Below are 72,089 nucleotides of genomic sequence, written 5' to 3'. Positions count from 1 at the left end.
CAGTGAATCTGTAGATGGCAGTGAATCTGTTGATGGCAGTGAATCTATAGATGGCAGTGAATCTGTAGATGGCTGTAGATGAAATCTGTAGATGACAGTGAATCTGTAGATGGCAGTGAATCTGTAGATGGCAGTGAATCTGTAGATGGCAGTGAATCTGTAGATGACAGTGAATCTGTAGATGGCAGTGAATCTGTAGATGGCAGTGAATCTGTAGATGGCAGTGAATCTGTAGATGACAGTGAATCTGTAGATGACAGTGAATCTGTAGATGGCAGTCTGAATCTGTAGATGGCAGTGAATCTGTAGATGACAGTGAATCTGTAGATGACAGTGAATCTGTAGATGAATCTGTAGATGGCAGTGAATCTGTTGATGGCAGTGAATCTGTAGATGGCAGTGAATCTGTTGATGGCAGTGAATCTGTAGATGGCAGTGAATCTGTAGATGGCAGTGAATCTGTAGATAGATGGATGACAGTGAATCTGTAGATGACAGTGAATCTGTAGATGGCAGTGAATCTGTTGATGGCAGTGAATCTATAGATGGCAGTGAATCTGTTGATGGCAGTGAATCTGTAGATGGCAGTGAATCTGTAGATGACAGTGAATCTGTAGATGGATGGCAGTGAATCTGTAGATGACAGTGAATCTGTAGATGGCAGTGAATCTGTTGATGGCAGTGAATCTGTAGATGGCAGTGAATCTGAATAGATGACAGTGAATCTGTAGGGAAATCTGTAGATGACAGTGAATCTGTAGATGACAGTGAATCTGTAGATGACAGTGAATCTGTTGATGGCAGTGAATCTGTAGATGGCAGTGAATCTGTAGATGGCAGTGAATCTGTTGATGGCAGTGAATCTGTAGATGGCAGTGAATCTATAGATGGCAGGGAATCTATAGATGGCAGGGAATCTGTAGATGGCAGTGAATCTTTGATGGCAGTGAATCTATAGATGGCAGTGAATCTTTGATGGCAGTGAATCTGTAGATGGCAGTGAATCTGTTGATGGCAGTGAATCTGTAGATGGCAGTGAATCTGATGGCAGTGAATGGATGGCAGTGAATCTGTAGATGACAGTGAATCTGTTGATGGCAGTGAATCTGTTGATGGCAGTGAATCTATAGATGGCAGTGAATCTGTTGATGGCAGTGAATCTATAGATGGCAGTGAATCTGTAGATGACAGTGAGTCTGTAGATGGCAGTGAATCTGGTGATGGCAGTGAATCTATAGATGGCAGTGAATCTGTAGATGGCAGGGAATCTGTAGATGACAGTGAATCTGTTGAATGAATCTGTAGATGGCAGTGAATCTGTAGATGACAGTGAATCTGTTGATGGCAGTGAATCTGTAGATGGCAGTGAATCTGTAGATGGCAGTGAATCTGTAGATGACAGTGAATCTGTAGATGACAGTGAATCTGTTGATGGCAGTGAATCTATAGATGGCAGTGAATCTGTAGATGGCAGTGAATCTGTTGATGGCAGTGAATCTGTAGATGGCAGTGAATCTGTAGATGACAGTGAATCTGTAGATGACAGTGAATCTGTAGATGGCAGTGAATCTGTTGATGGCAGTGAATCTATAGATGGCAGTGAATCTGTTGATGGCAGTGAATCTGTTGATGGCAGTGAATCTATAGATGGCAGTGAATCTGTTGATGGCAGTGAATCTATAGATGGCAGTGAATCTGTAGATGACAGTGAGTCTGTAGATGGCAGTGAATCTGTTGATGGCAGTGAATCTATAGATGGCAGTGAATCTGTAGATGGCAGGGAATCTGTAGATGACAGTGAATCTGTAGATGACAGTGAATCTGTAGATGGCAGTGAATCTTTGATGGCAGTGAATCTATAGATGGCAGTGAATCTTTGATGGCAGTGAATCTGTAGATGGCAGTGAATCTGTTGATGGCAGTGAATCTGTAGATGGCAGTGAATCTGTTGATGGCAGTGAATCTATAGATGGCAGTGAATCTGTAGATGGCAGTGAATCTGTAGATGACAGTGAATCTGTTGATGGCAGTGAATCTGTTGATGGCAGTGAATCTATAGATGGCAGTGAATCTGTTGATGGCAGTGAATCTATAGATGGCAGTGAATCTGTAGATGACAGTGAGTCTGTAGATGGCAGTGAATCTGGTGATGGCAGTGAATCTATAGATGGCAGTGAATCTGTAGATGGCAGGGAATCTGTAGATGACAGTGAATCTGTAGATGACAGTGAATCTGTTGATGGCAGTGAATCTGAATCTGTAGAGATGGCAGTGAATCTGTAGATGGCAGTGAATCTGTAGATGGCAGTGAATCTGTAGATGACAGTGAATCTGTAGATGACAGTGAATCTGTTGATGGCAGTGAATCTATAGATGGCAGTGAATCTATAGATGGCAGTGAATCTGTAGATGGCAGTGAATCTGTTGATGGCAGTGAATCTGTAGATGGCAGTGAATCTGTAGATGACAGTGAATCTGTAGATGGCAGTGAATCTGTAGATGGATGGCAGTGAATCTGTTGATGGCAGTGAATCTATAGATGGCAGTGAATCTGTTGATGGCAGTGAATCTGAATAGATGGCAGTGAATCTGTAGATGACAGTGAGTCTGTAGATGGCAGTGAATCTGTTGATGGCAGTGAATCTGTAGATGGCAGTGAATCTGTAGATGGCAGTGAATCTGTAGATGGCAGTGAATCTGTAGATGACAGTGAATCTGTAGATGGCAGTGAATCTGTTGATGGCAGTGAATCTATAGATGGCAGTGAATCTGTTGATGGCAGTGAATCTGTAGATGGCAGTGAATCTGTTGATGGCAGTGAATCTATAGATGGCAGTGAATCTGTAGATGGCAGTGAATCTGTAGATGACAGTGAATCTGTAGATGGCAGTGAATCTGTTGATGGCAGTGAATCTATAGATGGCAGTGAATCTGTTGATGGCAGTGAATCTATAGATGGCAGTGAATCTGTAGATGACAGTGAGTCTGTAGATGGCAGTGAATCTGTTGATGGCAGTGAATCTATAGATGGCAGTGAATCTGTTGATGGCAGGAATCTGTAGATGACAGTGAATCAGTGATGGCAGTGAATCTGTTGATGACAGTGAATCTGTTGATGGCATGAATCTGTAGATGGCAGTGAATCTGTAGATGGCAGTGAATCTGTAGATGACAGTGAATCTGTAGATGGCAGTGAATCTGTAGATGGCAGTGAATCTGTAGATGGCAGTGAATCTGTAGATGACAGTGAATCTGTAGATGACAGTGAATCTGTAGATGGCAGTGAATCTGTAGATGGCAGTGAATCTGTAGATGGCAGTGAATCTGTAGATGACTGTAGTGAATCTGTAGATGACAGTGAATCTGTAGATGGCAGTGAATCTGTAGATGGCAGTGAATCTGTTGATGGCAGTGAATCTGTAGATGGCAGTGAATCTGTTGATGGCAGTGAATCTGTAGATGGCAGTGAATCTGTAGATGGATGGCAGTGAATCTGTAGATGGCAGTGAATCTGTAGATGACAGTGAATCTGTAGATGGCAGTGAATCTGTTGATGGCAGTGAATCTATGGCAGAATGTTGATGGCAGTGAATCTGTAGATGGCAGTGAATCTGTAGATGACAGTGAATCTGTAGATGGTTGATGATGAATCAGTGAATCTGTAGATGGCAGTGAATCTGTAGATGACAGTGAATCTGTAGATGGCAGTGAATCTGTTGATGGCAGTGAATCTGTAGATGGCAGTGAATCTGTAGATGGCAGTGAATCTGTAGATGACAGTGAATCTGTAGATGACAGTGAATCTGTAGATGGCAGTGAATCTGTAGATGGCAGTGAATCTGTAGATGGCAGTGAATCTGTAGATGGCAGTGAATCTGTTGATGGCAGTGAATCTATAGATGGCAGTGAATCTATAGATGGCAGGGAATCTATAGATGGCAGGGAATCTGTAGATGGCAGTGAATCTTTGATGGCAGTGAATCTATAGATGGCAGTGAATCTTTGATGGCAGTGAATCTGTAGATGGCAGTGAATCTGTTGATGGCAGTGAATCTGTAGATGGCAGTGAATCTGTTGATGGCAGTGAATCTGTAGATGACAGTGAATCTGTTGATGGCAGTGAATCTGTTGATGGCAGTGAATCTATAGATGGCAGTGAATCTGTTGATGGCAGTGAATCTATAGATGGCAGTGAATCTGTAGATGACAGTGAGTCTGTAGATGGCAGTGAATCTGTTGATGGCAGTGAATCTATAGATGGCAGTGAATCTGTAGATGGCAGGGAATCTGTAGATGACAGTGAATCTGTAGATGACAGTGAATCTGTTGATGGCAGTGAATCTGTAGATGGCAGTGAATCTGTAGATGGCAGTGAATCTGTAGATGACAGTGAATCTGTAGATGACAGTGAATCTGTTGATGGCAGTGAATCTATAGATGGCAGTGAATCTGTAGATGGCAGTGAATCTGTAGATGGCAGTGAATCTGTAGATGGCAGTGAATCTGTAGATGGCAGTGAATCTGTAGATGACAGTGAATCTGTAGATGGCAGTGAATCTGTGAATCTGATGGCAGTGAATCTATAGATGGCAGTGAATCTGTTGATGGCAGTGAATCTGTTGATGGCAGTGAATCTATAGATGGCAGTGAATCTGTTGATGGCAGTGAATCTATAGATGGCAGTGAATCTGTAGATGACAGTGAGATGGCTGAATCTGTTGATGGCAGTGAATCTATAGATGGCAGTGAATCTGTAGATGGCAGGAATCTGTAGATGACAGTGAATCTGTAGATGACAGTGAATCTGTAGATGACAGTGAATCTGTAGATGGCAGTGAATCTGTAGATGGCAGTGAATCTGTAGATGGCAGTGAATCTGTTGATGGCAGTGAATCTGTAGATGGTGAATCTGTAGATGGCAGTGAATCTGTAGATGGCAGTGAATCTGTTGATGGCAGTGAATCTATAGATGGCAGTGAATCTGTAGATGGCAGTGAATCTGTAGATGACAGTGAATCTGTTGATGGCAGTGAATCTGATGGCAGTGATCTTTGATGCAGTGAATCTGTAGATGGCAGTGAATCTGTTGATGGCAGTGAATCTATAGATGGCAGTGAATCTGTAGATGACAGTGAGTCTGTAGATGGCAGTGAATCTGGTGATGGCAGTGAATCTATAGATGGCAGTGAATCTGTAGATGGCAGGGAATCTGTAGATGACAGTGAATCTGTAGATGACAGTGAATCTGTTGATGGCAGTGAATCTGTAGATGGCAGTGAATCTGTAGATGGCAGTGAATCTGTAGATGACAGTGAATCTGTAGATGACAGTGAATCTGTTGATGGCAGTGAATCTATAGATGGCAGTGAATCTGTAGATGGCAGTGAATCTGTAGATGGCAGTGAATCTGTTGATGGCAGTGAATCTGTAGATGGCAGTGAATCTGTAGATGGCAGTGAATCTGTAGATGGCAGTGAATCTGTAGATGACAGTGAATCTGTAGATGACAGTGAATCTGTAGATGGCAGTGAATCTGTAGATGGCAGTGAATCTGTTGATGGCAGTGAATCTGTAGATGGCAGTGAATCTGTAGATGACAGTGAATCTGTAGATGGCAGTGAATCTGTAGATGACAGTGAATCTGTAGATGGCAGTGAATCTGTTGATGGCAGTGAATCTGTAGATGGCAGTGAATCTGTAGATGGCAGTGAATCTGTAGATGACAGTGAATCTGTAGATGACAGTGAATCTGTAGATGGCAGTGAATCTGTTGATGGCAGTGAATCTGTAGATGGCAGTGAATCTGTAGATGGCAGTGAATCTGTTGATGGCAGTGAATCTATAGATGGCAGTGAATCTATAGATGGCAGGGAATCTATAGATGGCAGTGAATCTGTAGATGGCAGTGAATCTGTTGATGGCAGTGAATCTATAGATGGCAGTGAATCTGTTGATGGCAGTGAATCTGTAGATGGCAGTGAATCTGTAGATGACAGTGAATCTGTAGATGGCAGTGAATCTGTTGATGGCAGTGAATCTGTAGATGGCAGTGAATCTGTAGATGGCAGTGAATCTGTAGATGGCAGTGAATCTGTTGATGGCAGTGAATCTGTAGATGGCAGTGAATCTGTAGATGACAGTGAATCTGTAGATGGCAGTGAATCTGTAGATGACAGTGAATCTGTAGATGGCAGTGAATCTGTTGATGGCAGTGAATCTATAGATGGCAGTGAATCTGTAGATGGCAGGGAATCTGTAGATGACAGTGAATCTGTAGATGACAGTGAATCTGTAGATGACAGTGAATCTGTTGATGGCAGTGAATCTGTAGATGGCAGTGAATCTGTAGATGGCAGTGAATCTGTTGATGGCAGTGAATCTATAGATGGCAGTGAATCTATAGATGGCAGGGAATCTATAGATGGCAGGGAATCTGTAGATGGCAGTGAATCTTTGATGGCAGTGAATCTATAGATGGCAGTGAATCTTTGATGGCAGTGAATCTGTAGATGGCAGTGAATCTGTTGATGGCAGTGAATCTGTAGATGGCAGTGAATCTGTAGATGGCAGTGAATCTGTTGATGGCAGTGAATCTATAGATGGCAGTGAATCTATAGATGGCAGGGAATCTATAGATGGCAGGAATCTGTAGATGGCAGTGAATCTTTGATGGCAGTGAATCTATAGATGGCAGTGAATCTTTGATGGCAGTGAATCTGTAGATGGCAGTGAATCTGTTGATGGCAGTGAATCTGTAGATGGCAGTGAATCTGTTGATGGCAGTGAATCTATAGATGGCAGTGAATCTGTAGATGGCAGTGAATCTGTAGATGACAGTGAATCTGTAGATGGCAGTGAATCTGTTGATGGCAGTGAATCTATAGATGGCAGTGAATCTGTTGATGGCAGTGAATCTATAGATGGCAGTGAATCTGTAGATGACAGTGAGTCTGTAGATGGCAGTGAATCTGTTGATGGCAGTGAATCTATAGATGGCAGTGAATCTGTAGATGGCAGGGAATCTGTATGATGAATCTGTAGATGAAATCTGTAGATGGCAGATGATGGCAGTGAATCTGTAGATGGCAGTGAATCTGTTGATGGCAGTGAATCTGTAGATGGCAGTGAATCTGTAGATGGCAGTGAATCTGTAGATGACAGTGAATCTGTAGATGACAGTGAATCTGTAGATGGCAGTGAATCTGTAGATGGCAGTGAATCTGTAGATGACAGTGAATCTGTAGATGACAGTGAATCTGTAGATGACAGTGAATCTGTAGATGGCAGTGAATCTGTAGATGGCAGTGAATCTGTAGATGGCAGTGAATCTGTAGATGGCAGTGAATCTGTAGATGGCAGTGAATCTGTTGATGGCAGTGAATCTATAGATGGCAGTGAATCTGTTGATGGCAGTGAATCTGTAGATGGCAGTGAATCTGTTGATGGCAGTGAATCTGTAGATGGCAGTGAATCTGTTGATGGCAGTGAATCTATAGATGGCAGTGAATCTGTAGATGGCAGTGAATCTGTAGATGACAGTGAATCTGTAGATGGCAGTGAATCTGTTGATGGCAGTGAATCTATAGATGGCAGTGAATCTGTTGATGGCAGTGAATCTATAGATGGCAGTGAATCTGTAGATGACAGTGAGTCTGTAGATGGCAGTGAATCTGTTGATGGCAGTGAATCTATAGATGGCAGTGAATCTGTAGATGGCAGTGAATCTGTAGATGACAGTGAATCTGTAGATGACAGTGAATCTGTAGATGACAGTGAATCTGTAGATGGCAGTGAATCTGTAGATGGCAGTGAATCTGTAGATGGCAGTGAATCTGTAGATGACAGTGAATCTGTAGATGGCAGTGAATCTGTAGATGGCAGTGAATCTGTAGATGGCAGTGAATCTGTAGATGGCAGTGAATCTTTGATGGCAGTGAATCTGTAGATGACAGTGAATCTGTAGATGGCAGTGAATCTGTTGATGGCAGTGAATCTGTAGATGGCAGTGAATCTGTTGATGGCAGTGAATCTGTAGATGGCAGTGAATCTGTAGATGGCAGTGAATCTGTAGATGGCAGTGAATCTGTAGATGACAGTGAATCTGTAGATGGCAGTGAATCTGTTGATGGCAGTGAATCTATAGATGGCAGTGAATCTATAGATGGCAGTGAATCTGTAGATGGCAGTGAATATGTTGATGGCAGTGAATCTGTAGATGGCAGTGAATCTGTAGATGACAGTGAATCTGTAGATGGCAGATGAATCTGTAGATGACAGTGAATCTGTAGATGGCAGTGAATCAGTTGATGGCAGTGAATCTATAGATGGCAGTGAATCTGTTGATGGCAGTGAATCTGTAGATGGCAGTGAATCTGTAGATGACAGTGAATCTGTAGATGGCAGTGAATCTGTAGATGACAGTGAATCTGTAGATGACAGTGAATCTGTAGATGGCAGTGAATCTGTTGATGGCAGTGAATCTATAGATGGCAGTGAATCTGTAGATGGCAGGGAATCTGTAGATGACAGTGAATCTGTAGATGACAGTGAATCTGTAGATGACAGTGAATCTGTTGATGGCAGTGAATCTGTAGATGGCAGTGAATCTGTAGATGGCAGTGAATCTGTTGATGGCAGTGAATCTATAGATGGCAGTGAATCTGTAGATGGCAGTGAATCTGTAGATGACAGTGAATCTGTAGATGACAGTGAATCTGTAGATGACAGTGAATCTGTAGATGGCAGTGAATCTGTAGATGGCAGTGAATCTGTAGATGACAGTGAATCTGTAGATGACAGTGAATCTGTAGATGGCAGTGAATCTGTAGATGGCAGTGAATCTGTTGATGGCAGTGAATCTGGAGATGGCAGTGAATCTGTTGATGGCAGTGAATCTATAGATGGCAGTGAATCTGTTGATGGCAGTGAATCTGTAGATGGCAGTGAATCTGTTGATGGCAGTGAATCTGTAGATGGCAGTGAATCTGTAGATGGCAGTGAATCTGTAGATGGCAGTGAATCTGTAGATGACAGTGAATCTGTAGATGGCAGTGAATCTGTTGATGGCAGTGAATCTATAGATGGCAGTGAATCTATAGATGGCAGTGAATCTGTAGATGGCAGTGAATCTGTTGATGGCAGTGAATCTGTAGATGGCAGTGAATCTGTAGATGACAGTGAATCTGTAGATGGCAGTGAATCTGTAGATGACAGTGAATCTGTAGATGGCAGTGAATCAGTTGATGGCAGTGAATCTATAGATGGCAGTGAATCTGTTGATGGCAGTGAATCTGTAGATGGCAGTGAATCTGTAGATGACAGTGAATCTGTAGATGGCAGTGAATCTGTAGATGACAGTGAATCTGTAGATGACAGTGAATCTGTAGATGGCAGTGAATCTGTTGATGGCAGTGAATCTATAGATGGCAGTGAATCTGTAGATGGCAGGGAATCTGTAGATGACAGTGAATCTGTAGATGACAGTGAATCTGTAGATGACAGTGAATCTGTTGATGGCAGTGAATCTGTAGATGGCAGTGAATCTGTAGATGGCAGTGAATCTGTTGATGGCAGTGAATCTATAGATGGCAGTGAATCTATAGATGGCAGGGAATCTATAGATGGCAGGGAATCTGTAGATGGCAGTGAATCTTTGATGGCAGTGAATCTGTAGATGGCAGTGAATCTGTAGATGGCAGTGAATCTGTTGATGGCAGTGAATCTATAGATGGCAGTGAATCTATAGATGGCAGGGAATCTATAGATGGCAGGGAATCTGTAGATGGCAGTGAATCTTTGATGGCAGTGAATCTATAGATGGCAGTGAATCTTTGATGGCAGTGAATCTGTAGATGGCAGTGAATCTGTTGATGGCAGTGAATCTATAGATGGCAGTGAATCTGTTGATGGCAGTGAATCTGTAGATGACAGTGAATCTGTAGATGGCAGTGAATCTGTAGATGGCAGTGAATCTGTAGATGACAGTGAATCTGTAGATGGCAGTGAATCTGTTGATGGCAGTGAATCTATAGATGGCAGTGAATCTGTTGATGGCAGTGAATCTGTAGATGGCAGTGAATCTGTTGATGACAGTGAATCTATAAATGGCAGTGAATCTGTTGATGGCAGTGAATCTGTAGATGGCAGTGAATCTGTAGATGGCAGTGAATCTGTTGATGGCAGTGAATCTATAGATGGCAGTGAATCTATAGATGGCAGTGAATCTGTTGATGGCAGTGAATCTGTAGATGGCAGTGAATCTGTTGATGACAGTGAATCTATAAATGGCAGTGAATCTGTTGATGGCAGTGAATCTGTAGATGGCAGTGAATCTGTAGATGGCAGTGAATCTGTTGATGGCAGTGAATCTGTAGATGGCAGTGAATCTGTAGATGACAGTGAATCTGTAGATGGCAGTGAATCTATTGATGGCAGTGAATCTATAGATGGCAGTGAATCTATAGATGGCAGTGAATCTGTAGATGGCAGTGAATCTGTTGATGGCAGTGAATCTGTAGATGGCAGTGAATCTGTAGATGACAGTGAATCTGTAGATGGCAGTGAATCTGTAGATGACAGTGAATCTGTAGATGGCAGTGAATCAGTTGATGGCAGTGAATCTATAGATGGCAGTGAATCTGTTGATGGCAGTGAATCTGTAGATGGCAGTGAATCTGTAGATGACAGTGAATCTGTAGATGGCAGTGAATCTGTAGATGGCAGTGAATCTGTAGATGGCAGTGAATCTGTTGATGGCAGTGAATCTATAGATGGCAGTGAATCTATAGATGGCAGGGAATCTATAGATGGCAGGGAATCTGTAGATGGCAGTGAATCTTTGATGGCAGTGAATCTATAGATGGCAGTGAATCTTTGATGGCAGTGAATCTGTAGATGGCAGTGAATCTGTTGATGGCAGTGAATCTGTAGATGGCAGTGAATCTGTTGATGGCAGTGAATCTATAGATGGCAGTGAATCTGTTGATGGCAGTGAATCTGTAGATGACAGTGAATCTGTAGATGGCAGTGAATCTGTTGATGGCAGTGAATCTATAGATGGCAGTGAATCTATAGATGGCAGTGAATCTGTAGATGGCAGTGAATATGTTGATGGCAGTGAATCTATAGATGGCAGTGAATCTATAGATGGCAGGGAATCTATAGATGGCAGGGAATCTGTAGATGGCAGTGAATCTATAGATGGCAGTGAATCTTTGATGGCAGTGAATCTGTAGATGGCAGTGAATCTATAGATGGCAGTGAATCTATAGATGGCAGTGAATCTATAGATGGCAGTGAATCTGTAGATGGCAGTGAATCTATAGATGGCAGTGAATCTGTAGATGGCAGTGAATCTATAGATGGCAGTGAATCTATAGATGGCAGTGAATCTGTAGATGGCAGTGAATCTGTAGATGGCAGTGAATCTATAGATGGCAGTGAATCTGTAGATGGCAGTGAATCTATAGATGGCAGTGAATCTATAGATGGCAGTGAATCTATAGATGGCAGGGAATCTATAGATGGCAGGGAATCTGTAGATGGCAGTGAATCTATAGATGGCAGTGAATCTTTGATGGCAGTGAATCTATAGATGGCAGTGAATCTGTAGATGGCAGTGAATCTATAGATGGCAGTGAATATGTAGATGGCAGTGAATCTATAGATGGCAGTGAATCTGTAGATGGCAGTGAATCTGTAGATGGCAGTGAATCTGTAGATGGCAGTGAATCTGTAGATGATAGGGTATCGCTAACCTTGGCTTTATAACTGTTCAAACAACACACTCTAGGTGGCAATGTGCACCCTGTCAGTTTGTTTGCCAACTCATTGAGGTACTAGAAGAAGAAAATTGAATACTTCAATGGCGCTGCCCATGCTCTCACAGACGCCATAATGGGACAGATACAATGAGGCGAAATGTAGGGCCTAGGGCCCTCTCCAGCACCACTTCAACATCAACATATGTGAAAATGGCGCGTTTCTATTGTTTGTACTAATAAAGATATGTTTCCAATGATATCATCAACCAATTAGTAGGCAATTAGTAGGCCATGCCTTCTCACAACTGGTCAAAATGACATGATTCACACCGATGATGTCATTGGAAACACTTATCTTCCTCTATCTTGTTTACTACAAATCATAGAAACATGCCATTTTAACATATGTTGATGTTGGGGTGGTGCTGGAGATTCATATGATGTTGAAAAATGTTGTAGTATCCCTTCAAAAACATGCCACTTCCATACAGCTATGACCAGAAGTGTTTTTTTATAGCAGGTGAGGAGAATTAGGTTAAGGTTAGGAAAAGGGTTAGAGTCAGCGAAAATGTTTTCCTAATCTGCTACGCAAAGTAACTTCCGGTCGTAGCTGTATTGAAGTGCCTGTTTCTAGAGAATCCCATGGCCTATTTGAAGCCACCGTGCCTCCACCTTGGCACTCTGCCACCATTCTAAAAAAATATTGGAATCTATAAAGATGCATTTATTAATGTCTACCTTTGTTTTTGACACGTTTATTCTATTTACAGAAGCTTTAAAACATGCTTTTGAATTAAATTATGGGAGCTAAACATTTTTTTTAAATGTCCCCCCCACTACAACAAAACAATACTTAAATACATGTAATTTTGTTCTTGAAACATTTAATTGAAATACTGTAGAATTCCATTAATTCTTATAGAGGACTGCTTATCGAGTTCTAATATGGCTGGTGGTTTCAAAGCCTCTCATTGGCTAATATATAGCATCAGCAATTCAGGGATTATACAGGAAACATCATTGGACTGAATGTACCGACTCCGCATGTTTCTCTCTTGCTCATTAAGAAACATTTGATTTCAGTCTTTGGGGTTGTGGTTTGATGTGGCAGTTATTGATGTGTGTCCCCCATGAGACACCACAGGAACAAAGCCAGTGTCACTTCCTCAAAGTAGTCAGAATGAATTTAAGATAACACAAGAAATCTGTAATTACTTTTGAAGTTTTTGCTGAGGAAGTTTTAGTTGTATATGTACAGTAGCTAAGGTGTTTGGTGCACTATTTCTCAAGTTAAACAATGTGTGGTATGTTGTCTTGTGTAAAAAACAGCTTGATCCGCTGCTGTGTTGGGTGGGTTTATCTCACTGTCTGTGTGTTCTGCGTAAGATTGGATAGATCGCAACTGTGTATCCTATGCTAGTAATCAAGTGAGCATTGTCGAAATCAAAAACCCAACCCTCAAGTCATGACGAACTCACTTACACAACTCAGTTTTGAACGAGACTGACTTTATAACTAACATTATACTATTTACACTCCCTTTTTGGACACTAGAATAAATGTTTGAGTAATATCGATGCCACACAGGCATTTTCTATCAGAGAAGTTGTATATTGCCTTCAGTTGTGTGATAATTCAGATTGATAAAAGTCTGAGATCACTCCTGCTAAAGGACAGTTAATGATTCCGGTCATATCCTCCATGCTGCTAAGACGACACTCAAATGTCAGCTCTCCTCTTTACATTATCTCCTCGAGAAATTATATTAACTTACACTTTTCACATAAGTAATTATGCTCATTAAATCAAATTGCATTCGTTTTTATTCGTATTGTAAGCCCAGACTTGGCACGTACGGAGAAACGGAGAAAAGTAATTAAAAGGATGAGAGTGACTGAATGGGGATGTCTGCTGCATGTCAATGGAAATGTACAACATTATTGATGTTCGTTAGTTACTTTCTAAACTTTGCAGTCTGTGAAAGAAGCAGGTGGACATTTAAAGTAACAGTTGCATGGCAAATGATCTCTTCTTACTCCTAAAGCTGCACTTATTATCTACCCTTCGCTGGCTTGAAAGGAAATGACTGGTGGTATATGAAATATGGTGGAAACTCATGCTCACCCATGTCTCCACTAATCCAATGCTTTTAGATTTGTTGGGAAGTAGTGAACATGTGCACACTTGTGAGGAAGGAGAGATGATTGAGACGGAGCCCTTCACTGCTGGGTTACAGAACAGCTGTGGTACCTGTTTATTTATTTTACTGAAAAGGAATACAATTATCCAATTACATTTGACTTTACTATACCATTTATGTTTTAGCACCTGTCTTCCTGTGAGTGTCGGCTATCTAGAACCTAAAATGGTCATTTGTTTCTCCCCATAGGAGAGACCTTTGAAGAACCCTTTTTGGTTCCAGGTAGAACCCTTCTCGATTTCATGTAAAACACTTTTCACATAGGGTTCTACATGGGACCCAAAAGAGTTCTACCTGGAACCAAAAAGGGTTCTCCTATGGAGACAGCCAAATAACCATTTCGGAACCCTCTTTTCTAAGAGTATAGACCTGAATGGAATTGGTAAACAAGCAGTCAAAATGGAGAGGACAAGTGAAATTGGAGACTGCATGTGGTGGCCCTCTTGAATAATGCACAGCCCACTTTTCTTCATACATTTCATATTTGATGAGCTTGTTGAAGTTGGACTCTGCTGCATGGCTGCATCCCAGCTGGAAAGTTCCAGGAAAACAAGACGTTGTTAATTGTCATAGGATGTCTAACCCAAACAAAATATGTACAGATCATCGAGGTGAATGTAACTGCTAACTGTACAGTTCATTGAGGTGAATGTAACTGCTAACTGTACAGTTCATTGAGGTGAATGTAACTGCTAACTGTCAAATCAAATATGAACCCTTTTGGAGACTGTTTCATTCAGAATCAGGTTCAATGAGAGTTAAGAGGGAGTCATACAATCAGTGATTCACAACACGCTCTGCCTAAATTACTTCCAATCTTTTAGCAGTCGTATCGGTTTATTGACAGGGTTTTTCACCTGTGTTATTATTAGTGTCTTGTCCAAGCTGCCTAATGCTACAGAAACAGGAGACAGGCTCCTGCCCTGCGGTCCTTTCCGGCTCAGTACCATTAGTTCTTGGGAAGACAGATGAACAGCACAGAGACACATGTTGTTTTTAATGTCAGTCACGCAGTGCTTTGCTCTTTGTATCATCTTACCTAACTGAAAGCCATCTTGAACATCGTTCCAACAGTTTCTATAGAGATCAGCCACCCCCAGTGCTTCGTGGGAAAACGATCATGATGGAGAGATACAAGATCTGATAATGACTTCTGACACATTAAACTAAATGAGTGTCGGTTGCTAGCTACACTAGGGGTCAAATGCTAGATGAGGTTACAACGTTAGAGCACTGATTTGATTCAAAGCTGTAAGTGATAGACATACATTTTCCCAAAAACATTTTCTGTGTTAGATTTAACTTGTCACCCTGAAGAAGGCACAGTGACGCCGAAACGTTGGTGATTTACCCATTACAGGGGCTTGCAAAAGTATTCACCCCGCTTGGCGTTTTTCCTATTTTGTTGCATTACAACCTGTAATTTAAATGGATTTTTATTTGGATTTCATGTAATGGACATACACAACATAGTCCAAATTGGTGAAGTGAAATTAAATGCATATGTATTCACCCCCTATGCTATGAAGCCCCTAAATAAGATCTGGTGCAACCAATTACCTTCAGAAGTCACATAAATAGATAAATAAAGTCCACCTGTGTGCAATCTAAGTGGCACATGATCTGTCACATGATCTCAGTATATATACACCTGTTCTGAGTCTGCAACACCACTAAGCAAGAGGCACCACCAAGCAAGTGACACCATGAAGACCAAGGAGTGTGCCAAACAGGTCAGGGACAAAGTTGTGGAGAAGTACAGATCAGGGTTGGGCTATAAAAAAAATATCAGAAACTTTTAACATCCCATAGAGCACCATTAAGTCCATTATAAAAAATTGAAAGAATACGGCACCACAACAAACCTGCCAAAAGAGGGCCGACCACCAAAACTCACAGACCAGGCAAGGAGGGCATTAATCAGAGAGGCAACAAAGAGACCAAAGATAACCCTGAAGGAGCTGCAAAGCTCCACAGCGGAGATTGGAGTATTTGTTCATAGGACCACTTTAAGCCATACACTCCACAGAGCTGGGCTTTACAGAAGAATGGCCATTAAAACGCATTGTTTAAAGAAAAAAATTTGCAAACACATTTGGTGTTCACCAAAAGGCATGTGGTAGACTCCCCAAACATATGGAAGAAGGTACTCTGGTCAGATGAGACTAAAACTGAGCTTTTTGGCCATCAAGGAAAACGCTATGTCTGGTACAAGCCCAACACCTCTCGTCACCCCGAGAATACAATCCCCAAAGTGAAGCATGGTGGTGGCAGCATCATGCTGTGGGGATGTTTTTCATCGGCAGGGACTGGGAAACTGTTCAGAATTGAAGGAATGATGGATGGCGCTAAATCCAGGGAAATTCTTGAGGGAAACCCGTTTGTCTTCCAGAGATTTGAGACTGGGACGGAGGTTCACCTTCCAGCAGGACAATAACCCTAAGCATACTGCTAATGCAACACTTGAGTGGTTTAAGGGGAAACATTTAAATATCTTGGAATGGCCTAGTCAAAGCCCAGACCTCAATCCAATTGAGAATCTGTGGTATGACTTAAAGATTGCTGTACACCAGCAGTAACCCATCCAGCTTGAAGGAGCTGGAGCAGTTTGCCTTGAAGAATGGCCAAAAAATCCCAGTGGCTAGATGCACACTCAAGTTTTCTGTTGTTTTTTTGTCTCATTTCTTGTTTGTTTCACAATAAAAAATATTCATCAAAGTGGTAGGCGTGTTGTGTAAATCAAATGGTACAAACCCCCCAAAATCTATTTTAATTCCAGGTTAAATACTTTCGCGAGGCACTGTAGATTTTTCTAGTTTATTCACTGTTAGTCAGCACCTCTACATAAAATTATTTTCTCTGGGTGTGCGCCAGCTCATGTTTTTCATTAGATTTAAATGGTTCTCCATGATACGTCACGACTTTCTTCTTAACAGGTGTCCATTACAGAAAAGTTAATGAAACCCAATGAGTGGATTGCCCTCTGTCCTGGACTAGAACATAGACTGATATAAGGTAACAAACATGTAATTTGTGATTTGAATGAACGATCCCTTTAAAATGGAGGTATTCAAAAAGTTATGAATATCCCTTCCTGTGTACATTTTAGGACATCCCTCAGCCCTGACAGGACAATGTCAACCCTGGTTGTTCATTTTACCTTTATTTAACTAGGCAAGTCAGTTAAGAACAAATTCTTATCTTCAATGACAGCCTAGGAACAGTGGGTTAACTGCCTGTTCAGGGGCAGAACAACAGATTTGTATCTTGTCAGGTTGGGGATTTGAACTTGCAACCTTCTGGTTACTAGTCCAACACTCTAACCACTAGGCTACCCTGACTCCTGGAGGACAAACATCAACCTATCAGGATTCTCCTCAAGTAAGGACCATTGTTCCAAATGAGAGGTTAGGTTCAGGAATAAGGAATTGATTAACCACTGTACTGCAGAAACCTGTCACACACACACACATTGAGTTTAATGTCGTGTTCTACTGCATTGATTAAGCACACTGACGCTGTTCTTCATTTGAAGTTGGCTGCATCGAAACAGACAACAGAAGCAGCCAGTGGACTCTAAGCTAACAAAACATTTCTGGCATCGGGTTTCTTCTTTACTTTATCTTTGTTTCTATATATTGAGCTTTTATTCAATAAATGTCTGTATGGGCACTCTGCCCCAACAGTAAAATGAATTGATCTTGTTTAGGATTTTTGAGGTTAGGCCATTACCTGTTTCTCTATGCACAATGGCAGGCAGCAGTGACCTCAACATAACTCATGTCTGCATTTGCATTTCTGAGACAAAGTATGCTTTTACCAAATCATTTTATCACTAAAACCATTTGCTTTGTCACATGCAGGGCCCAGGGCAATACAGGTTGAGCTTCCATGTGAGTGACTAAACATTTTACTGGGTATACAAGCAGACTGTATGATATTTTTAGAATACAGGATTTAATACATCATCCATAGATAAAGATGTTCCTATGCATTTCATATCCAGTTAAAAGGCAGGTGTTGAACATTAGCCTCAAGGCAATAATAACCTGAAAGGCACAATGAGAGCTCATATAGGCACAGTGTACGGTACACCAATGCTTATAGGCAGGTGGACCACCACACAATGCAGCCATGCTAATGTGTTTGCTTAGAAAACACCTATTTTCAGGCCTCTTTGAAGTATAAAGCTAATCATACACATGTCCCATATCCATGCCTACTGATTGGATGATGTCCCAGATCCCTGCCTACTGATTGGATGATGTCCCATATCCATGCCTACTGATTGGATGATGTCCCAGATCCCTGCCTACTGATTGGATGATGTCCCAGATCCATGCCTACTGATTGGATGATGTCCCAGATCCATGCTGACTGATTGGATGATGTCCCATATCCATGCCTAATGATTGGATGATGTCCCAGATCCATGCCGACTGATTGGATGATGTCCCATATCCATGCATACTGATCGGATGATGTCCTGTCCCAGATCCCTGCCTACTGATTGGATGATGTCCCAGATCCATGCCTACTGATTGGATGATGTTCCAGATCCATGCCTACTGATTGGATGATGTTCCGGATCCATGCCTACTGATTGGATGATGTCCCAGATCCATGCCTACTGATTGGATGATGTTCCAGATCCATGCCTACTGATTGGATGATGTTCCAGATCCATGCCTACTGATTGGATGATGTTCCAGATCCATGCCTACTGATTGGATGATGTCCCAGATCCATGCCAACTGATTGGATGATGTCCTGTCCCAGATCCATGCCTACTGATTGGATGATGTCCCAGATCCATGCCTACTGATTGGATGATGTCCCAGATCCCTGATGATGGATGATGTCCTGTCCCAGATCCATGCCTACTGATTGGACGATGTCCCAGATCCATGCCTACTGATTGGATGATGTTCCAGATCCATGCCTACTGATTGGACGATGTCCCAGATCCATGCCTACTGACTGAATGATGTCCCAGATCCATGCCTACTGATTGGATGATGTTCCAGATCCATGCCTACTGATTGGATGATGTTCCAGATCCATGCCTACTGATTGGATGATGTTCCAGATCCATGCCGACTGATTGGATGATGTCCTGTCCCAGATCCATGCCTACTGATTGGACGATGTCCCAGATCCATGCCTACTGACTGAATGATGTCCCAGATCCATGCCTACTGATTGGATGATGTCCCAGATCCCTGCCTACTGATTGGATGATGTCCCAGATCCATGCCTACTGATTGGATGATGTCCTGTCCCAGATCCATGCCTACTGATTGGACGATGTCCCAGATCCATGCCTACTGACTGAATGATGTCCCAGATCCATGCCTACTGATTGGATGATGTCCCAGATCCCTGCCTACTGATTGGATGATGTCCCAGATCCATGCCTACTGATTGGATGATGTCCTGTCCCAGATCCATGCCTACTGATTGGATGATGTCCCAGATCCCTGCCTACTGATTGGATGATGTCCTGTCCCAGATCCACACCTACTGATTGTTTTAAAGACATGTCAGGTATCAGAGTCCACAGATAAAATGGATTAGTGTTTGTCTAATTCAACATGAAGCAGCAATAACCCAACACACACACACACACACACACAGAAACTTCTTACTGAAAGTAAGGAACTAACAAATCAGCTAGAACAGAATAGCATAGGACACAATAGAAAAGACTAGAATAGAAGACTAGAACAAAATAGAATAGAACAGAACAGAGTAGAACATAATATATATATATATATATATATATATATTTTTTCCACCTTTATTTTACCAGGTAGGCTAGTTGAGAACAAGTTCTCATTTGCAACTGCAAACTGGCCAAGATAAAGCATAGCAGTTCTATGCATACAACAACACAGAGTTACACATGGAATAAACAAACATACAGTCAATATTACAGTAGAAAAAAAGGAAAACAAAAAGTATATATGCAGTGAGTACAAATTATGTAGGATAAGGGAGTTAAGGGAATAAATAGGCCATGGCGGTGAAGTAATTACAATATAGCAATTAAACACTGGAATGGGAGATGTGCAGAAGATGAATGTTAAAATAGAGATACTGGGGTGCAAAGGAGCAAGATAAACAAATAAATACAGTATGGGGATGAGGTAGTTGAATGGTCTGTTTACAGATTGGCTATGTACAGGTGCAGAATATAACAAAATAGAATTGAAGAGAACCGAATAGAACAGAACAGAATAGAACACAATAGAATTGAATAGAACCGAATAGAACAGAACAGAATAGAACACAATAAAATAGAATAGAATAGAACAGACTAGAATAACATATAAATACTTCATAAATGGCTGCTGGTATAAAGGGATGTACCAAGGAAGGTAAGGGAGGTAACTAGTGTTTACTTCAATGGCATGACTTATTTGTGTGGAGGTGGAGTTCTTTATCTGTTGCCGAAGTTCGTGAAACTATTTTTACTCTGACCATGTATTACTGTTTAAACGTACATACTACATGACCAAAAGTATGTGGACACCTGCTTGTCGAACATCTCATTCCAAAATCACGGGCATTAATATGGAGTTGGTCCCCCCCTTTGCTGCTATAACAGCCTCCACTCTTCTGGGAAGACTTTCCACTAGATGTTGGAACATTGCTGCGGGGACTTGCTTCCATTCAGCCACAAGAGCATTAGTGAGGTCAGGCACTGATGTTGAGTGATTAGGCCTGGCTTGCAGTCGGCGTTCCAATTCCTCTCAAATGTGTTCGATAGGGTTGAGGTCAGGGCTCTGTGCGGGCCAGTCAAGTTCTTCCACACCGATCTCAATAAACCATTTCTGTATGGACCTCGCTTTCTGCACAGGGGCATTGTCATGTTGAAACAGGAAAGGGCCTTTACCAAACTGTTGCCACAAAGTTAGAAACACAGCATTGTCTAGAATGTCATTGTATGCTGCACCGTTAACATTTCCCTTCACTGGAACTAAGGGGCCTGGCCCAAACCATGAAAAACAGCCCCATTATTCCTCCTTCACCAAACCTTACAGTTGGCACTAAGCATTGGGGCAGGTAGCGTTCTCCTGGCATCTGCCAAACCCAGATTTGTCTGTCGGACTGCCAGATGGTGAAGAGTGATTAATCACTCCAGAGAACACGTTTCCACTGCTCCAGAGTCCAATGGCGGAGCGCTTTACATCACTCCATCCAACGCTTGGCATTCCATATTGGTGATCTTAGGTTTGTGTGGCTGCTCGGCCATGGAAACCCATTTCATGAAGCTCCCGATGAACAGCTTCCAGAGGCAGTTTGTTTCGATCTTGGTAATGAGTGTTGCATCCGAGGATGGACGATTTTTATGATTTATGCATTTCAGCACTTGGCGGTCCTGTTCCGTGAGCTTGTGTGGCCTACCACTTCGCGGCTGAGCCGTTGTTGCTCCTAGACGTTTCCACTTCACAATAACAGCACTTAGAGTTGACTGGGGCAAATTTTAAGAACTGACTTTTTGGAAAAGTGGCATCCTATGACAGTGCCACGTTGAAAGTCACTGAGCTCTTCAGTAAGGCCAATCTACTGCCAATGTTTGTCTATGGGGATTGCATGGCTATGTTCTCCATTTAATACATCTGTCAGCAACGGGTGTGGCTGAAATAGCCAAATCCACTAATTTGATGGCGTGTCCACGTACTTTTGTATATATAGTGTATATGAATATCTCTTTGAATATTTAATATCTTCTTTACCAATAGCTATGGTGGAGACTGGGAAGAAGTAATACAATATCAGTTTAGATTTAACAATGTAGTTTTCAGGTATTCCATGTAGTCTTTCCATCATATATTTATCATGCAATTAGCATAATCTCTGTACCCACTCGTTATGTCTTTTACAGAATGTGTTGAAGTTGTATGGGGTCAATGGGGTGCCTGCAGATGAAAAGGTATCACAGGCTTTTCTTCATTCTTAGATCAGTTGTGAATAAACCATGAAGTTACAAACAAGGCTAGATGTCCATTATCACTGTGATGCTGCTGGCCCTCCACTTCAACTCTACTTCACCTTGGGCTCTGACAATATCTCAGAATAAAGATAGGCCTACTTATTATTTTCAAACTACACTGAACAAAAATATAAACACAACATGTAAAGTGTTGTTCCCATGTTTCATGAGCTGAAATAAAAGATCCCAGAAATGTTCCATATGCAAAAAAGCTTATTTCTCTCAAATTTTTGTGCACACATTTGTTTACATTCTGGCTAGTGAGCATTTCTCTTTTTCCAAGATAATCTATCCAACTGACATGTGTGGCATATCAAGAAGCAGATTAAACAGCATAATCATTACACATGTGCACCTTGTGCTGGAGACAAAAGGCTACTCTAAAATATACAATTTTGTCACATAACACAATGCCACAGACATCTCAAGTTTTGAGGGAGTGTGCAATTGGCGTGCTGACTTCAGGAATGTCCACCAGAGCTGTTGCCAGATAAGTGAATGTTAATTTCTCTACCATGGGCCGCCTCCAACCTCATTTTAGAGAATGAAACTGAGGAGTATTTCTGTCTGTAAACAAAAGGCTTTTTGTGGGGAAAAACTCATTCTGATTGGCTGGGCCTGGCTCCCCAGTGGGTGAACCTGTCTCCCCAGTGGGTGAACCTGTCTCCCCAGTGGGTGAACCTGAGTGGGTGAACCTGTCTCCCCAGTGGGTGAACCTGGCTCCCCAGTGGGTGAACCTGGCTCCTCAGTGGGTGAACCCGGCTCACCAGTAGGTGAACCTGGCTCCCTAGTGGGTGAACCTGGCTCCCCAGTGGGTGAACCTGGCTCCTCAGTGGGTGAACCTGGCTCCCCAGTGGGTGAACCTGGCTCCCCAGTGGGTGAACCTGGCTCCCAGTGGGTGAACCTGTCTCCCAGTGGGTGAACCTGTCTCCCAGTGGGTGAACTCCCAGTGGGTGAACCTGGCTCCCCAGTGGGTGAACCCGGCTCCCAGTGGGTGAACCCGGCTCCCCAGTGGGTGAACCCGGCTCCCCAGTGGGTGAACCCGTCTCCCAGTGGGTGAACCCGGCTCCCCAGTGGGTGAACCCGGCTCCCCAGTGGGTGAACCCGGCTGAACCCCAGTGGGTGAACCCGTCTCCCAGTGGGTGAACCCGGTGAACCTGGCCCGCTCCCAGTAGGTGAACCCGGCTCCCCAGTAGGTGAACCTGGCTCCCAGTAGGTGAACCTGGCTCCCCAGCCCGGCTCCCAGTAGGTGAACCCGGCTCCCCAGTAGGTGAACCCGGCTCCCAGTAGGTGAACCCGGCTCCCAGTAGGTGAACCCCGGCTCCCAGTAGGTGAACCCGGCTCCCCAGTAGGTGGGCCTGTACCCTCCCAGGCTCACCCATGACTGCGCCAGTTATGTGAAATCCACAGATTAGGCTCTAATAATTTTTTCAATTGAATTATTTCCTTATATGAACTGTGACTCAGTAAAATCGTTGGTATTGTTGTATGTTGCGTTTATATTTGTGTTCAGTATATATTAAAGATATATCTTAAATAACTATTCCTTATGTTCCTTGTGAAAAGATTTTGGATAAACATTTCAAGCACCATAGAGTTAATTCTAACTTGGTGTAAAACTCTACATGAGCCCTTCAGCACCATAGGGCTCATTCTAACTTGGTGTAAAACTCTACATGAGCCCTTCAGCACCATAGGGCTCATTCTAACTTGGTGTAAAACTCTACATGAGCCCTTCAGCGCCATAGGTTTCATTCTAACTTGGTGTAAAACTCTACACGAGCCCTTCAGCACCATAGGGTTCATTCTAACTTGGTGTAATACTCTACATGAGCCCTTTAGCCCCATCCTCAAGGAGATTACAAAACATTATGTTGTGGCATTTGAGTCTGAGACTAAAATAGACCCCAACTCCTATGGAACTATCTAGCAAAGCATAGGTACAATTCAAGGTGGTGATCAAACTCACCAAGAAAACCCATAATATTGACTATCAGGCAACATTGAGTTGAAGGTTATAGCTAGCAAAGTACTGTATTTCATCACCAGTTCATGTTCTCGATCAATAAATCAATATTTAATCCATACATTATGAACATTATTGTTGGCAGAGGAAATGTTTGGTTCCCAATTCTAATTTAACACAGTGTGGATGGAAGAAAACAGAAAAAATCATGAAAATAATTGAATTACTCATTACATAATTTGAGCACCAGTTTATTTTCACATGAATGATGTACTACTGTATGTGATGTTCTCAGTCAAACAACAATAATCTCATAGCTAAATACATTATTTTCTCATTCATAAATATTGTTTTCTCATCCAAATTGTGGAGCGTTTCCATTGTAATGCCTCCACCGGTGGCGGACTTGGGGTCCTCCATGCATTCCAGTAGCCTAATGAGAAAGTGGGAGGGTCAGTCAGTCGGTGCGACTAATAAGGACACGAGGATCTAGTAAGAGATCCCATTCTCACTTTTATTTCTTTACAAGTGTACTTTGGATTAGCAACCGACTATTTTTCCAAACATGCGTTCATAAACGTTCATGGATTAATGCGTTTTTATGCTGGAGGAAACTTTCTCACCAATTGTAAGTAGACCGGTTTGGTTTGATATTCATAATTTACAGGTTGAATAATAATGGCTGCTTGAAATCCTCCTCTGTAATGCCATGTATCGATACAAACTTATAAGTAGGGGTCCTTGGTTAGTGCGTCTAGCCTTGTCGTAGTTTGGCACTTTAGTGGTTTTGCGCACAGCTTTAGTTCATGTTCTGGAACTTGTCTGTCTTTACGGGACGGCTTCAGTCACTCGAAATGATGTATGAACATTCCGTTATGTTCGTGTAAATAGGCTATACTGTGTGTAACACTTGTGTAGCATGCAGTTTGTCCATATGCTCGCAATAACCGTATTAGGCTGCAGTGAACGGAATGCATAATTACGCGTAATTTGGTAAGTATATTTAATGATTGAGGAGCCTTGAAAATGTGAAAATATGAATACCGCATAAATGGAATACACTACCATGGAATGTCTGGTCCGCTAGTTCCAAACAATCTGAGTTGCAGCTGTGGCGCTTTTCAATGTCCGGGAAGACATTATCACTGGTTTGAATTGTGAGATTGGCACGTTTGAGGAATTTGGCATCTCTCCATCGAAGTTGTATTTTGTCAGTTGGCATCATGCGCGTGATCTCATCTCACTATGAACGTGATCTGTGTCATACTGTCCCGGGACAGTTATGTTCAGGTTCAAATTCATAATTTAGACTAGTTCTACATAGCCGACCCCATTCTATTTGTTTCAGTTTGGTATAGCCTACAAAGCGTGACTCTTCTGTTTAGCCTATTTTCCTGGTGATATGATTGCGCCATAATAACGCAGCAACTCTTGCAGTGGACCTGTCGCACCTTGCTCTCACGCCTTCAGTTGAGGTCTGCAGCGGAGCATTGGTTATTTTCAACTGTGATACGACACACATTACATTTGCAGTACACACTTTTCGTTATGTGGTAGAAAAGGCGCATCTCATTTTACAGTTTTCTGTGTAATAGATTACTAATACTTCACATACTTCATTAATATAATTCATTTCAAAACAAATGTATGGAATTCATTCATATGTTACTGTAAGATGTAGGCGTACTATTTGAATAACTAACTTGTGTTTTATTTTAGGTTTTGAAGGAGTATTTTCTCTTGCATCAGAGAAGACATGAGTTGCTTGTTAAAATGGGCAGCTTTCCTCTGGATCGCACAAACCATTCCCTGCACTGTTGGAATGGCATTGAACGAAAGAATAGGTATGTAATCTAACACAGGAGGCTGCTGAGGGGAGGACCATAATAATGGCTGGAATGGAGTGAATGGAATGGTACCAAACACATGGAAACCCTGTGATTGATGAGTTAGATACCATTCCATAACAAAATAACATGTTTTATTGTCACATACACCAGGTAGGTCCGGTGAAATGTGTTGTTTTACAGGGTCTGTCATAGTAATAAGCCACCCTTGGAGCAAATTAGGGATCAGTGCCTTGCTCAAGGGCACATCAGCATATTTTTCCCTTTGTCGGCATGGGTATTTCAACTAGTGACTTTCAGTTACTGGCCCAACGCTCTAACTGCTAGGCTACCAATGAGCCACCAACCTCCTGTGGCATGTAAGGACACTGTCACCAACACCAAGATGACTTTGATCTCACAGACACTCTCCTTAGGCTTAGTTTACAGTGGGAAGACATTTTGGGAGCTATGTGGTACACACAGTTTTGGAATGTATATTTCATAGCACGCACTAGGCTAGGCTATGTGGCTGTGCTCAAGATATTGTCTGAAACAGGCAGTATTGTTTACATCCCTTGAAATACATATAGCTAAAAGATAACTACATTACAGGTTGTTGCTACCTGTTTGAGTTGACTTTTGAGTGGTACTAGCACGCCCTTCCAATAACGTTGGGCTAACATTGGTGTTGTCACAGTAGATGATCATGGTCAGATTTGGCAGACAGGAACATGGCAAGTCATTTGTTTGCAGTTTTAGCTACAGTATACGGTCTGGGTCATGTTCAGTTGGCACGAAACTGAAGAAAACCGTCCCAAAAAGACAAACTGGGAAGTGGTATTATTTGAACTTGTCTAATAAGAAACACCCGTTCGTGTTTTCCATTGCTCGATGTTGTGAAACGTTTTGCTACACGACCCCGTAGCCGTGCCCCAGTCTCCAAGAGGAAACATGGCTCAATAGAAAAAGGGTCAAAGTTGAGCCCAGTTATAGTTAGGTCTCTTTCACCACCTCTAATTAACAACACTTCTACATCCCTGTCTGGGCTGTGTGAGGCTGCGGCCCAAATGGCACCCTGTTCCCCATAGGGCACTGGTCAAAATTAGTGCACTATATAAGGAATAGGGTACCATTGGGGACGCGGATGCATCTTAATGAATGGGTGGTAGTGATGACTAACAACCACTGATGTGGTGAGTGACTGAAGTGCCCCTCCACATGGAAAGACACTGGTCACGTCACAGGCTAACTACTATATTGCAGTCCTGCTGTGCACATCAACCAATGGTTATGTGCCAAGTCCTCAATCTCGCTGTCGGATATCAGATCTCAACGTTTTCGTCTTTGATGACTGAAGTGTTGAGAAGGTATTCTGCACTTATTTGCTGTCTGCATCTTCATTTTTACTTTCATGAATATGAACCTTGTATGGCTGATGATGTTATCCCTGTTTTCTAGACAACTCTAGATGTCCTCCATTGAAAGTAGACAAGGACCTGTTTTCCTACAGTTTAAATGGTCCACAGCCAGAATTCACCGGTAAGAATTACAGTGTTATGGTGTACAAGTTCCTCAATTGAAATAAATCCATCTCTCTCTCAATGGTTACATACCAAATGGCACCCTATTCCCAACATAGTGCACTAATTTTGAACACGGCTCATAGGTCTCATAGGGCTCTGGTCAAAAGTAGTGCACTATATTGAGAATATGGTGCCATTTAGGACACACAAATCTGTTTGGCTCTGATCCAGGGGGGTAATAACGTTCATGTCTCAGACGTGTCGTGAAAAACATGAATATGTTCACAGGTTATGTAACACAGAACAGAAATACTCTGTAATTGAGCCTGCGCTAACAGACGTGCACCAATTTGTTTTAGGGAGCACTGATGGTCAAATCTATTGTCTTTGAAGTAATTATGCATAAATTAACTATATTGTCCCATAGGAATGGATCAAACTGGACAGGAGTTTGATGTAAATCTAGAAAGTCGAGACTCAATCCATGTTGTTGGATCACCGCACTGGAGTTTAAAACAACACCTTGTAACACCTAGTGCCAGTTTGCTGAGCACAGATCATCTCCATAGAAAGTGTTTTTATTCCAGCTCAGGACGAGGCTGAATCTATGTCAGTGAAGCAGACTTCCTGAGTTTAAACCAGCCCTTCTCGTCCTGTTGTCTCTTTTCTTTCAGGTTTTGATTTGACAGAAAAGTTTCTCCTGAGAAAGGGGGCAGTGACAGAGGAGCGGCCATCATTCCGGCTGGGGAGCAGCCCCCTCATCAAGCCAACAGAGTGAGTAGTGCCAGGCTGGGCCAGGGGGACACTTGGGTGTGACTGGGGGTAGTTTCATTACTCTGGCCTCACACTTGTTGAGATAATCACAGATCGAGTCATTCAGATCTCCCACGGGTGTATCCTTCAAACAGTATGCATGACAGCAGTTTTGTTGTTCGCCAAAGCTTGCTAGTATCCATGAAATGGGCGTTATCTCTCTAGTCGCTGAGCGTCAAGTCTGTGTGTTTCCTCTGTTCCCTCTCCTTTCATTGAAACTAACTGCTCACTGATAGCTAGAGGAGGGAGACATCGTACACAGAGTGAGTTGAGATGGGCCTGCTGGGTCAGGGACATCTTGGGTGTGACTAGAAGGTAGTCTGGCCAGGTCTATTTGGGCACTAGTTACTGTACGAGTCTGTCAATCAGTGTGTGATCATGTTGCTTTGTTTTGGAATTGACTGAAGTCCTGATCCCTCAGGCCATGTGGCTGTGCTCTGTTGGAGCGGTTTCCATTAAGCTCTGGCTTAACAGCATACAGTACAGCACAGGTGTAGGATCTTCATTTGAGCCAGTTTGCTACAGCAGGAGAAGAATCCTGCAGCAACAGGAACATCTGAATCATTATATTGTGGATTATAATGAATGGATGCTTTTTTAGGGGTTGATACATTTTTGTGATAAAGAATCAAGTCTGAAATTTCAAAGTGGAAATTTCAAACTTCAGAATCCTTTTAAAATATCAAATGCACTACACGTTCTAGTTCTCCTGCAACAGGGTGATCAAGTTAAGATCTAACATCTGTAGGTTGTGTACTAATGATCAAGCTAATGGCCGCGTAGTGTTCTTTACTTGAGATAATTGGAATTGCCAGTCAGAGTAGAGGCTGTGTGACTGAACACTTTATTGAAACAGGCTCTGGCTTTAGGAGATATACTATAGAGACACGAGAGTAGGCTTACATGAATGTACTAATGGACTTTTACTACATTAAGTGTACTAGTGGTTATACTAATGGATGCATTGTGCTTTACTTGAGCTACTGTAAGTCAAAGATAAATATATGTTGGTGGTTTGTATTATGTGAGAACCAGAGGTGAGGTCATGGACGTGCTGGGGTTTATAGTCTATCATGAGAGATATTACCTCAAGCAAACCACCTGATTCGGTTCTGTTTGTCCAGCTTGTTCCAATGGATTTCTATAGACTCTGAAGGAGAGACATACTGCACAACATTCACAGAGTTGTTTAGAGAGTTTATCCACCTATTAAATGGACAAACTCACTCACATAAATCAGTCCCCCACATGGCATAGACTGGCCTGGGATTTGAAAACAAGCCAGGATGATATCTGATTTCCGTTGCAGCAAACAAATATTTTCTCAGGGTGTAGGTTTGTCCGCCTCCTGTTCAGCTGATATGTGGAATAAACTGAGGTTCCACGCTGGCTCACTGCAGGATGACATCTCGTGTCATCAAGAGAGAGAGATCAGAAAGAGAGAGAGAGAGACAGAAAGGATACCCGAGAGAGAGGGACCAGAAAATGAGAGACCAGAGAGAGAGACCAGAGAGACAGAACGAGATACCAGAGAGACCAGAAAGAGAGAGACCAGAAAGATATACCAGAGAGAGAGAGAACAGAGAGAGACAGACAGAGAGAGACCAGAAAGAGAGAGAGAGAGAGAGATAGCAGAGAGAGAGACCAGAAAGAGAGAGACCAGAAAGAGGGAGACCAGAAAGAGAGAGAGAGACCAGGGAGAGAGAGAAAGATATACAAGAGAGAGAGAGAGAGAGAGAGAGAGAGAGAGAGAGAGAGAGAGAGAGAGAGAGAGAGAGAAACCAGAAAGAGAGAGACCAGAGAGGGGGAGACCAGAAAGAGAGAAAGAGAGACCAGAGAGAGATAGAGAGAGACCAGAAAGAAAGCGAGAGAGACCAGAAAGAAAGAGAGAGATGCCAGAGAGAGATAGCTGAAAGAGAGGGAGGGAGGGAGGGAAAGAGAGAAAAAGAGAGAGGGAGGGAGAGAGAGACATGGGGTGAACCCTGATCCAGCCTACACAGATAATTCCATGTGCTTTGGTTAACAAGGGCAAACCGAGATGGACTACGCTACTGCAAGACGTGTAGAATAATTTGTACAGAATATTGATATACATTCTGATTTGAGGGAGGACCATTTTTTTACTCAAGGTTAAAGATAGCCACCGCTGGTGGCTATAGCTTGAAAGGGTGCGTCCCAAACGGCACTGTATTACCTACAGAACTGGGCAAAGGTAGTGCACTATATAGGGAATAGAGTACCATTTGGGACGACCCTGCTATGTATGTATGGCCTCCCGGTGATGTTTAAGGTGCATGGTTTTTTGAAAAGCCATTTTAATAGATTGTCTAGAGATGAAGGACTAAGTCATATTGATTTAAGGTCAACAGCAGGGGGGGAAACAGTGTCCCACCTGTAAATGATTTGTATGTGTAGAGACCTGGTCATGTGATATACTACCGTGGTGTATATACAGGTATATGATGCTACTGTGGTATATATACAGGTATATGATGCTACTGTGGTATATATACAGGTATATGATGCTACTGTGGTATATATACAGGTATATGATGCTACTGTGGTATATATACAGGTATATGATGCTACTGTGGTATATATACAGGTATATGATGCTACTGTGGTATATATACAGGTATATGATGCTACCGTGGTATATATACAGGTATATGATGCTACTGTGGTATATATACAGGTATATGATGCTACTGTGGTATATATACAGGTATATGATGCTACCGTGGTATATATACAGGTATATGATGCTACTGTGGTATATATACAGGTATATGATGCTATTGTGGTACATATACAGGTATATGATGCTACTGTGGTATATATACAGGTATATGATGCTACTGTGGTATATATACAGGTATATGATGCTACTGTGGTATATATACTGGTATGAATTCTGTGGTATATATACAGGTATATGATGCTACTTTATGTTTGGACTCCCCCCTACACCCCTCTGAGAGTTAACTTGTGCTGAACATTGGAGTATAGGACTCTTCTTCACTTCTACTTGCTCTGCTCTGTGACAGTCCTGTGTGGCTCAGTTGGTACAGTGTGGTGCTTGCAACACCAGAGTTGTGGGTTTGATTGCCACGGGGGACCAGTATGAACATGTACTGTATGTACTCACTACTGTAAGTCTCTCTGGTTAAGAGTGTCTGCTAAATGACTACAATGTAACCTGTTTGGTTTTTACTGCAGAGACTCATGTGGAATCATCAGTAGAACTGGAATGATAAGCAGTATTCACAATATATAGGATCTTATCAAATGAAAGTGTGTAACAACGAGATGTCTATGAGATGGATGGACGATACCCCGCACGTTTAGTGGCAGCAGTGGGACGGTTTCCCCAGCTGGTTTAGGAAGACAAGTGCTTTTCACAATATCCATTGTTCCATCCGTATGGTTTTGGCTTTGCTAAAGAACGACCTGACCTGTCGTCCTCCTGGGGAAGACAAGACGCAGGATATTTTTTGTGTTTTACAGTACATTACACAACTGTAAACACACACACTCACTGTCCTGTCCTCTCTGGTCAGTGAGAGGAATCACTGAGGCAACATGTTTCTCCAGCCAGTCCCTGTATATCCTCTTCCTCCTCTATGGCCTGGGCTGGCCTGCTGTGCCTGAACCTGTTGGATGGAGATCAGAGTGAAGGAAGGCAGAGAAACAGAGAGAGAAAGGGAGAGTGAGAGAGGGAGGGAGGGGAGGAGAGGGGAGGGGGAGGAAAGAGACTGACAGACAGACAGACAGATAAATGGGAGGGGGGTTAAGGGGAGAGAGAGATCGATGCTGAGAGAGATAAAGCGGGAGAAGAAAAGAAAAGAGCTCAGATAGGGGGTGAGAAAGAGGGGGAAGAGAGAAGGGGGAGAGGGAAGAGAGTGTGTGTGAGAGGGGGAGAGGAAGGCCTGGGCTGGCCTGCTGGGAGAGGGAAGAGAGTGTGTGAGAGGGGAGAGAGAAGGAGAGGGAAGAGAGTGTGTGAGAGGGGGAGAGGGGGTGAGAAAGAGGGGGAAGAGAGAAGGGAGAGGGAAGAGAGTGTGTGTGAGAGGGGGAGAGGGGGTGAGAAAGAGGGGGAAGAGAGAAGGGAGAGGGAAGAGAGTGTGTGAGAGGGGGAGAGGGGGTGAGAAAGAGGGGGAAGAGAGAAGGGAGAGGGAAGAGAGAGTGTGTGAGGGGGTGAGAAAGAGGGGAAGAGAGAAGGGAGAGGGAAGAGAGTGTGTGTGAGAGGGGGAGAGAGAGGGGGAAGAGAGAAGGGAGAGGGAAGAGAGTGTGTGTGAGAGGGGGAGAGAGAGGGGAAGAGAGAAGGGAGAGGGAAGAGAGTGTGTGTGTGAGAGGGGGAGAGAGAGGGCGAGGGTAGAGAGTGTGTGTGAGAGGGGGAGAGAGAGGGCAAGACACCGCATTCATCCAATTATCTGAGTACTTTGACAGGTGATGTTGCCTGTCAGCTGGGAGGTCCGGTGGAGGGGGACTTGAGAAGGAGGTAGGGGGGACAGCATGAGGTGCAGAGGACCTCCCCTTTCTCCCCTTTCCTTCCTCCTCCCCTTTCCTCCCCTCCTCCCCTCCTCCCTTTCCTTCCCCCTACCACCACAACCTCCAAACATCTCTCGCTTTACTCAGGAAAGGCAGAGGGGCTCGACTTTCTGGGCCTGGTTAATGTTCTGTCCATCTGGCAGCTCCCAGGCCAAACTGATACTCTTACCCAGAGTAGGATCTCTCCTCTCTTAGTGGACTGATTGTGTGATTAATACTGTTCCACAGAGATGGAGGGATCTCTCCTCTCTTAGTGGACTGATTGTGTGATTAATACTGTTCCACAGAGATGGAGGGATCTCTCCTCTCTTAGTGGACTGTGTGATTGTACATTGTGTCTGTATGCCAAGCTCAATGACAGGTTCTGGAGTTCAAAATGAAATCAAGTACCACTGCTGTCTGTCTGTCTGTCTGTCTGTCTGTCTGTCTGTCTGTCTGTCTGTCTGTCTGTCTGTCTGTCTGTCTGTCTGTCTGTCTGTCTGTCTGTCTGTCTGTCTGTCTGTCTGTCTGTCTGTCTGTCTGTCTGTCTGTCTGTCTGCCTGTCTATCAGTGGTGCTGTATGTCTGTGGTGGTGTCTGTCTGTCTGTCTGTCTGTCTGTCTGTCTGTCTGTCTGTCTGTCTGTCTGTCTGTCTGTGGTGGTGTCTGTCTGTCTGTCTGTCTGTCTGTCTGTCTGTCTGTCTGTCTGTCTGTCTGTCTGTCTGTCTGTCTGTCTGTCTGTCTGTCTGTCTGTGGTGTCTGTCTGTCTGTCTGTCTGTCTGTCTGTCTGTCTGTCTGTCTGTCTGTCTGTCTGTCTGTGGTGCTGTATGTCTGTGGTGCACACACTATTTTGTATGTTGGTGCTATGTCAGTGAGTTATGGATGGTGCTACTGGATGGTTGTGTTGTTGTCTATTCATGAGTGGGTTTGGTCTGTAATCTATCAGGTGTTCCATTTCTATATCTGTGTGTATCTGTAGTGTAAGTCTCACTGTGTTACTGTATTCTGCCCTGTAATGTTAGTCTTAGTGTGTTACTGTATTCTGCCCTGTGATATAAGTATGTGTGTTACTGTATTCTACCTTGTAATGTTAGTCTTAGTGTGTTATTGTATTATGCCCTGTAATGTTAGTCTCAGTGTGTTACTGAATTCTGCCCTGTAATGTTAGTCTCAGTGTGTTACTGTATTCTGCCCTGTAATATAAGTCTCAGTGTGTTACTGTAATCTATCCTATAATGTAAGTCTCAGTGTGTTACTGTAATCTACCCTGTAGTGTTAGTCTCAGTGTGTTACTGTAATCTATCCTATAATGTAAGTCTCAGTGTGTTACTGTATTCTACCCTGTAATGTAAGTCTCAGTGTGTTACTGTAATCTATCCTATAATGTAAATCTCAGTGTGTTACTGTATTCTACCCTGTAATGTTAGTCTTAGTGTGTTATTGTATTATGCCCTGTAATGTTAGTCTCAGTGTGTTACTGAATTCTGCCCTGTAATGTTAGTCTCAGTGTGTTACTGTATTCTGCCCTGTAATATAAGTCTCAGTGTGTTACTGTAATCTATCCTGTAATGTTAGTCTCAGTGTGTTACTGTAATCTACCCTGTAGTGTTAGTCTCAGTGTGTTACTGTAATCTATCCTATAATGTAAGTCTCAGTGTGTTACTGTATTCTACCCTGTAATGTAAGTCTCAGTGTGTTACTGTATTCTACCCTGTAATGTAAGTCTCAGTGTGTTACTGTATTCTACCCTGTAATGTAAGTCTCAGTGTGTTACTGTAATCTATCCTATAATGTAAATCTCAGTGTGTTACTGTATTCTACCCTGTAATGTAAGTACAATTTCTATCTTTCTTTTTAACTTTCTTTTTATCTCTCTCAATATTCTGTCTCTTATGATACCACTGAACACATCAGTGAAATTGCAAATTCATTGTTTCCAACTGGTTCTCTCTGTATTCTCTCTTTCTCTATTCTTTGTTATTCTCTCGCTCTCTCTATTCTCTCTTTCTATTCTTTGTTCTCTCTCTCTATTCTCTCTTTCTATTCTTTGTTCTCTCTCTCTATTCTCTCTTTCTATTCTTTGTTCTCTCTCTGTATTCTCTCTTTCTATTCTTTGTTCTCTCTCTCTATTCTCTCTTTCTATTCTTTGTTCTCTCTCTATTCTCTCTTTCTATTCTTTGTTCTCTCTCTCTATTCTCTCTTTCTATTCTTTGTTCTCTCTCTCTATTCTCTCTTTCTATTCTTTGTTCTCTCTCTATTCTCTCTTTCTATTCTTTGTTCTCTCTCTCTATTCTCTCTTTCTATTCTTTGTTCTCTCTCTCTATTCTCTCTTTCTATTCTTTGTTCTCTCTCTGTATTCTCTCTTTCTATTCTTTGTTCTCTCTCTGTATTCTCTCTTTCTATTCTTTGTTCTCTCTCTCTATTCTCTCTTTCTATTCTTTGTTCTCTCTCTCTATTCTCTCTTTCTATTCTTTGTTCTCTCTCTCTATTCTCTCTTTCTATTCTTTGTTCTCTCTCTCTATTCTCTCTTTCTATTCTTTGTTCTCTCTCTCTATTCTCTCTTTCTATTCTTTGTTCTCTCTCTCTATTCTCTCTTTCTATTCTTTGTTCTCTCTCTATTCTCTCTTTCTATTCTTTGTTCTCTCTCTCTATTCTCTCTTTCTATTCTTTGTTCTCTCTCTCTATTCTCTCTTTCTATTCTTTGTTCTCTCTCTCTATTCTCTCTTTCTATTCTTTGTTCTCTCTCTCTATTCTCTCTTTCTATTCTTTGTTCTCTCTCTCTATTCTCTCTTTCTATTCTTTGTTCTCTCTCTCTATTCTCTCTTTCTATTCTTTGTTCTCTCTCTGTATTCTCTCTTTCTATTCTTTGTTCTCTCTCTGTATTCTCTCTTTCTATTCTTTGTTCTCTCTCTCTATTCTCTCTTTCTATTCTTTGTTCTCTCTCTATTCTCTCTTTCTATTCTTTGTTCTCTCTCTCTATTCTCTCTTTCTATTCTTTGTTCTCTCTCTCTATTCTCTCTTTCTATTCTTTGTTCTCTCTCTCTATTCTCTCTTTCTATTCTTTGTTCTCTCTCTCTATTCTCTCTTTCTATTCTTTGTTCTCTCTCTCTATTCTCTCTTTCTATTCTTTGTTCTCTCTCTCTATTCTCTCTTTCTATTCTTTGTTCTCTCTCTCTATTCTCTCTTTCTATTCTTTGTTCTCTCTCTCTATTCTCTCTTTCTATTCTTTGTTCTCTCTCTCTATTCCACCCACACACTTTTGAGTTTGAAAGAAAGTGCTTGTGTTCACACTTTCTTTGATTGTTTGCATATTCATAGTCTATGCATCAACGAGGTAACATATTCGTTCCGAGCTTGATCTGGTTGTGCTTCTTGTTTGTTTCTTGAACACGAGCTGACGATGCAAGCCATTTTGGAATCCATGATTAGATTTCTGTCAGACTCACTTTGTCAAAGAGTGAAAGAAGAGGACAAATAAAATAGTTTTCAGAAAGTTTTGTCACTAAAGTGGTACCTTGTTTCTACCCACAACCCCCCAGCAGTAAGAGGGAAACATTTTTAAATCAATATTTTGACGGTCAATCTTTTTGTAGGTGAATGAGAAATATTCATCAAATGAAACACTTCTAGACCAGAGGCTAAAACAAAGGGTCCTAGTTTTGAACTAGAGGATTCATAGACAGGTACCACTGGACAGTCACCACTGGAAAGGAACCACTAGACAGGCACCACTAGACAGGCACCACTAGACAGGCACCACTGGACAGGCACCACTGGACAGGCACCACTAGACAGGCACCACTGGACAGGTACCACTGGACAGGCAGTACTGGACAGGCACCACTGGACAAGGAACCACTGGACAGGCACCACTGGACAGGCACCACTAGACAGGCACCACTAGACAGGCACCACTGGACAGGCAGCACTAGACAGGCACCACTGGACAGGCACCACTGGACAGGCACCACTAGACAGGCACCACTAGACAGGCACCACTAGACAGGCAGGCACCACTGGACAGGCACCACTGGACAGGCACCACTAGACAGGCACCACTAGACTGGCACAACTGGACAGGTACCACTAGACAGGCACCACTGGACAGGCACCACTAGACAGGCACCACTAGACTGGCACAACTGGACTGGCACCACTAGACAGGCACCACTAGACAGGCACCACTGGACAGGCACCACTAGACAGGCACCACTGGACAGGCACCACTGGACAGGCACCACTAGACAGGCACCACTGGACAGGTACCACTGGACAGGCAGCACTGGACAGGCACCACTGGACAAGGAACCACTGGACAGACACCACTGGACAGGCACCACTAGACAGGCACCACTGGACAGGCACCACTGGACAGGCACCACTGGACAGGCACCACTAGACTGGCACCACTAGACAGGCACCACTGGACAGGCACCACTAGACAGGCACCACTAGACAGGCACCACTTGACAGGTACCACTAGACAGGCACCACTGGACAGGCACCACTAGACAGGCACCACTAGACTGGCACAACTGGACTGGCACCACTAGACAGGCACCACTAGACAGGCACCACTTGACAGGTACCACTAGACAGGCACCACTGGACAGGCACCACTGGACAGGCACCACTAGACTGGCACAACTGGACAGGCACCACTAGACTGGCACAACTGGACTGGCATTCAGAAAGGAGAGGACTTGGGGGGGAAAGCAAACGCTGTTCAAAACCAACTCCACTTGATAGGAGCATGTGTTTGAGCCACAGATGGTAAGCTGTGGAGGAGGGCGGGTGCGGGGTGGTGTCAGTAACGTATAACCCTTGACCTCTAACCCTTAGGGTTCAAGTGTTCCAGTGTAGATAATGTGTGTAAATGACCTCAACAGGCTCATTTACACACACTAACATTAGATAGAAATACAGTGGCTTGTGAATGTATTCACCCTCCTTGGCATTTTTCCTATTTGGTTGCCTTACACCCTGGAATTAAAATAGATTTGTGGGGGGGTTGTATCATTTGTTTTACACAACATGCATACCACTTTGAAGATGCACAAGGGTTTCATAGCAAAGGGGTGAATACGTACGTACGCACACACCACTTTTCAGTTTTTTTTAAAACAAGTTATTTTTTTCATTTTCACTTCACTCATTTGGACTATTTTGTGTATGTCCATTACATAAAATTCAGATAAAAATGGACTTAAATTTCAGGTTGTAAGGCAACAAAATAGGAAAAATGCCAAGAGGGGTGAATACTTTTGCAAGGTCCTGCACCGTGAAGAACAGCTCTCCCCTGGAGAACAGATTGCAGCTCAGTGAGACCTGTGATATTAAAGGTTCGATGGAAATTAAAAGTACATGTTTTAGACCCCTCTCTGGGTTCAATTAGTCTAATTCCTTCAATGTATCTCTCTCCTTATTCCGTACACATAACTATCCCACTGGGAACACATTGGTTGAATCAGTATTGTTTTCACCAACGTGGAATAGATGTGGAATTGCCGTCTGTGCCCAGATGGGATCTCTGCTGTTTTATGCAGGAATTCCAAATCATTCTTTTAGGTGGAATCTCAGGGAATAAACCTCTAGCTTTATGAATAGTCCTGCTCATCTCTCTCCGTTGAATTGCAATATAAATGTTCTCTTTTTGCCCCAAGGCGACGATTCACCTTCCCAGTCTCTCTCTTTCTCTCGCCTACCCTCAGAAAGCATTTGATCTTTCTGTGGCTTTAACCTCGCTGCATATATATTTTAATCGTATGCTGTGTCAACGTTCTGTGAGAATTCAAGGGACACACAAGGCAGGAGGGGTATGTCTCTGAGAGAATAGGTCATGAGCTATGAAGAGGAGAACTAATTTCCGGCCTATCTGAAGTGAGCTTAGTCTCTCGCTTACTCTTTAGTTACCTCTCTCTCTCTCTCCTCCCTTTCTCTGTGTCGCTTGCTGAATGTCTCTCTCCATCTCCCCCACCTCTCTCTCTCTCTCTCTCTCCCTTCCTTCCTTGATCTCTCTCTCCATCTCTATTCCACTCTCTCTGTTGTCCTCTCCTCTCTCTCTTTCTCTCCCCATGTCTTCGAATGGCCTTGTCATTGCATCATTGTGATTTCTGCTAAACTTGAAAGATTGTGTTTCTGGTGCTTCACTTTTAGCTGTTAATGCATTACTATAGTCTAATCTGAGTCCCAGGTTCAGTTTGAGGGGTTAAAGTGTTGATTCAACAGGATGGAAATAGGAAATAGGAGGAGAGAAGTATCAGTGAAGAAATGGAAGAGGAATAGTGTTAGTGTTTCTGTAATGAATGAGGTTTCATCTACAGTGGGGAGAACAAGTATTTGATACACTGCCGATTTTGCAGGTTTTCCTACTTACAAAGCATGTAGAGGTCTGTAATTTTTTTTCATAGGTACACTTCAACTGTGAGAGACGGAATGTAAAACAAAAATCCAGAAAATCACATTGTATCATTTTTAAGTAATTAATTTGCATTTTATTGCTCCCCACTGTATGTTGGTGGTACCATCCCCATTACATTCAGTGTTCACAATGTGCTAGAAATGTTCTGCCAGCAGTGTTGAGCTGAAACGTCTGGGTTAACAAACATATCGCCTTGTCTTCTTTGTTACCATTTTGCATTTTTCTCTTTATAACAATGTTTTCTTTCTAAGCTATATACTGTAGTATACTGTAGTATACTATATACTGTAGTTAGCCATGGTCTTGTGTTTTCTAGTCTAGACCTGTATGTGAAGTAAGAGGAATCTAATTGAAGTTTGAATAACTGATTATTCGATTTGGAATGACAGGGATGCTGAATGTAATCTGGCTGATGAATCATGTTTGGCATAAAATTCTAGCTTTATATGTAAGCGGCCATTTTGTGCTAGGGGGCTATAGAAGAACGTTGTCAAGTGATTCAAGTTGATTGGTTTTCTTACTACACAGTCATAGAAAGCTATAAGACATCCAGCATGATTATTCTTATTCATTCTGAATGTTTATTTTTGACAGTCCATTTTGCAAATTTAAATGCTAATTTTATGGGTAAAATCTTCTACGTCAGCTATTAATGCTCTTCCAACCAAGACTGAAAGTTCCGAAACAATATTTTCACTGTTAGGCCCATTGTTAAGTTTCATATATTTTTGTGATTCAATTTCACAATATGCAGCTCGAACAATGTACATTTTTTATTTCAGATTGGTGTTCCCCAATGGTCTGTCCAGTGAATATTCTCTAGTTACCACCTTCCGGCTGAGGAAAACCACTAAGAAAGACCGCTGGTATCTGTGGCAGATATTCGACCAGACGGGGGGTACCCAGGTAGGTCTGAGTGTCCACTATAAGGATATTCATGATGTCTGGATGTATAGCATTGAATTGGGTTTGGATCTATATTGATTTATTGGTTGGTTGATTGACTGATCAGTCGATCGCTCACTCACTCTGCCAGTTCGCCCAGCAGGTCAGTCGGTCCATCGGCTGGTTGGATGGTAGGTCCGTTGGCTGGTAGGTCAGTCAAGTCGGTGGGCCGTGTGGTCAGTAGGTCGGTCTGTCGGTTGGTTAACCATTGGTTAATTGATCAACGTTTTCATGCCATGACTGATGCTTGTATCTACCATGACCCTGATGGTAATGGTAATGAATGGAAGGCAACACTTTACCGGCAGGTATAAAGCTTTATAACTTGTTATGAGACAATATAATGTCTTAATGTCCTCCGGCTCTATCTTCAGGTGTCTGTAGTGTTGGACGGTGCTAAACGAGCAGTGGAGTTCTCAGCCCGGGGCCTTCTGAAGAACAGCCTCCACTACACCTTTAAGAGCCGAGACCTGCACACCCTGTTTGACCGCCAATGGCACAAGCTGGGTGTGGCGGTCCAGAGCAGCATCGTCTCCGTTTACATGGACTGTAAACTAATAGAGAGGAGGCTGACAGACGAGAAGGATGAAATCGACCCCAGCGGATATACGCTGATTACAACCCGGGTGGAGGATGGACGGCCTGTAGATGTACGTTTAGGCCTAAAGCCACAATCTGGAAATATAACCGTTCTGAAATTCATAGACGGAGCATGACTGACAGTCCATGAGATCGACATTATACTTTTAAACATACAGTAACTATATATGGTTGCCTTCAAGGGCAATGTCTAGAAGGGTCCCAGCAAACCGGAAACATTCCCAGAACATTAGCTAAGATTCCCATTAAGTTCTAGTTAGGGTTTTATCTAACCCCTGGATAATAACATCCTTTTGATAACAAAATATTTTATTTTTCAAAAAATATTTTTAATGAAATTTTGTTGGAATATTCTCCTAACATTCACTAAAATGTTGTGCACAACACCTGTAACAATCATCACAGAACATTCCTCAATAGTTCTCATTGGGCTTCCAGGTAATGAAATAATTTAATTAATAAATAAATAAATTTCCCAGCAAACCAAAATTGGCTCTGTGAAAGTTCCCAGAACATTTGTTAGGTTGTCGCAAATGTTCTTGTTACACAAAAGCGGTCCATTCATGGTGATGAATGTTTAACATTTGCCTGATGTTGCGAGAGCATTCCTACAACACATTTAGCCTGTTCGTTAAAGGTTTCCAGAATGTTTCATTAGGTTGTGGGAACAGTCTGGTGGGATCATTGAGGGTTGTCGTGTCTTTGGCTATGCCGGATTAAGTGATATGACATACTATTCTATAAAATCCTTTCTTCGTAATTAATATTACCTGATTGAGCTAATCATGTAAATGTAATTAACTAGAAAGTCGGGGCACCATGAAATAATATTTATAGAGCTGTTATCTTCCGAATAAACTCTTAAAGACCTAGTAATATTTTACATCAATAGCAGTCAATATTAATCGTCACCTTATTTCAGTCTCATCTGAAAGTTGTAAATTCTTGGTTATCTTCACGAACCCTGGCTTACAAGTTGAATCAGCAATACAAAATTGGGTTTAACTATTTATTTACTAAATATCTAACTAATCACACAGAATTACATATACACAGAATGAATCATACATTGATTACAAATGATGTCATAAAGGATAACGTCCCTAGCGGACGGAACAGATATGACAGCTGGTTACACAAAGGACGGGGGTTGGGTTTGAGTGAAAGAGCGGGAAGATTTGAAGAACAATCGTCCTCGGAACAGGAGGTTACATTTTCGTCAAGGCTTTATATCGTAAAATATGAAAACCCAAATATCTAATTTGGAAGCTAAAATTACATGTAATCTTTTCACAAATAATTGTATATTTAAACATTTGAATTGCACAACAATTCCATGTGAATCTGATAACTATAATGTGTAGACTTTCCCAGATACTGTTTAGGTCGTCCTGTCATCAGTCATAATGTCTCAGATGACAACCGAACTGACATCATATTCATGAAGTACCAACGCATATTTTCAACTGGTTCTATTACCGAAATATGGTTCCTTTCCTTTCCTCTCTATGAGTCAAGAGATAGGCAAGGGAGAAAGGTATTTATGGGGGGAGGTCATAAACCTTACCCACAGGTAACGTTCTCCTAACATTCACTAAAAGGTTACCCACAGGCCAACGTCATGACAGGGTACATCACAAAATATATGTTCCCAAAACAACAAACTGTCCAGTTATGTAGATGATTCTACAATGTTTCTTTTGGGGTACAAAACACATTCACCTGATGTTACAAGGATGATCCCAGGTGGTAAGGGTAGGCAACAACACATCTGCCACGCTGATCCTCAACAAGGGGACCCTCAGGGGTGCATGCTTGGTCCCCACCTGTACTCCCCGTTCACCCAAGATTGCATGGCCATGCACGATTCCAAAACCATCATCATGGGAATGGCGCCGGAGGGGATGGCTGCCATTTTACAGGCTTCTAACCAACTGTGTTATTTTGTGTGTTTTTTCGCATTGTTTGTAACTTATTTTGCACATAATGTTGCTGGACCACGACACAGATTTTATACAGTTGGCTGGGTTTTCCATGCATCGGCAGGACAGAACAGATACGTCTGGTAAGATGAATAACAGCTGGTGTCTAATATTAAAGAGGTCTCAAGGTATTGCTCGCCTGAGGGAGAGTACCTCATGATAAGCTGTAGACCACACTATCTACCAAGAGAGTTTTCATCTATATTTTCCCTAGCTATCTATTTACCACAACAAACCAATGCTGGCACTAAGACAGCACTTAATGAACTGTATAAGGCAATAAGCAAACAAGAAAATGCTCATCTAGAAGCGGCGCTCCTAGTGGCCGGGGACTTTAATGCAGGCAATCCTTTTTACCTCATTTCTACCATTATGTCATATGTGCAACCAGAGGAAAAAAAACTCTAGACCACCTTTGCTCCATACACAGAGATGCATTCAAAACTCTGCCTCACCCTCCATTTGGCAAATCTGATTATAATTATATCCTTCTGATTCCTGCTTACAAGCAAAAACTAAAGCAGGAAGTACCAGTGACTCGCTCAACACGGAAGTAGTCAGATGACGCGGATGCTACGCTACAGGACTGTTTTGCTAGCACAGACTGGAATATTTTCCGGGATTCATCCAATGGCATTAAGGAGAATACCACCTCAGTCACCGGATTCATCAATAAGTGCATCAACGACGTCGTCCCCACAGTGTCAGTACGTACATTTCCCAACCAGAAATCATGGATTACAGGCAACATCCTCATGAGCTAAAGGCTAGAGCTGCTGCTTTCAAGGAGCGGGACACAAATCCAGACGCTTATGAGAAATCCCGCTTTGCCCTCAGACAAACCATCAATCAGGCAAAGCGTGAATACAGGACTAAGATTGAATCCTACTACACCTGCTCTGATGCTCGTTGGATGTGGCAGGGCTTGTAAACTATTACGGACTACAAATGGAAACTGGACAGCTGTGTGATCACGTTGTCCATAGCTGATGTGAGCAAGACCCTTAAACAGATGTTGCTCACATCGGAAAGGCTAGATTACCTTGACGTGTACTCAGAGCATGCACGGACCAACTGGCAAGTGTCTTCACTGACATTTTCAACCTCTGACCGAGTCTGTAATACCTACATGTTTGAAGCAGACCACCATAGTCCCTGTGTCCAAGAAAGTGAAGGTAACCTGCATAAATGACTACCGAACTGTTGCACTCACGTCGATAGCCATGAAGTGCTTAGAAAGGCTGGTCATGGCTCACATCAACACCATCATCCCAGCAACCCTAGCCTCATTCCAATTCGCGTACAGCCCCAACAGATCCACAGATGATGCAATCTCAATCGCACTCCTCACTGCTCTTTCCCACCTGAGAAAAGGAATACCTATGTGAGAATGCTGTTCATTGACTACAGCTCAGCTTTCAACACCATAGTGCCCATAAAGCTCATCACTAAGCTAAGGACCCTGGGACTAACAACTCCCTCTGCAACTGGATCCTGGACTTCCTGACGGGCCTGTTGTATTCGGCGCATGTGACAAATAACATTTTATGTGGTAACTGAATGTTTGCATAACTGGACAGTTTTTGTGTTTTGGGAACATATCTCTTGACCAGTCAGTGTTACCACAATCTAATGAAATATTCTTGGAACCTATAAAGAACAGAGGAAATGTGTTCTGGGAACGTACTTGTAATATCTCATGTTTTTTGCACCCTTAAAGAACCATTCTAGAAGCGGAGGCCCAACTGGACAGCTTTTGTGTTTGGGGAACATATCTTTTGTGATGTCCCCAAAAGTTCCCACCAGACTGTTCCCACAACCTAATGAAACATTCTGGGAACCTGTTAAAGAACTTGAAGAAAGATCTTGAATGTTCTTGAAGCATCAGGCAAATGTTTTATACAAGCATTCTAAAAGAACATTTGCCGCGAACAAACAAATGTTCTGGGAACTTTCACAGAACCGATTTTGGTTTGCTGGGGTTGCTTAGTTTCGGTCAAAGAAACATGTTTCATATTTCAAAATATACATTGTTAGCATTTTAAAAAGTTAGTTTTTCTCTATATCTGAATCATCATAATGTCCCTAACAGATGTCTTTCTCTCCAGATCGAACTGCAACAAATCCTGATCTACTGTGACCCATACCTGGCTGAGATGGAGAACTGCTGTGAGCAGGCAGGATCTACGGTAAAATATTTTACACTCCTTTTATGTACAGTACACATTTTAGGACATACATGAGACCTTCGACGTGGCTTGATATACAGTAGAGCAGGGTTATTAAATTCTTACCCTATGAATTCCGGAGTACTTCTAGTTCTCTGTTCTACCTGATAATTAATTGCACCCACCTGCTTTCCCAGATCTAAATCAGTCCCAGATTATGTTTTTTAAATAAAAATATATATTTATCTGTTATTTTACCAGGTAAGTTGACTGAGAACACGTTCTCATTTACAGCAACGACCTGGGGAATAGTTAGGGGGATGAATGAGTGAGGGGAGAGGAGGGGGGTGAATGAGCCAATTGTAAGAGGGGAATATATATTTTTAAAGCAGTGGAACTGGCTTCTTGGTCGATATTTAAATTTAAGGGCAATATGTAACATAATCTGGTTGACTTGTGTTTGTCCTTCTTGAAAACTACCCAACTGAAGGATGTTTCTTCCATAGGGGACATCTTATCCAAATTACTGTGCAATATCTTTGTGACAGCTGCTGATGTAAAACAGGATTTATCAATACATTTGATTGATAGATTGATAGATAGATATTCTTCTGTTAGATCATATTGCAGACCAGGTCAATGGAGAGTGACCTTACAGACTGTGGATGAATCCCAAATAGCACCCTATTCCCAGTATAGTGCACTACGTTTGACCAGAGCCCATAGGAAAAAGCGTGCAATTTGGACTGCTAACTGTGTTTAAAAGGAGAAGTGACCTTTGACATTTTGACAGTTAGGCCTACATGTATTCATAACCATGTTGTCATCTCAGTGAGTGTTGGGTTATGTTGATTCAATGTGCTAGGTCACATGTGGTCTATATGGTTGGAAATAGTGTGTTTCAGTGACCTCTCACCTTTGGCCTCTGACAGTTATAATATATATCCATAACCAGGATGTTATCTCAGTGTGCATTGAGTTTCAGTATTGGGGCTCAGTCAATATGGTAGGAAATAATGTATTGGCATTGAAAACCTTAAGTATTGTCCTTTCCTCATTCCCCTGGGACAGTCATCTAGTTCCACAGTAATTAAGGTATCTCACTGGGTCAATGAATCATTGGACATTAACTGATTATAAATACGGTAGTGGTACTGGACTGTTATTACATTTCAGACTATTTGAGAACTGCATTTCAACATGTGTTGTATTATAATTGTCTGGTTTCCTATACCCAAATTAAGCCTACTCCTAAACTAAATAGCACTTTCAATGGAGATTTTACATTGCTTTCTAGACCAAAATTCTGTCTAGCCCTGGACTCAAGTTCAAGTGAACTAGAAAACATAATTGAATAACAACATGAAATGATTAGGCTTAAGGTGGTTCCAGGAAACTGGCCCTTAAATAGCAGAGTAATGTGTCTAAACAGTGGACATATATAAAATAGTCCAAATTGGTGAAGTGAAATAAAATATAAAACTTGTTTCAAACAATAAAAAAAAATTAAAAAACTGAAAAGTGGTGCGTGTATATGTAGTCAGCCCCTAAATAAGATCTGGTGCAACCAGTTACCTTCAGAACTAATTAACAAATTAAATTAAGTCCACCTGTGTGCAAGTGCCACATGATCTGTCACATGATCTCAGTATATGTACACCTGTTCTGAAAGGCCCCAGAGTCTGCAACATGACGAAGCAAGAGGCACCACCAAGCAAGCGGCACCATGAAGACCAAGGAGCTCCAAACAGGTCAGGGAGTGGAGAAGTACAGATCAGGGTTCGGTTATAAAAATCCATTATTATAAAATGGAAAGAATATGGCACTACAACAAACCTGCCAAGAGAGGGCCGCCCACCAAAACTCACAGACCAGGCAAGGAGGGAATTAATCAGAGATGCAACAAAGACACCAAAGATAACCCTGAAGGAGCTGCAAAGCTCCTCAACGGAGATTGGAGTATCTGTCCATAGGACCACTTTAAGCCATACATTCCACAGAGCTGGGCTTTACGGAAGAGTGGCCAGAAAAAAGACATTGCTTAAAGAAAAAATAAGGAAGCACGTTTGGTGTTCGCCAAAAGGCACGTGGGAGACTCCCCAAACATATGGAAGAAGGTACTCTGGTCAGACAATACTAAAATTGAGCTTTTTGGCCATTAAGGAAAACGCTATGTCTGGCACAAACACAAAACCTCTCATCACCCCGAGAACACCACAGTGAAGCACGATGGTGGCAGCATCATGCTGTGGGGATGTTTTCATCGGCAGGACCTGGGAAACTGGTCAGATATGAAGGAATGATGGATGGCGCTAAATACAGGGCCATTTTTTTAGAGAAACCTGTTTCAGTCTTCCAGAGATTTGAGACTGGTACGGAGGTTCACCTTCCAGCAGGACAATGACCTTAAGCATACTGCTAAAGCAACAATTGAGTGATTTAAGGGGAAACATTTACATGTCTTGGAATGGACTTGTCAAAGTCCAGACCTCAATCCAATTGAGAATCTGTGGTATGACTTTGTACACCAACGGAATCCATCCAACTTGAAGGAGCTGGAGCAGTTTTGCCTTAAAGAATAGGCAACAATCTCAGTGGCTAGATAGAGACATACCCCAAGAGACTTGCAGCTGTAATTGCTGCAAAAGGTGGCTCTACAAAGTATTGACTTTGGGGGGGATAGTAATGAATGCTCAAGTTTTCTGTTTTATTGTCTTATTTTGTGTTTGTTTCACAATAAAAATATTTTGCATCTTCAAAGTGGTAGGCATGTCGTGTGAATCAAATGATACAACCCCCCCAAAAATCTATTTTAATTCCAGGTTGTAAGGCAACAGAATAGTAAAAATCCCAACTGTAAATCTTTGTATTGATCCTACAGTGTGAGCCTAGCAGGGAGGGCCCTGGTGTTGGAGGGGTGACTCCCAATCCCTTGGATACAGATGGAGTAGGCCAGCTCCCCCGGATGCTCTCCCAGCCCGTCCAGCCAGCTCGGGTCCAGCGGGTCCAGCATTCCAGCAGTGACAGATGTCAATGTTCAGCAGAGAAGGTACAGTCCATAGAAATATCCTGCGTCCCAAACAGCACTCTATTCTCTGTTTTGTGCAATACTTTTGACCAAGGCCAATAGGGAATAGGGTGCCATTGTATTCGATAAACATTTTTAGTAAAAGTATGAATTTCAGCACCCTTCGGAAGGACTTCTTGTTGTACAGGACTAAAATAGGTACAGGTAAGCGTTTTCAGAACGTCAAGTATCGACTGGTGGCAACTCAATGTTGTTGCAAGCAAATTGTGCGACCACTTATCAATACTCAACTCAACCTCGATATAGGAGATGGGAGATGAACAATCCTCAGCTACAATATGTCCAAACAGCAAATATAATCCTAATGGGTTTTAGTGTTCTGTTCTAATGGAACCATGCATTCAGATATCCCACTGCTGACACCAAACGTATTAAACAAGAAAATAAATACCAAATTAAAGCACATTTATGCCAATGGGTTTTCTTGGATGCCAACCAAAGGCAGGAAATAAAAGCTTATTAGCAGTAATTTGGCACAAATATGTAGTTGCTTTGTTTGAGGCATGGCCGCTATCTCCAGAGGTGGTTCCACTAATGTCCATGGAAGTGTTCTGACAGCAGACTTCAGACAGAGGGGTACCTTGGGGAATTTCTCATGTCTTTGGGGAGTTTTTAATGTGTGGACGGACAGTCATTAGCAAGCTAGTTCAGGTAAATTACATCAATTAAATGTTCTTGTTCTTTGTAGGGTGATCAAGGTCTACCAGGCTTGGCAGGACTTCCAGGACAGAAAGGCGATCAAGGAGACAAGGTAAAGGAGATGTTGAATATCTATCTGGCTCAATAAATACCATCATGACTGTGCAAGTGTACCTGTAGAATTCAGTTACAATTCTAACAGAGATAAAGCTGTTGTGTTTCCTTAGTTACATATTTCAGGGAGAGAGACAAAGACGGAGACGGAGAAAAGACAGACAGAGACAGAGAAAAGACAGACAGAGACAAGACAGACAGAGACAGAGAAAAGACAGACAGAGAAAAGACAGACAGAGAAAAGACAGACAGAGAAAAGACAAACAGAGAAAAGACAGACAGAGAAAAGACAGACAGAGAAAAGACAGACAGAGAAAAGACAGACAGAGACAGAGAAAAGACAGACAGAGAAAAGACAGACAGAGACAGAGAAAAGACAGACAGAGACAGAGAAAAGACAGACAGAGACAGAGAAAAGACAGACAGAGACAGAGAAAAGACAGACAGAGAAAAGACAGACAGAGACAGAGAAAAGACAAACAGAGAAAAGACAGACAGAGAAAAGACAGACAGAGACAGAGATGGAGACAGACAGAGACGGAGGCAGACAGAGACGGAGGCAGACAGAGACGGAGGCAGACAGAGACGGAGACAAAGAAAAGACAGACATAGAAAAGACAGACATAGAAAAGACAGACACAGACGGAGACAGAAATAAGGAAATATGTCCTGTATTGTGTGTTATCCTCCGTGATTTAACAATGGAAATATGTCCCAGACTGTATTGTGTGTTATCCTCCATGATTTAACAATGGAAATATGTCCCAGACTGTATTGCGTGTTATCCTCCATGATTTAAATCAAATCAAATCAAATCAAATTTATTTATATAGCCCTTCGTACATCAGCTGATATCTCAAAGTGCTGTACAGAAACCCAGCCTAAAACCCCAAACAGCAAACAATGCAGGTGTAAAAGCACGGTGGCTAGGAAAAACTCCCTAGAAAGGCCAAAACCTAGGAAGAAACCTAGAGAGGAACCAGGCTATGTGGGGTGGCCAGTCCTCTTCTGGCTGTGCCGGGTAGAGATTATAACAGAACATGACCAAGATGTTCAAATGTTCATAAATGACCAGCATGGTCGAATAATAATAAGGCAGAACAGTTGAAACTGGAGCAGCAGCACAGTCAGGTGGACTGGGGACAGCAAGGAGTCATCATGTCAGGTAGTCCTGGGACATGGTCCTAGGGCCCAGGCCAGTTGAAACTGAGCAGCAGCATGGCCAGGTGGACTGGGGACAGCAAGGAGTCATCATGTCAGGTAGTCCTGGGGCATGGTCCTAGGGCTCAGGTCCTCCGAGAGAGAAAAGAAAGAGAGAAGGAGAGAATTAGAGAACGCACACTTAGATTCACACAGGACACCGAATAGGACAGGAGAAGTACTCCAGATATAACAAACTGACCCTAGCCCCCCGACACATAAACTAATGCAGCATAAATACTGGAGGCTGAGACAGGAGGGGTCAGGAGACACTGTGGCCCCATCCGAGGACACCCCGGACAGGGCCAAACAGGAAGGATATAACCCCACCCACTCTGCCAAAGCACAGCCCCACACCACTAGAGGGATATCTTCAACCACCAACTTACCATCCTGAGACAAGGCCGAGTATAGCCCACAAAGATCTCCGCCACGGCACAACCCAAGGGGGGGCGCCAACCCAGACAGGCCGACCACAACAGTGAATCAACCCACCCAGGTGACGCACCCCCCCCAGGGACGGCATGAGAGAGCCCCAGTAAGCCAGTGACTCAGCCCCCCAGGGTAGAGGCAGAGAATCCCAGTGGAAAGAGGGAATCGGCCAGGCAGAGACAGCAAGGGCGGTTCGTTGCTCCAGAGCCTTTCCGTTCACCTTCCCACTCCTGGGCCAGACTACACTCAATCATATGACCCACTGAAGAGATGAGTCTTCAGTAAAGACTTAAAGGTTGAGACCGAGTTTGCGTCTCTGACATGGGTAGGCAGACCGTTCCATAAAAATGGAGCTCTATAGGAGAAAGCCCTGCCTCCAGCTGTTTGCTTAGAAATTCTAGGGACAATTAGGAGGCCTGCGTCTTGTGACCGTAGCGTACGTGTAGGTATGTACGGCAGGACCAAATCAGAGAGATAGGTAGGAGCAAGCCCATGTAATGCTTTGTAGGTTAGCAGTAAAACCTTGAAATCAGCCCTGCTTTGACAGGAAGCCAGTGTAGAGAGGCTAGCACTGGAGTAATATGATCAAATTTTTTGGTTCTAGTCAGGATTCTAGCAGCCGTATTCAGCACTAACTGAAGTTTATTTAGTGCTTTATCCGGGTAGCCGGAAAATAGAGCATTGCAGTAGTCTAACCTAGAAGTGACAAAAGCATGGATTAATTTTTCTGCATCATTTTTGGACAGAAAGTTTCTGATTTTTGCAATGTTACGTAGATGGAAAAAAGCTGTCCTCGAAATGGTCTTGATATGTTCTTCAAAAGAGAGATCAGGGTCCAGAGTAACGCCGAGGTCCTTCACAGTTTTATTTGAGACGACTGTACAACCATTAAGATTAATTGTCAGATTCAACAGAAGATCTCTTTGTTTCTTGGGACCTAGAACAAGCATCTCTGTTTTGTCCGAGTTTAATAGTAGAAAGTTTGCAGCCATCCACTTCCTTATGTCTGAAACACATGCTTCTAGCGAGGGCAATTTTGGGGCTTCACCATGTTTCATTGAAATGTACAGCTGTGTGTCATCCGCATAGCAGTGAAAGTTTACATTATGTTTTCGAATAACATCCCCAAGAGGTAAAATATATAGTGAAAACAATAGTGGTCCTAAAACAGAACCTTGAGGAACACCGAAATTTACAGTTTAATTTAACAATGGAAATATGTCCCAGACTGTATTGTGTGTTATCCTCCATGATTTAACAATGGAAATAAGTCCCAGACTGTATTGCGTGTTATCCTCCATGATTTAACAATGGAAATAAGTCCCAGACTGTATTGCGTGTTATCCTCCATGATTTAACAATGGAAATAAGTCCCAGACAGAATCAACTAAAGTAATAGAACGAGCATGAAATTCAGATTCCCCCTGTCCTTTTACAATATATAACCATCAGTATCAGTTCAACATTTCATTTGCTACGTGTTTCAAGCCTTGAAATCAGACACAAACAAGTAGAGGTGGCTCTCCATTACGCCTCTCCATTGTTTTTTTGTGAAATTGTGCGAACTCAAAAATAATGTGGTGCGTTATGGGATTCCACATCGCTCTGAAGCCTTTGAAGTGGCTATCGGAGGGTCTAATACACCCTCCATAATTTTCACTCCCTCAGCATAGGGACACTTGTGTATATGGCATATGAGCGTGTGAATTCACAAATGGAGGGCTGAGGGCCGAAGGGACTGACAGAAAGAGAGAGAGAAGAAGAACCAGTGTGTTTGACAGAAAGAGAGAGAGAGAAGAGTCAGTGTGTTTGACAGAAAGAGAGAGAGAAGAGCCAGTGTGTTTGACAGAAAGAGAGAGAGAGAAGAGTCAGTGTGTTTGACAGAAAGAGAGAGAGAAGTGCCAGTGTGTCTGACAGAAAGAAAGAGAGAGAAGAGCCAGTGTGTTTGACAGAAAGAGAGAGAGAGAAGAGTCAGTGTGTTTGACAGAAAGAGAGAGAGAAGTGCCAGTGTGTCTGACAGAAAGAAAGAGAGAGAAGAGCCAGTGTGTTTGACAGAAAGAGAGAGAGAGAAGTGCCAGTGCATTTGACAGAGAGAGAGAGGAGTGCCAGTGTGTTTGACAGAAAGAGAGAGAGAGAAGAGTCAGTGTGTTTGACAGAAAGAGAGAGAGTGAAGAGTCAGTGTGTTTGGCAGAAAGAGAGAGAAGTGCCAGTGTGTTTGACAGAAAGAGAGAGAGAGAAGAGTCAGTGTGTTTGACAGAAAGAGAGAGAGAGAAGAAGAGCCAGTGTGTTTGGCAGAAAGAGAGAGAGAGAAGAGTCAGTGTGTTTGACAGAAAGAGAGAGAGAGAAGAAGAGCCAGTGTGTTTGACAGAAAGAGAGAGTAAAGAAGATCCAGTGTGTTTGACAGAAAAAGAGAGAGAAGAAGAGTCAGTGTGTTTGACAGAGAGAGAGAGAGAGAGAAGAGTCAGTGTGTTTGACAGAAAGGGAGAGAAGAGTCAGTGTGTTTGACAGAAAGAGAGAGAGAGAAGAAGAGCCAGTGTGTTTGACAGAAAGAGAGAGCGAGAAGAGCCAGTGTGTTTGACAGAAAGAGAGAGTAAAGATGATCCAGTGTGTTTGACAGAAAGAGAGAGAGAAGAGCCAGTGTGTTTGACAGAAAGAGAGAGAGAGAGAGAAGAAGAGCCAGTGTGTTTGACAGAAAGAGAGAGAGAAGAAGAGCCAGTGTGTTTGACAGAAAGAGAGAGTAAAGAAGATCCAGTGTGTTTGACAGAAAGAGTGAGAGAAGAAGAGCCAGTGTGTTTGACAGAAAGAGAGAGAGAAGAAGAGTCAGTGTGTTTGACAGAGAGAGAGAGAGAGAGAAGAGTCAGTGTGTTTGACAGAAAGGGAGAGAGAGAAGAGCCAGTGTATTTGACAGAAAGGGAGACAGAGAAGAGCCAGTGTGTTTGACAGAAAGAGAGAGAGAGAAGAGTCAGTGTGTTTGACAGAAAGGGAGAGAGAGAAGAGCCAGTGTGTTTGACAGAAAGAGAGAGAAGAGTCAGTGTGTTTGACAGAAAGAGAGAGAGAGAAGAGTCAGTGTGTTTGACAGAAAGAGAGAGCGAGAAGAGCCAGTGTGTTTGACAGAAAGAGAGAGTAAAGATGATCCAGTGTGTTTGACAGAAAGAGAGAGAGAAGAGCCAGTGTGTTTGACAGAAAGAGAGAGAGAGAGAAGAAGAGCCAGTGTGTTTGACAGAAAGAGAGAGAGAAGAAGAGCCAGTGTGTTTGACAGAAAGAGAGAGTAAAGAAGATCCAGTGTGTTTGACAGAAAGAGTGAGAGAAGAAGAGCCAGTGTGTTTGACAGAAAGAGAGAGAGAAGAAGAGTCAGTGTGTTTGACAGAGAGAGAGAGAGAAGAGTCAGTGTGTTTGACAGAAAGGGAGAGAGAGAAGTGCCAGTGTATTTGACAGAAAGGGAGACAGAGAAGAGCCAGTGTGTTTGACAGAAAGAGAGAGAGAGAAGAGTCAGTGTGTTTGACAGAAAGGGAGAGAGAGAAGAGCCAGTGTGTTTGACAGAAAGAGAGAGAGAGAAGAGTCAGTGTGTTTGACAGAAAGGGAGAGAGAGAAGAGCCAGTGTGTTTGACAGAAAGAGAGAGAGAGAAGAGTCAGTGTGTTTGACAGAAAGGGAGAGAAGTGCCAGTGTATTTGACAGAAAGGGAGACAGAGAAGAGCCAGTGTGTTTGACAGAAAGAGAGAGAGAGAAGAGTCAGTGTGTTTGACAGAAAGGGAGACAGAGAAGAGCCAGTGTGTTTGACAGAAAGAGAGAGAGAGAAGAGTCAGTGTGTTTGACAGAAAGGGAGAGAGAGAAGAGCCAGTGTGTTTGACAGAAAGGGAGAGAGAGAAGAGCCAGTGTGTTTGACAGAAAGAGAGAGAGAGAAGAGTCAGTGTGTTTGACAGAAAGGGAGAGAAGTGCCAGTGTATTTGACAGAAAGGGAGACAGAGAAGAGCCAGTGTGTTTGACAGAAAGAGAGAGAGAGAAGAGTCAGTGTGTTTGACAGAAAGGGAGAGAGAGAAGAGCCAGTGTATTTGACAGAAAGGGAGACAGAGAAGAGCCAGTGTGTTTGACAGAAAGAGAGAGAGAGAAGAGTCAGTGTGTTTGACAGAAAGGGAGAGAGAGAAGAGCCAGTGTGTTTGACAGAAAGAGAGAGAGAGAGGAGTCAGTGTGTTTGACAGAAAGGGAGAGAGAGAAGAGCCAGTGTGTTTGACAGAAAGGGAGAGAGAGAAGAGTCAGTGTGTTTGACAGAAAGAGAGAGAGAGAAGAGTCAGTGTGTTTGACAGAAAGAGAGAGAGAGAAGAAGAGCCAGTGTGTTTGACAGAAAGAGAGAGTAAAGAAGATCCAGTGTGTTTGACAGAAAGAGAGAGAGAAGAAGAGTCAGTGTGTTTGACAGAGAGAGAGAGAAGTGCCAGTGTATTTGACAGAAAGAGAGAGAGAAGAGTCAGTGTGTTTGACAGAAAGGGAGAGAGAGAAGAGTCAGTGTGTTTGACAGAAAGAGAGAGAAGAAGAGTCAGTGTGTTTGACAGAAAGAGAGAGAAGAAGAGCCAGTGTGTTTGACAGAGAGAGAGAGAGAAGAGTCAGTGTGTTTGACAGAAAGGGAGAGAGAGAAGAGCCAGTGTATTTGACAGAAAGGGAGACAGAGAAGAGCCAGTGTGTTTGACAGAAAGAGAGAGAGAGAAGAGTCAGTGTGTTTGACAGAAAGGGAGAGAGAGAAGAGCCAGTGTGTTTGACAGAAAGAGAGAGAAGAAGAGTCAGTGTGTTTGACAGAGAGAGAAGTGCCAGTGTATTTGACAGAAAGGGAGAGAGAGAAGAGTCAGTGTGTTTGACAGAAAGGGAGAGAGAGAAGAGCCAGTGTGTTTGACAGAAAGAGAGAGAGAGAAGAGTCAGTGTGTTTGACAGAAAGGGAGAGAGAGAAGAGCCAGTGTGTTTGACAGAAAGAGAGAGAGAAGAGTCAGTGTGTTTGACAGAAAGGGAGAGAGAGAAGAGCCAGTGTGTTTGACAGAAAGGGAGAGAGAGAAGAGTCAGTGTGTTTGACAGAAAGAGAGAGAGAGAAGAGTCAGTGTGTTTGACAGAAAGAGAGAGAGAAGAAGAGTCAGTGTGTTTGACAGAGAGAGAGAGAAGTGCCAGTGTATTTGACAGAAAGAGAGAGAGAGAAGAGTCAGTGTGTTTGACAGAAAGAGAGAGAAGAAGAGCCAGTGTGTTTGACAGAGAGAGAGAGAGAAGAAGAGCCAGTGTGTTTGACAGAAAGAGAGAGAGAGAAGAGTCAGTGTGTTTGACAGAAAGGGAGAGAGAGAAGAGCCAGTGTGTTTGACAGAAAGGGAGAGAGAGAAGAGCCAGTGTGTTTGACAGAAAGAGAGAGAGAGAAGAGTCAGTGTGTTTGACAGAAAGGGAGAGAGAGAAGAGCCAGTGTGTTTGACAGAAAGAGAGAGAGAGAAGAGTCAGTGTGTTTGACAGAAAGGGAGAGAAGTGCCAGTGTATTTGACAGAAAGGGAGACAGAGAAGAGCCAGTGTGTTTGACAGAAAGAGAGAGAGAGAAGAGTCAGTGTGTTTGACAGAAAGGGAGAGAGAGAAGAGCCAGTGTATTTGACAGAAAGGGAGAGAGAAGAGTCAGTGTATTTGACAGAGAGAGAGAAGAAGAGTCAGTGTGTTTGACAGAAAGAGAGAGAGAAGAAGAGTCAGTGTGTTTGACAGAGAGAGAGAGAAGAAGAGCCAGTGTGTTTGACAGAAAGAGAGAGTAAAGAAGATCCAGTGTGTTTGACAGAAAGAGAGAGAGAAGAAGAGCCAGTGTGTTTGACAGAAAGAGAGAGAGAAGAGTCAGTGTGTTTGACAGAGAGAGAGAGGTGCCAGTGTATTTGACAGAAAGAGAGAGAGAAGAGTCAGTGTGTTTGACAGAGAGAGAGAGAGAGAAGAAGAGCCAGTGTATTTGACAGAAAGGGAGAGAGAAGAGTCAGTGTATTTGACAGAGAGAGAGAAGAAGAGTCAGTGTGTTTGACAGAAAGAGAGAGAGAAGAAGAGTCAGTGTGTTTGACAGAGAGAGAGAAGTGCCAGTGTGTTTGACAGAAAGAGAGAGAGAGAAGAGCCAGTGTGTTTGACAGAAAGAGAGAGTAAAGAAGATCCAGTGTGTTTGACAGAAAGAGAGAGAGAAGAAGAGCCAGTGTGTTTGACAGAAAAAGAGAGTAAAGAAGATCCAGTGTGTTTGACAGAAAGAGAGAGAGAAGAAGAGCCAGTGTGTTTAACAGAAAAAGAGAGTAAAGAAGATCCAGTGTGTTTGACAGAATGAGAGAGAGAAGAAGAAGAGCCAGTGTGTTTGACAGAAAGAGAGAGAGAAGAAGAGTCAGTGTGTTTGACAGAAAGAGAGAGTAAAGAAAATCCAGTGTGTTTGACAGAAAGAGAGAGAGAAGAAGGGCCAGTGTGTTTGGGAATGAAGAATGATAGGAAGTCATTTCTCTGAACAGGTGGTGATTCGCCTATTAGGACCAGATGGTCTTTGTGGTCATTGACCCAATTACCATAGAGTGGTGTAGTTTGGGTGAAGACATTTTGCAGAGCTAGTAGGAACTTGCGTGTGTCCTAAATGGAACCCTATTCCCAATATAGTGCACTACTTTGGAGCAGAGCCCTATGGGATACCTTATAGGCCTGGTAAAAAAAAAACACTATATAGAGACTAGGGTGCCATTTGTTATGCAGTCCTTCTGTTTTCCCCTTAAAACCACTCAGGAATTCAGAGAAAGTACAACAGCTACTACACAAGCTTTAAATCATTCTACCTGTAGGACCGACCGAGAGGAGGGGGAATTGGGTTATTTGTGAAACTCTCCATTATAATTAGTATGTTCCTGCTGTAGAAGTGGCGTTAGGTTTGTTATAGTGGTCTACTAGGACCAAAGAAAACACCTCAGTCCATATATCCTTATTGAACTAGTCTTGGCACTTTAGCTACCATTAAATCATTAAAAGTAGCACAAAATAAATCTCTTAAGTCATAATTATTATATTTTTTTCAGGTTGAAAGTAACTTGTAGGGAAACCTCCAAGCGTATCATACTCAGGTGAATAGACTCCTGTGAGCACAGCATTTACTTGTTCTATTAAACTGGGAATCCAATACAACGTCATGTCACTTCTGAAAGGGTCATTTCATTACTGTACCTCTGTTGAAGTTATACGTTTGACAGACAGGCTGGGTTCAGCGACACTGTGACAACCAATCAACTGCCCCGAATAGGATTCCTGGCATTATTATCACTTTTCAGAAGAAGTGCATTGTGGGACTAAATTAAATTAGTGACAGCTCGTTGAGAAGGCAAGCAGGCAGGGTGGAATGGAATACATCTGTAGTGCGGTGCTGAACACGTTCTGGGTATTGTAAAGGAATCATAAAAAGAAATAATTTCATGACGACGTCAATGTTTAGATTTTATTCCACCTAGGAGCTGTGAATGTGTTAATACAAGGGCTGTATCCTATATTATAATACTAGGGCTGTACATCCTATAATATAATACTAGGGCTGTACATCCTATAATATAATACTAGGGCTGTACATCGTATAATATAATACTAGGGCTGTACATCCTATAATATAATACTAGGGCTGTACATCCTATAATATAATACTAGGGCTGTACATCGTATAACATAGTACTAGGGCTGTACATTGTATAACATAGTACTAGGGCTGTAGATCCTATAACATAGTACTAGGGCTGTACATCCTATAATATAATACTAGGGCTGTACATCGTATAAAATAGCACTAGGGCTGTACATCGTATAACATAGTACTAGGGCTGTAGATCCTATAACATAGTACTAGGGCTGTACATCGTATAACATAGTACTAGGGCTGTACATCCTATAATATAATACTAGGGCTGTACATCGTATAACATAGCACTAGGGCTGTACATCGTATAACATAGTACTAGGGCTGTACATCGTATAACATAGTACTAGGGCTGTACATCGTATAACATAGTACTAGGGCTGTACATCGTATAACATAGCACTAGGCTGTACATCGTATAACATAGTACTAGGGCTGTACATCCTATAACATAGCACTAGGGCTGTACATCGTATAACATAGTACTAGGGCTGTACATCCTATAACATAGTACTAGGGCTGTACATCCTATAACATAGTACTAGGGCTGTACATCCTATAACATAGTACTAGGGCTGTACATCGTATAACATAGTACTAGGGCTGTAAATCGTATAACATAATACTAGGACTGTAAATCCTATAATATAATACAAGGCCATTAGGAAAAAGTGATTTCCTTTCAAGGAAGCTGCCTTCTTCTAATACCAGGATGGATGTGTTAAATCTTCTGAAGAACCTTGGATAACCACAGCTGTTCCTTCACTGTGAACGGGATTAGGATCCTCCATCCAACTTTCACCACAGTGCTGGTTTTATACTTTCTCTTCTCTTGAAGTAACACAACCACAAGGTAATCCCCAATTTCCCCCCGACGTTTTCCTTGTAAGGTCATAACAATTAACCCAAAGTTCTCATTAGGATTCTGTTTAAATGCTCTAAAGTCTAACTAGTATTGGAGCTTCTGTATGAATCTCTGTAAAAGCTCAATTGCCAATAACTACTTAAGGGGTGCATTAAAAGGTTATAATGATGATTTCTGTTCCCTCTTTCTATAAATGTCATCATTCTGCTATTGCTAAGCACACATTCATCTATTGTATGCACATGAGTCTTCAAGAAGTGGCTTTGCTTCTCTACTTCATTTGAGCTGTACAGTAATTCAGCTCCATATGACCCATTTATCCCCCTGTTTAACGCTCAGTCAAGGTAATACTGTAAAACCTGAATGCGTCGGCTGTCGGTTAAAAGTCATTCTTAGAAGTGGACTTCCAATGGGAATTAAGCATCAGTGAATTTTATGCATTTATTGAAGTGAAGAGCTTCTGTAACTTAGTGCCACGGTCTAGTAAAAATCATATTATGGATGGATGGATGGATGAAGGAAAATAAAATGATATCCTTGATGAAAGAGGGTATGAAATGTGTTTGATATCCAGTGGTATTCTAAGGTTTTCTTCCTGAGGAGTAATGACAACACATAAACTCAGGAGGATGCCCACAAAATCCCTTAAAGCATTAAAAACATACTACATTAATAGGGCTTATGGTTTTACTACCAAAGATAAATGTCTCTATTTCTCCATTCATATTATGCTGCTCGCCTTTCGCAATAGAAAATAGAGTGCATTCGGGAAGCATTCAGACCCCTTCACTTTTTCCACATTTTCAATCCTTAAAAGGATTTTTACAAATTAAATCCTCATCAATCTACACACAATACCCCATAATGACAAAGCGAAAACAGGTTTTTAGAAATGTTTGCACATTTACTACAACTAAACAACAGAAATACCTTATTTACATAAGTATTCAGACCCTTTGCTATGAGACTCGAAATTGAGCTCCGATTCATCCTGTTTCCATTGATCATCCATCCATTTTACAACTTGATTGGTGTCCGACTGTGGTAAATTCAATAGATTGGACATGATTTAGAAAGGCACAAAATTGAGCTCAGGTGCATCTTGTTTCCATTGATCATCCTTGAGATGTTTCTACACCTTGATTGGAGTCCACCTGTGGTAAATTCAATTGATTGGACATGATTTCGAAAGACACACACCTGTCTATATAAGGTCCCACAGTTGACAGCTCATGTCAGAGCAAAAACCAAGCCATGAGGTCAAAGGAATTGTCCCTAGAGCTCTGAGACAAGATTGTGTCGAGGCACAGATCTGGGGGAAGTACTGAGTAAAGGGTCTGAACACTTATGTAATTGATAGTTCATATTTTTTTAAACATTTGCAAACATTTTAAAAAAAAACGGTTTTTTTTGTCATTATGGGGTGTTGTGTGTGTAGATTGATGAAAAAAAACAATTGAATCCATTGTAGAATAAGGCTGTAACGTGACACAGCAGGGGAAGAAGTGAAGGGGTCTGAATACTTTCCGAACACACTGTATAGGTCAAAGCAACAGCCAGCGTTCTCTTTCAGATGCTAACAACGGACTTCAAAGATTCTTAAATGTTTAGCTACCACTGCCAACACATTGTCAGACAGTCAACATGGTCAAAGGTAGTGTTGTTTTTTAGCAGAATCACATTAGTGGAAACGGAGGGTGTTCTCAGGGCAGGCCTGGTTGTAGCTAGATATGTTCCAGTCACGTTTTTTGTTTGTTTTTAATGCGTTTTAGCTAACCCTATCCCAAACCATGTTCCTAACCTGAACCTCATTCTCCTAACCTGTTACGAAAAGTCCCTTCTGCTAGTGAAAACTGGCAGACCTGCCGCGAGAACAGTGTGGGTTCTGAGTAACGCGATACTTGTGAAGGGCTCGTTAGCAACCTTCACCACAGAATCTAGCTTTGCTTTCAATGTCTAATTTTGTAGATGGTGAAAACCATTGTCACCACTGTCAATACATGATCACACACCAAACATTTCAGCTAGTTAGAAATAAGCCCAATTATGCACGCTGGAGCACTAAGATATATTAATCAGCCTGTTAAAGAGTGTCATAATTATCTCTAATGAATTCAACAGAGGAGAACGCTCATGTTGTCACTTAGAGGGGGACGTGTGTGTGTGTGTGCGTGTGCGTGTGTGTGTGTGTGTGTGTGTGTGTGTGTGTGTGTGTGTGTGTGTGTGTGTGTGTGTGTGTGTGTGTGTGTGTGTGTGTGTGTGTGTGTGTGTGTGCATGGGGGTGAAAGACATTTGATGAATGATCTGCCCTTCCTTGACATGGAAGCAGACAGACAGTCAGAGGGGAAGAAGGAAGGAGAAGGACAATGTTTCAGTTCACACAGGGAGTGGATGTAGAGTTACAGGCACCAGGGTAACCTTTAACCCTGTGATTCTACTGCAGATTGGGGTTTAATGCTCTGCTGAGCGTTGGACCTAAGCCTCATATCAGCCCTCGGGAAGAGTCCACTTGTTCTAAAGGGAATGCAAACATCCCTATAGGCTCCTTATATTCCAAACTATACCTTGAAGCCAGTTCCACTGCTAACCCTAATCTGGGACTGATTGAGATCTGGGACACCAGGCGGGTGCTATTAATGATCAGGCAGAACATAATAGCTATAGGCTATTATCTATCCCCAGCATCAGTTATACACACCTGCAGTTCATGCAGTACACAATACATGGTGTTACTGGGGTGACTCTGCTTTGTCTAAAGGGATGTTGAACATTCCTATACCAGTAGACTATAGGGTTCTATCTCCTGATTCACTGATTATTCTGTAGATTCCATATGCTACTGTCTATCTCCTACATCACTGATTATCCTATAGATTCCATAGGCTACTGTCTATCTTCTACATCACCAATTATCCTACAGATTCCATAGGCTACTGTCTATCTTCTACATCACCGATTATCCTATAGATTCCATATGCTACTGTCTATCTCCTACATCACTGATGATTCTATAGATTCCATAGGCTACTGTCTATCTCCTACATCACCAATTATCCTATAGATTCCATAGGCTACTGTCTATCTCCTACATCACCAATTATCCTATAGATTCCATATGCTACTGTCTATCTCCTACATCACCGATTATTCTATAGATTCCATAGGCTACTGTCTATCTCCTACATCACTGATGATCCTATAGATTCCATAGGCTACTGTCTATCTCCTACATCACCGATTATCCTATAGATTCCATAGGCTACTGTCTATCTCCTACATCACTGATTACTCTATAGATTCCATAGGCTACTGTCTATCTCCTACATCACTGATGATCCTATAGATTCCATAGGCTACTGTATATCTCCTACATCACTGATTACTCTATAGATTCCATAGGCTACTGTCTATCTCCTACATCACTGATTACTCTATAGATTCCATAGGCTACTGTCTATCTCCTACATCACTGATTACTCTATAGATTCCATAGGCTACTGTCTATCTCCTACATCACTGATGATCCTATAGATTCCATAGGCTACTGTCTATCTCCTACATCACTGATTACTCTATAGATTCCATAGGCTACTGTCTATCTCCTACATCACTGATGATCCTATAGATTCCATAGGCTACTGTCTATCTCCTACATCACTGATTACTCTATAGATTCCATAGGCTACTGTCTATCTCCTACATCACTGATGATCCTATAGATTCCATAGGCTACTGTCTATCTCCTACATCACTGATGATCCTATAGATTCCATAGGCTACTGTCTATCTCCTACATCACTGATTACTCTATAGATTCCATAGGCTACTGTCTATCTCCTACATCACTGATTACTCTATAGATTCCATAGGCTACTGTCTATCTCCTACATCACTGATTACTCTATAGATTCCATGGGCTACTGTCTATCTCCTACATCACTGATTACTCTATAGATTCCATAGGCTACTGTCTATCTCCTACATCACTGATTACTCTATAGATTCCATAGGCTACTGTCTATCTCCAACATCACTGATTACTCTATAGATTCCATAGGCTACTGTCTATCTCCTACATCACTGATTACTCTATAGATTCCATAGGCTACTGTCTATCTCCAACATCACTGATGATCCTATAGATTCCATAGGCTACTGTCTATCTTCTACATCACCGATTATCCTATAGATTCCATATGCTACTGTCTATCTCCTACATCACTGATGATTCTATAGATTCCATAGGCTACTGTCTATCTCCTACATCACCGATTATCCTATAGATTCCATAGGCTACTGTCTATCTCCAACATCACTGATTACTCTATAGATTCCATAGGCTACTGTCTATCTCCTACATCACTGATTATCCTATAGATTCCATAGGCTACTGTCTATCTCCTACATCACTGATTATCCTATAGATTCCATAGGTTACTGTCTATCTCTTACATCACTAGTAGGCCACATGGAAATGTCCTTAAAGTAACTGTCCAGTGTTTCCAGATTTCTATGAACTATTACCTATAATTAATTACAAAATGAGTGAACTACTTTTCCTTATTTAGTATGTTAAAAAGCCTATTTTCTGTGTTGCAATGGTGTGGGCGTACCCCAACAACAACATGGTGTGATCTATACACCATTCGATAAAATAAAATAAAAGACAAGTAAACAGCTGATTGGCCAGCTTAGACAGTTTGACGTCTCTGCCAAAAACATGACGTGATCTTCTCTGAGGAAATGGCAAGCATTTTTAAATGGTCTGTTTGAGATAATAGTTTGAGGATTTTTGAACTATTTTCTTCTTCACTTTTCTGCTTTGTCCACTAATACGAGTCAACAACATAATGATCTTTTTAGAGGTAGACTCAGCAATACAACATACATACAGGAAGTCAACAACATAATGATCTTTTAGAGGTAGACTCAGCAATACAACATACATACAGGAAGTCAACAACATAATGATCTTTTAGAGGTAGACTCAGCAATACAACATACATACAGGAAGTCAACAACATAATGATATTTTAGAGGTAGACTCAGCAATACAACATACATACAGGAAGTCAACAACATAATGATCTTTAGAGGTAGACTCAGCAATACAACATACATACAGGAAGTCAACAACATAATGATATTTTTAGAGGTAGACTCAGCAATACAACATACATACAGGAAGTCAACAACATAATGATCTTTTAGAGGTAGACTCAGCAATACAACATACATACAGAAAGTCAACAACATAATGATCTTTTAGAGGTAGACTCAGCAATACAACATACATACAGGAAGTCAACAACATAATGATCTTTTAGAGGTAGACTCAGCAATACAACATACATACAGAAAGTCAACAACATAATGATATTTTAGAGGTATACTCAGCAATACAACATACATACAGGAAGTAAACAACATAATGATCTTGTAGAGGTAGACTCAGCAATACAACATACATACAGAAAGTCAACAACATAATGATATTTTAGAGGTAGACTCAGCAATACAACATACATACAGGAAGTCAACAACATAATGATCTTTAGAGGTAGACTCAGCAATACAACATACATACAGAAAGTAAACAGCATAGTGGGTCAGTTTCTGCAACCACCAAGAAAGCGCATGGCTCAACTTCTTCTCTGTTTTGGCGCCCTGGTTACCAGGCTGCGAAGAGGGAACCCGTGAACATGTGCAGATACTGTGTGTGACCGTGTGAGAGTGAAGTCTTGGATATCACTCATCTCAATATCTGCCGTGCTGCTCGTGGCAACGTCAGTCTACCTTTTAAAATGAGATTTTCACTGGACAGTTACTTTAAAGCTACAGTCCTCAATTGAAACAATAACAAGCGCTCCACCCTGTTTCTATGTTGGTAAGCAACTGAGGGATGGGCCTGGATAATAAAACATTTAAAACATGTATTTAACCATTATATAACTTTACAAGTGGGTTAAGAACACATTCTTACTTACAATGGCAGCCTACTGGGGAACAGTGGGTTAAGAACCTACTTACAATGGCAGCCTACCTGGGAACAGTGGGTTAAGAACACATTCTTACTTACAATGGCTGCCTACTGGGGAACAGGTTAAGAACTTCTTACTTAAAATGGCTGCCTACCTGGGAACAGTGGGTTAAGAACACATTCTTACTTACAATGGCAGCCTACTGGGGAACAGTGGGTTAAGAACACATTCTTACTTACAATGGCTGCCTACCTGGGAACAGTGGGTTAAGAACACATTCTTACTTACAATGGCTGCCTACCTGGGAACAGTGGGTAAAGAACACATTCTTACTTACAATGGCAGCCTACTGGGGAACAGTGGGTTAAGAACACATTCTTACTTACAATGGCTGCCTACCTGGGAACAGTGGGTTAAGAACACATTCTTACTTACAATGGCAGCCTACCTGGGAACAGTGGGATAAGAACACATTCTTACTTACAATGGCAGCCTACTGGGGAACAGTGGGTTAAGAACACATTCTTACTTACAATGGCTGCTTCACCTGGGAAGAGTGGGTTAAGAACACATTCTTACTCACAATGGCTGCCTACCTGGGAACAGTGGGTTAAGAACACATTCTTACTTACAATGGCTGCCTACTGGGGAACAGTGGGTTAAGAACACATTTTTACTTACAATGGCTGCCTACCTGGGAACAGTGGTTAAGAACACATTCTTACTTACAATGGCTGCCTACTGGGGAACAGTGATAAGAACACATTCTTACTTACAATGGCAGCCTACTGGGGAACAGTGGGTTAAGAACACATTCTTACTTACAATGGCTGCCTACCTGGGAAGAGTGGGTTAAGAACACATTCTTACTTACAATGGCTGCCTACTGGGGAACAGTGGGTTAAGAACACATTCTTACTTACAATGGCAGCCTACCTGGGAACAGTGGTTTAAGAACACATTCTTACTTACAATGGCTGCCTACTGGGGAACAGTGGGTTAAGAACACATTCTTACTTACAATGGCAGCCTACTGGGGAACATTGGGTTAAGAACACATTCTTACTTACAATGGCTGCCTACCTGGGAACAGTGGGTTAAGAACACATTCTTACTTACAATGGCAGCCTACCTGGGAACAGTGGGTTAAGAACACATTCTTACTTACAATGGCTGCCTACCTGGGAACAGTGGGTTAAGAACACATTCTTACTTACAATGGCTGCCTACCTGGGAACAGTGGGTTAAGAACACATTCTTACTTACAATGGCAGCCTACCTGGGAACAGTGGGTTAAGAACACATTCTTACTTACAATGGCTGCCTACTGGGGAACAGTGGGTTAAGAACACATTCTTACAAATGGCTGCCTACCTGGGAACAGTGGGTTAAGAACACATTCTTACTTACAATGGCAGCCTACCTGGGAACAGTGGGTTAAGAACACATTCTTACTTACAATGGCTGCCTACCTGGGAACAGTGGGTTAAGAACACATTCTTACTTACAATGGCTGCCTACCTGGGAACAGTGGGTTAAGAACACATTCTTACTTACAATGGAGCCTACTGGGGAACAGTGGGTTAAGAACACATTATTACTTGCAATGGCAGCCTACTGGGGAACAGTGGGTTAAGAACACATTCTTACTTACAATGGCAGCCTACCTGGGAACAGTGGGTTAAGAACACATTCTTACTTACAATGGCAGCCTACCTGGGAACAGTGGGTTAAGAACACATTCTTACTTACAATGGCTGCCTACCTGGGGAACAGTGGGTTAAGAACACATTCTTACTTACAATGGCTGCCTACCTGGGAACAGTGGGTTAAGAACACATTCTTACTTACAATGGCAGCCTACCTGGGAACAGTGGGTTAAGAACACATTCTTACTTACAATGGCTGCCTACTGGGGAACAGTGGGTTAAGAACACATTCTTACTTACAATGGCTGCCTACCTGGGAACAGTGGGTTAAGAACACATTCTTACTTACAATGGCTGCCTACCTGGGAACAGTGGGTTAAGAACACATTCTTACTTACAATGGCAGCCTACCTGGGAACAGTGGGTTAAGAACACATTCTTACTTACAATGGCTGCCTACTGGGGAACAGTGGGTTAAGAACACATTCTTACTTACAATGGCTGCCTACCTGGGAACAGTGGGTTAAGAACACATTCTTACTTACAATGGCAGCCTACCTGGGAACAGTGGGTTAAGAACACATTCTTACTTACAATGGCTGCCTACCTGGGAACAGTGGGTTAAGAACACATTCTTACTTACAATGGCTGCCTACCTGGGAACAGTGGGTTAAGAACACATTCTTACTTACAATGGAGCCTACTGGGGAACAGTGGGTTAAGAACACATTATTACTTGCAATGGCAGCCTACTGGGGAACAGTGGGTTAAGAACACATTCTTACTTACAATGGCAGCCTACCTGGGAACAGTGGGTTAAGAACACATTCTTACTTACAATGGCAGCCTACCTGGGAACAGTGGGTTAAGAACACATTCTTACTTACAATGGCAGCCTACTGGGGAACAGTGGGTTAAGAACACATTCTTACTTACAATGGCTGCCTACCTGGGAACAGTGGGTTAAGAACACATTCTTACTTACAATGGCTGCCTACTGGGGAACAGTGGGTTAAGAACACATTCTTACTCACAATGGCTGCCTACCTGGGAACAGTGGGTTAAGAACACATTCTTACTTACAATGGCTGCCTACTGGGGAACAGTGGGTTAAGAACACATTTTTACTTACAATGGCTGCCTACCTGGGAACAGTGGGTTAAGAACACATTCTTACTTACAATGGCTGCCTACTGGGGAACAGTGGGTTAAGAACACATTCTTACTTACAATGGCTGCCTACTGGGGAACAGTGGGTTAACTGCCTTGTTCAGGGGCAGAACAACAGATTTGTACGTTGTCAGCTCAGGGATTCGATCCAGCAACCTTTCGGTTACTAGCCCCTCTAACCACCGCCCCAGAAAAGTAACCATTCAAATTTGTAGACAGAACTATGGGTGCAAGGACTGACCATCCATGATATCAAAATGATAGTTTTAAATATGTTTTGACACAATACAGTGTTTGTTTATTTTGTTTACACATTTAACACGCTTATATGTTGGGTTCTGAAGTGGTATGACAGCTGAACTAAGCTCATGAGGCATTTATAAGTTAAATTCTTCAAAAATCTATGGGTGTATACAGTATGATTCATTTATGAGTTCTGTTCTTCTAGAATCTATGGATATATACAATATCATTATTTTATAAGTACAAAAATGGATGTAGCAATTAAAGATTTTAGCTTGGACACATTCTAGAAATGTCAAAAACATACATTATTTGGATATTTTCTCCAAAAGTTATTATAAACATTATGGCCCAGGGCATGTCCTTATACTAATGTAGGCTGCAGTCAGTGGCCGTCAGTGTCTTATTCACACATTAGCCAGAGGATTTAGAAGGTCCAGCAGTTCACTGAGCTAAGCTAGTGTCCCATCCTGCTTCCTTACAGCTGTCCCGAGCCTGTTGTATTTAACACAGCGCTCCAACAGCTGCGGAGAGAAGTGGATTGTATTACCCGATAATTGGCAAGCTACAAGTCCCAGATCCACAGTAACCCTGTTTCACTGTGTTGGGGCCTTGTTTGACGAGGGGAAACAGCATTTCTGCTAGCTGCTTCAACATGGTCTCATTAGAACATTAAAAAAGTGACATTTAACCACTGTAGTTCCATGTCAACCAAATAAACTTTTATTTATTTTACATCATTTTAACACATTCTCATTTACAGCAAAGAGCTGGGGAATAGTTACAAGGGAGAGGAGGGAGGATGAATGAGCCAATTGGAAGTTGGGGATGATTAGGTGGCCAGATTGGGAATTTAGCCAGGACACCAGAGTTAACACTCCTACTCTTACGTGCCATGGAATATTTGGTGACCACAGAGAGTCAGGACACCCGTTTAACGTCCCATCAGGAAGACAGAAACCTACACAGGGCAATGTCCCTAATCACTGCCCTGGGACATTTTATTTTATTTTTAGACCAGAGTGCCTCCTACTGGCCCTCCGACACCACTTCCAGCAGCATCTGGTCTCCCATCCAGGGACTGACCCTGCTTCAGAGGCAAACAGCAGTGGGATACAGGGTGGAATGCTGTATCAATATGACAATTAGTCCAATTAAGGAACTATTGCTACAAACTAAGCTTAATCAAGGCATATTCATGTTGTCCCAATCATACCACCATTCCTTGGCTGCAACATTCAGGAAAATATTATAGCCATGTCTGTGACGTGTTCAGGGAACTTTTAGAAACAGTTCAATTTAACCAAACTTACTTTCCATAGACGTGGGAGAGACAAGCTGCTACTAAAAGAACAGCCACTGACTGTACAGCCAATTAGAGAACAGCCACTGACTGTACAGCCAATTAGAGAACAGCCACTGACTGTACAGCCAATTAGAGAACAGCCACTGACTGTACAGCCAATTAGAGAACAGCCACTGACTGTACAGCCAATTAGACCAGCCACTGACTGTACAGCTAATTAGAGACCAGCCACTGACTGTACATCCAATAAGACAAGCAATCACTAACTAAATGACCAATAAGGGATCAGCAGCTACTGACTGTATCATGTTTCCCTTTACAGGGAGAGACCAGGAAAGACGGGTTCCCTGGAAACTCAAGCCAGAAGGTACAGTATGTTACCATGGAAATATTTTATATTTATACAATATACTGTATATGAGATATTTCACAACTTACATATGTGTTTGAACATGATAAACTCTTTAAACATAACAGAGAGTCAGAGAGTGCCCTGTCAGCTGGGTCTGTACATGGTCTAGCACCTTCAGTTCACCAGGACCACTCTAAAGCATCATCACCCTCTAAACCCTCCTCTAGGGCCCTTAGAAGTTGAGGTTGAAGAATACACACACACACACACATACAGGGACATATTTGCCTATGAAACTCGATCCAATCTAATGACATAACACTTAAAAGGCGCAGACCACCAAACATTTTCCTATACTTGATAAGGTTTGAGAATTGGCTAAAGCTGATCTGCGTTACTCAACACTGCACATGACATGCAAAGTCTATATCAAGTGTCATAACATTCATATTGAGATTGATGGTGGTGTGACTTGGCCCACTCTGCCTGTGTGGTTCGTGTGGTTTCCATCTGAACTGTATTAGCTACCGCAGAGTACTGTTTTGCTGTTTTAGAGATGTCTGAAGGCCTTCCCTTTTACTGTGTGTGTGTGTGTGTGTGTGTGTGTGTGTGTGTGTGTGTGTGTGTGTGTGTGTGTGTGTGTGTGTGTGTGTGTGTGTGTGTGTGTGTGTGTGTGTGTGTGTGTGTGTGTGTGTGTGCGTCGCTTTTCGTGCGTGTGTTCTATTTCTCCCTCAGGGTGACCAGGGTGTTTCTGGCTCACCAGGTCTGGATGGTATTCCTGGACAGAAGGTGAGTCAGACTGTTGACTTGTTTGGACTGTCCATTAGCTGTAAGATATAAGGTTTCTGCTTTAAACCACTAAACTGTTATTCTCCACTACATATTCTGTGAGAGGGTTTTTCTATGTCCTGGAGTGCTGTTGGACTAAGGTTCAACTAAAGTAGCATAATACTATCCCCTTCATCAGCTATCATGATAATACTATCCCCTTCATCAGCTATCATGATAATACTATCCCCTTCATCAGCTATCATGATAACACTATCCCTTTCATCAGCTATCATGATAATACTATCCCCTTCATCAGCTATCATGATAATACTATCCCCTTCATCAGCTATCATGATAATACTATCCCCTTCATCAGCTATCATGATAATACTATCCCCTTCATCAGCTATCATGATAATACTATCCCCTTCACCAGCTATCATGATAATACTACCCCCTTCATCAGCTATCATGATAATAATATCCCCTTCATCAGCTATCATGATAATACTATCCCCTTCATCAGCTATCATGATAATACTATCCCCTTCATCAGCTATCATGATAATACTATCCCCTTCATCAGCTATTATGATAATACTATCCCCTTCATCAGCTATCATGATAATACTATCCCCTTCATCAGCTATCATGACAATACTATCCCCTTCATCAGCTATCATGATAATACTGTCCCCTTCATCAGCTATCATGATAATACTATCCCCTTCATCAGCTATCATGCAATACTATCCCCTTCATCAGCTATCATGATAATACTATCCCCTTCATCAGCTATCATGATAATACTATCCCCCTTCATCAGCTATCATGATAATACTAACCCCTTCATCAGCTATCATGATAATACTATCCTTCATCAGCTATCATGATAATACTATCCCTTCATCAGCTATCATGATAATACTATCCCCTTCATCAGCTATCATGATAATACTATCCCCTTCATCAGCTATCATGATAATACTATCCCCTTCATCAGCTATCATGATAATACTAACCCCTTCATCAGCTATCATGATAATACTATCCCCTTCATCAGCTATCATGATAATACTATCCCTTTCATCAGCTATCATGATACTTATATCCCTTTCATCAGCTATCATGATAATAATATCTCCTTCATCAGCTATCATGATAATACTATCCCTTCATCAGCTACCATAATAACACTATCGCCTTCATCAGCTATCATGATAATACTATCCCTTCATCAGCTATCATGATACTTATATCCCTTTCATCAGCTATCATGATAATACTATCCCCTTCAGCTATCATGATAATAACAATATCCCCTTCATCAGCTATCATGATAATACTATCCCCTTCATCAGCTATCATAATAACACTATCCCCTTCATCAGCTATCATAATAACAATATCCCCTTCATCAGCTATCATGATAATACTATCCCCTTCATCAGCTATCATGATAATAATATCTCCTTCAGCTATCATGATAATACTATCCCCATCATCAGCTATCATGATAATACTATCCCCTTCATCAGCTATCATGATAATACTATCCCATTCATCAGCTATCATGATAATACTATCCCCTTCATCAGCTATCATGACAATACTATCCCTTCATCAGCTATCATGATAATACTATCCCTTCATCAGCTATCATGATAATACTAACCCTTCATCAGCTATCATGATAATACTATCCCCTTCATCAGCTATCATGATAATACTATCCCTTCATCAGCTATCATGATAATACTATCCCTTCATCAGCTATCATGATAATATTAACCCTTCATCAGCTATCATGATAATACTATCCCCTTCATCAGCTATCATGATAATACTATCCCCTTCATCAGCTATCATGATAATACTATCCCTTTCATCAGCTATCATGATAATACTATCCCTTTCA

The 72,089-nt window shown here is 42.2% G+C and overlaps 1 protein-coding gene across 1 annotated transcript; it reads left to right on the top strand.

The window, feature by feature from the left end:
- Window positions 1-24,401: 24,401 nt before the first annotated feature.
- Window positions 24,402-70,189, top strand: LOC135568327 (collagen alpha-1(XIX) chain-like; the record flags this gene model as incomplete). The annotated part of the gene is made up of 11 exons (XM_065015203.1): window positions 24,402-24,555; window positions 25,647-25,771; window positions 27,215-27,295; window positions 27,954-28,053; window positions 39,821-39,944; window positions 40,358-40,633; window positions 44,674-44,754; window positions 47,615-47,782; window positions 48,510-48,572; window positions 69,371-69,415; window positions 70,136-70,189. Coding segments are annotated over exons 2-11 (1,080 nt in total), but the record flags the coding sequence as incomplete, so codon positions are not given.
- Between the last annotated feature and the right edge of the window lie 1,900 nt (window positions 70,190-72,089).

The sequence above is a fragment of the Oncorhynchus nerka genome, unplaced genomic scaffold (assembly GCF_034236695.1).
Source record: "Oncorhynchus nerka isolate Pitt River unplaced genomic scaffold, Oner_Uvic_2.0 unplaced_scaffold_1615, whole genome shotgun sequence".
Lineage (NCBI taxonomy): Eukaryota > Metazoa > Chordata > Actinopteri > Salmoniformes > Salmonidae > Oncorhynchus > Oncorhynchus nerka.
The sequence above is the reverse complement of the archived record's forward strand: the minus strand, read 5'-3'. Positions and strand labels throughout refer to the sequence as shown.